At 43.8% G+C, this 72089-nt stretch overlaps 2 protein-coding genes across 2 annotated transcripts; both read left to right on the plus strand.

The window, feature by feature from the left end:
- The first annotated feature begins 7623 nt into the window (after positions 1-7623).
- LOC118096264 (putative lysosomal acid lipase/cholesteryl ester hydrolase) lies at positions 7624-34417 on the plus strand. Its single transcript, XM_035137840.2, has 9 exons — positions 7624-7842; positions 8382-8499; positions 15992-16190; positions 16769-16878; positions 20637-20776; positions 22539-22685; positions 23203-23274; positions 25614-25685; positions 31860-34417. The coding sequence occupies exons 1-9, from the start codon at positions 7714-7716 to the stop codon at positions 32091-32093; spliced, it is 1221 nt and encodes a 406-aa protein (XP_034993731.2). The 5' UTR covers positions 7624-7713; the 3' UTR covers positions 32094-34417.
- A 5223-nt stretch (positions 34418-39640) lies between these two features.
- CH25H (cholesterol 25-hydroxylase) lies at positions 39641-41303 on the plus strand. The gene has a single exon (XM_035138116.2). The coding sequence runs from the start codon at positions 39674-39676 to the stop codon at positions 40529-40531; it is 858 nt and encodes a 285-aa protein (XP_034994007.1). The 5' UTR covers positions 39641-39673; the 3' UTR covers positions 40532-41303.
- Positions 41304-72089: the final 30786 nt, after the last annotated feature.

The following is a 72089-nucleotide window of genomic DNA, read 5'->3' on the forward strand; positions in this document are numbered from 1 at the left end:
ACGATCGGAAGGGACGAGGGGGAGCCAGGATCAGCCCGAAATCGGGCTGCTCCGATCCCCTCCTCCCCCTCTGCAATCGCTGGGGCAGGTGGAGGGAAAGCCCCAGACCCGCGCAAAGCGGTTGCCTGGCTTTCCCTCCGCCCGCCCCACAGCCAGCCGGCTAGAAGGGACGTCTCCCTTCTCCCTTGCTGGCTGTGGGGTGGAGGGAGGGAAAGCCAGCCAAACGCTTTGCGCGGCTCTGGTGCTTTCCCGCCGCCCGCCCCACAGCCAGCCAGGGAGAAGGGAGACGGCACCGGGCGGGCAGTGGGGCAGGCTGGCCAGTGGCCCTGCTTCTAGGGGGGGCAATTGCCCCCTCCTGCCCCCCCTGCCTACGCCCATGGTTGTTTTTAAAAGTCTGGAATGGATTAATTCATTCTGCATTACTTTCTATGGGAAAGTGCACCTTGGTTTCTGTGAAGTTGTTGAACGTCATTTCAAAATCACAGGATGCAAACTGTTGCACTGATGGATCCACTACCAACCACATAATCTGTTCTGGATGGCTGGAGGGCCTTCCAGAAGGGAGAAAGAGAGCAAGAGAGCGAGAGAGAGCGAGAGCGAGAGCGAGAGAGAGAGAGAGAGAGAGAGGGAGAGAGGGAGAGGGAGAGGGAGAGGGAGAGGGAGAGGGAGAGGGAGAGAACAAATGCTTGGGGAGAATCTGCCTTTAACTACAGTGTTAGGTTTTACATAATCATTTAAATTATATCACTATAATAGCTAATTGATTTGAATATGTTGTCTGATCATCTGTGGCCAAATAACATGGCGTGTGATTCCAGATATGTTGATATTTCTGTTTGTTCTGAGCCAAAGTGGTACCTCAGGTTAAGAACGGTTTCAGGTTAAGAACGGACCTCCGAAACGAAATAAGTTCATAATCAGAGGTACCCCTGTATTAACGTATAAATACCAAGAGTTGTAGCCAACACTGCACAAATGGAGTTCCACTCGTGCAAAAGGTCTTGCCTTGTCTTACCTATTCCCACCAAATCAGTTCCAGATGGTCCTGCAACACTCTGGAGCAGCTTCTGAGGGAGCACAGGAGGATGCAGGAAGAAGAAGAGGACATGGTATTGCATTTTGCAAGTAGAGGTCTGTTGCATGAGTGGAACAGCAATGTTGGATGCAAACTAAAGTCTTCCTAATGTTTATTTGGGATGTTTCTAATTGGTGAATATGGTAGCACCCTGTGAGTTACATAAGTGGCTGTTGAAAGGTGGTTTTTATTGCTTTAATGACAGCCAAATCCCAAATTTTCAAAGGGCTGTGGGCGAAAAAGTGTTGCCTAAACAATTTGTGCTTCAATAACCTTTCGTGCCTGTCTTTTGGATGGTGTTCTTGGAGCATAATTACAGTTGCAGGAAAACATTTATATGACTTGCCACGAGGGGTGTGCAATTCTAATGTGCATGTTTTAAAAAACATTTATAGAGAACTAAGGAAAAATCTCGATACAAATCCAAAGCAGACCTTTTAACATCACAGTAATCCAAGTTTATGCACCAACTACTGGTGCTGAAGAAAGTGAAATTGACCAGTTCTATGAAGACTTACAACACCTTCTAGAAATGACACCAAAGAAGGATGTTCTTCTCATTATAGGGGATTGGAATGCTAAAGTAGGGAATCAAGAGATAAAAGGAATAACTGGCAAGTTTGGCCTCGGAGTTCAAAATGAAGCAGGGCAAAGGCTAATAGAGTTCTGTCAAGAGAACAAGCTGGTTATCACAAACACTCTTTTCCAACAACACAAGAGACGACTCTACACATGGATATCACCAAATGGGCAGCATCAAAATCAGATTGATTATATTATCTGCAGCCAAAGATGGAGAAGCACTATACAGTCAGCAAAAACAAGACTTGGAGCAGATTGTGGCTCAGACCATCAGCTTCTTATAGCAAAATTCCAGCTTAAACTGAAGAAAGTAGGAAAAACCACTGGGCCAGTAAGACACAATCTAAATCAAATCCCTTATGAATACACAGTGGAAATGAGGAACAGGTTTAAGGATTTAGATTTGGTGAACAAACTATGGATGGAGGCTTGTAACATTATACAGGAGGCAGCAACGAAAACCATCCCAATGAAAAGGAAATGTAAGAAAGCAAAGTCCAATGAGGTCTTACAAATAGCGGGGGAGAGAAGGCAAGCAAAATGCAAGGGAGATAGTGAAAGATACAGGAAATTGAATGCAGACTTCCAAAAAATAGCAAGGAGATACAAGAGGGCCTTCTTAAACGAGCAATGCAAAGAAATAGAGGAAAACAATAGAATGGGGAAAACCAGAGATCTGTTCAAGAAAATTGGAGATATGAAGGGAACATTTTGTACAAAGATTACCATAATAAAGGACAAAAGTGGAAAGGACCTAACAGAAGCAAAAGACATCAAGAAGAGGTGGCAAGAAAACAGAGAGGAATTATACCAGAAAGATATGGAGGTATTGTACACCCCAGGTAGTGTGGGTGCTGACCTTGAGCCAGACATCCTGGAGAATAAAGTCAAATGGGCCTTAGAAAGCACTGCTAATAACAAGGCCAGTGGAAGTGATGGTATTCTAGCTCAGCGTTTCTCAACCGCTGTTCCGCGGCACACTACTGTGCTGCGAGACGCTGGCTGGTGTGCCGCGAGCCTCTGGGATTGTTGTTGCTGCTGCTGGCTGCCGGAGGCTCGGGGTGCTCTGCGCGCGCTGCTGGGTGACGACCCGGCAAGCCTCCTCCTCCTGCCGGCTCCCAGAGGCTCGGGGCACTCCACCATGCCTCAGCCCCCACCGCACTGAGCGTGCACTCCTCTCGCTGCTGCTGCTGTCCGGGAGAGTGACGAAGCTGAGCGAGATCCCCCCCCCCCGGTCCCGGTCCCATGGGGAGGCCTGACATCACTGGGGCCGGAATCTGCCCCTCGCTGCCTCCGGCTTCAGCCCCTGGGAGCCTCGGCGCGGCGCTTTGCAGGCGGTCCCCGGGGGAAGCCTGCAGCTACGGTGGTGAAGGCGCCTTGTGTGGAGACCCGACCTAGTGGAGGCAGGCCTCCCGGGCCATTTGCACACGCCGCAGATGGGAGTGCATCAATTCCCACAGGTTGCGCGTGCTCGCCCTGCCTGCTCTCTCCGCAGCCCAGAACCGGCGGCAGCTGCAGCACAGAACACTCGGAGAGCCCAGCAGCGCCGCGGAGCAGAGAGCCTGCAAGGAGGGAGGAGGAGGACTCCTCTGTGCTGCTTGGCGGTGGCACATTAGCAGCATGGTCATGGACACCCTGGGATAGGGGCCCTTCCTGACAGGGTGGCTGCAGCCCCTCAGCGCAAGCTGAGACCCAGTGTCGACGGGGTGCCCCCTCCCCAGCCCAGCCTGCTCCTTCTGAACGTGGGGAGGGAGGGAAGGCATGGGCGTATGTGTGTGTGTGTGCGCGCACACACACGGTCCAGCCCGCCACAAGTTGTAATACTGTATTATACAAGTACTGTAATAAAAACAGTAATAAATTTTTAAAAAATAAGACATCCCCTGACAGTGTCTTAAAAAGGGGGAAACACGGTAGTCAATATAGGGCGGCACAGAGTTAATTTTTTAAACTTTTTTAATGGTGGTGTGCCTCGTGATTTTTTTCATGGAAGAAGTGTGCCTTGGCCCAAAAAAGGTTGAGAAACACTGTTCTAGCTGAACTATTTAAAATTTCAAAAGATGATGCTGTTAAGGTGCTACGCTCAATATGCCAGCAAGTTTGGAACACTCAGCAGTGGCCAGAGGATTGGAGAAGATCAGTCTACATCCCAATCCCAAAGAAGGACAGTGCCAAAGAATGCTCCAACTACCGCACAATTGCGCTCATTTCACACGCTAGCAAGGTTATGCTTAAAATTCTACAAGGCAGGCTTAAGCAGTATGTGGACCGAGAACTCCCAGAAGTGCAAGCTGGATTTCGAAGGGGCAGAGGAACCAGAGACCAAATAGCAAACATGCGCTGGATTATGGAGAAAGCTAGAGAGTTCCAGAAAAACATCTACTTCTGCTTCATTGACTAAGCAAAAGCATTTCACTGTGTCGACCACAGCAAACTATGGCAAGTTCTTAAAGAAACGGGAGTGCCTGATCACCTCATCTGTCTCCTGAGAAATCTCTATGTGGGACAAGAAGCCATCGTTAGAACTGGATATGGAACAACTGGGAAAGGAGTACGACAAGGCTGTATAGTGTCTCCCTGCTTAGGTAACTTAACTTATATGCAGAATTCATCATGTGAAAGGCTGGACTGAATGAATCCCAAGCCGGAATTAAGATTGCCGGAAGAAATATCAACAACATCAGATATGCTGATTAAACAACGTTGATGGCAGAAAGTGAGGAGGAATTAAAGAACCTTTTAATGAGGGTGAAAGAGGAGAGCGCAAAATATGGTCTGTAGCTCAACATCAAGAAAACTAAGATCATGGCCACTGGTCCCATCACCTCCTGGCAAATAGAAGGGGAAGAAATGGAGGCAGTGAGAGATTTTACTTTCTTGGGATCCATGATGACTGCAGATGGTGACAGCAGTCACAAAATTAAAAGATGCCTGCTTATTGGGAGAAAAGCAATGACAAACCTAGACAGCATCTTAAAAAGCAGAGACATCACCTTGCTGACAAAGGTCCGTATAGTTAAAGCTATGGTTTTCCCAGTAGTGATGTATGGAAGTGAGAGCTGGACCATAAAGAAGGCTGATCGCCGAAGAATTGATGCTTTTGAATTTTGGTGCTGGAGGAGACTCCTGAGAGTCCCATGACCTGCAAGAAGATCAAACCTATCCATACTGAAGGAAATCAGCCCTGAGTGCTCACTGGAAGGACAACAACAACAACAACAACAACAACAACAACAACAACAACAACAACAACTACAACAACATAATCATAACAGGAGTCTATGTCATGACAGAGGTTGAATTAGAAGTTGGAAGGAAATCCACTTAAAAGTCTGTTTTCCATTAGTTCCCTACTCACCACCCAGTCCCCATACATTAAAAAAGCAAAGCTTGTCACAGCCAACAGTATATAATTGCTGACTCTTCCCATAACCTCATAAATAAATGTTCAGATATTCAAATCGGCTCTCTGAACCAATCTCAAATTTAAAAAAACCAACATTTTGAAGAACCTTTTCTCTCCCTTAGAACAGCAGAACATAAGCAATGGAAACAAATCTATAGAACTACAAAGAGAAAAATGAAACAGGAATGGGATCACCTCAATTGACCATGGGAATTTAAACCGGAAGTTCAAACTCTGCACAATTTCCAATGGATCCTCCACAGGGTCCAAAGTTGGCATCATTTACTCAGATGCAGAGATAGGACTGTGCTGGGACTCTGAGAGAAAGAAAGCAACTCCCTCTCCAGAAGGCAATTTGACTTATGACATCTGTGCAGTACAAATACAATCAGGTTCTCACTGCATTATGAGAAAATAATTCATTTTTATTTCTGCTTCCAAGTATCTTTATTATTTTAACCATTTAAACCATACTTTGATAATAAATACTCAGAATATAAAAAGGAAGAAAAGGAGGACAAAGAAATAAATAATAACAAACTACATCAAAGAGAAAAAATTACATAGATAATTATTTTAACCACTCATATCTGTTTAACAATATGGTTAAATTATACCTATTCTTATTCCCCAAATACGTTTCATTCCAAGCCATAATAAATAAGGACCATGTCTCCATACAGCTACAAATAGGCACAGCCTCCTCTCTTTTACAAAATGTTACGTTACGTTACAAAATAAAAATGTTACGATTTTTCGTATTTCATACAATGCTGTAGTTTTCTTCTAAGAGTTTGTAATTGCTGATTTTGCTGCTATTGTCAGAGTTATGACCATTTCCAGATCAGAATCAGGTACCAGGAGACCTTTCTTTCTTAAAAAAAGAAATATATCAGAACAGACATATATGCACTGCCTGTTGAGAATCAGGTACCAGGAGACCTTTCTTTCTTAAAAAAAGAAATATATCAGAACAGACATATATGCACTGCCTGTTGACCACCATCACCACAGCAAATGCTGCTGAATGTGTGTTGAGTGGCAGTTTTTTCTGTAACAAGTAGGAGTGTTGGGATTCACTATTCCATTTTCACTCCTCTTCTTCAGTTTTCCACCCTTCTCTGTACAGCAAACACTCCACTGTATTCCTTCCTCATTTGCCTGTTTTTTGTTTTTGAAAGGGGGGTATTTCCCCTACTTGTGTTCCCCTATTCTAAAGCTTTTGTGTTCTTTTGGAAGCCATGTTTTCCCCACCCACATGCTTCTTTCTTCTCAGTTGCCCCATGCGGACTACAAATCCTGCTGGTACTCACAAAAAGTTAATATAAGTCAGAAGATATGGGGCAATAGGGGAGCATAGCTTCTGATTCTTGCATTAAATGAAGCCATTGCATGTGGTTTCTGGGTGTGCACATAATTGATTGTTAAGTGCTGGATCCTGGCATCTTTTGCATGCTAAACAGGAAAGGGCACATATATGGGTAAGTTTGGCTTGTGCATATCCTGATTTATTAATGGTACGCAACTTTTTAATAAACGCCTCTCTTGGGTAGTTTTGAGTTATACATTATACAATATACATGAGATTACCAGTAGCTGCTGTATTGATCACAGTCATGTGGAGAACCAGTGACCTCCATAACTCTCTGGAAAATTCTAGAAGCAGATTCAACCCACAGAGTGATTGGGAGGTGGCTGCCTCTCTGTGTGGTTGAAGTTGTGATCAGCTTTCTCGGAAGGTCTGTTGTGCATGTCAACCACACAAAGTGTTCTTTTTCATCAATCCAACATTAACTCCATATGTTTGGGATGCGGGTGGCGCTGTGCTCTAAACCAGTGAGCCTCTTGGGCTTGCTGATCGGAAGGTCAGCGGTTCGAATTCATGCAATGGGGTGAGCTCCTGTGCTCTGTCCCAGCTTCTGCCAGCCTAGCAGTTTGAAACATACCAGCACAAGTAGATAAATAGGTACCACTGAGATGGGAAGGTAAACGGTGTTTCTTGTGCTCCGGCACTTGTTCTCTGTGTGCCAATATTGGAATGGTTATGCTGGTCATGTGACCTAGAAAGCTTTCTGTGGACAAAAGACGGCTTCCTTGGCCTGAAAAGCGAGTTGAGTGCCACACCCCATATTCACCTTTGACTTGACTTAACTGTCCATGGGTCCTTTAGATTGACATTTATCTATATATTCCATATGATTACGGTGTGAAAAATAATGTGCCTCAGGCCACCCAGATGAGCTTTGAATCAGCTACCTGGAGATTGATCATTGTACTCTTAACGGCTGCACTAAATGATCTGTTACACCTTGACTAATCTTTTGTTGAACTGAGACTGCAGTCCTATGCCCACTTGCCTTGAAAGATGCCACACAGAACTCAGTGGAAATACCTTCTGAGAAGTTTGCGTAAGATTATATTGGGAGTTGGGCAAGACTGAACCAATGATATCAATTAGAGAGGATGTTTCTTTTCCTTCCAGGAAGGAAGGTGAAGAGCGGCACCTTCCTCCCAGGGAGGAAGATGAAGGTGAAGAGAGGCAAGCTATTTAAGCCACGCTACCTGCCATTTCATTCTCCAGTACATGAGTTTAAGCACATATTCTTTAATCAAGCTCTGTGGAGCCCAGTCTTGTACTCCACGCTGAAAGATGGATTTGCTTCCATGCACATCAAGGATGTGGCTCTTCATAATGGGGGCAGGCTTGGTCCAAGCCCTTGTTACTTCAGGAATATTCATGAAAAGAAGAACTGTACAACCAGAAGCTACTATGGATGTTGTAAGCCATCTATCTTTTATTCTTTTATTTGCCTAACTCAAGGCATTTTTGGTTATTAGTGCTGCTTAATTGTGCTATATTCCACATACCTAAAGTTTGTTTTTCATGGAATGCTGGGATTGCAGGGAGCAAGAAAATGATGGTGGTGAAGATAATGATGATGGTTTTGAAATATGTACCCTGCCCTCTGAAAATACATCATTGCTCAGGGCAGCTTGCAGCATTATTATTATTTAATCATTCCCAAAGTAGCTCCCAACATCTGCTTCATGTAACCCCAGTGCTCTGTGAGCTTCATTTAGGTATCAGCAGTAGCAACTTTAGCATCTTGCCCTATGCATTATTATTGTTCAACAGCATGAAGAAAAATCATTAAGTGGTCCACAAAGACCTTCAGCAATTTTCTAGTGATCCAAAGGTATTGGGTGGAGTTTGGGAACCAATGCTATTAAAGATATAGTCTTCTTTGGAAAAGAAGTGTCCAGGAGTTTTACAGTCGCAACCAAGCTCAACCCTTTCTTTTTTTCCCTTCCGCCAAGGGTGAAATGATTTCCTTCAAAGGATATCCCAGTGAGACATATGAAGTGGTGACAGATGATGGATATATCCTGAGTATTAACAGAATTCCTCATGGGAAAAGAAATAACCAGAAATCGGGTGAGTGTTTTTTTTTGAGGTAACTATTATGTATACATGCAAATACTGTTAGGCCTTTAAAAATTATTGTTAGAAAAATGATAATTTCATGCTTTCCAATTTTTTTTACTTATTGCAAGAAAACCTCATGCCAAATGAATCTAATTTCTTTTTTTTGATGGAGTTTTTGATGGAGTTACAAGCTTGGTGGAACAAAGGAATACTATGGACATTGTGTAAATTCTTGACAAAGTCCCCCATGATATTCTTGCAGAGAAGCTGGTAAAATGAGTACAGTTGTACCTTGGTTTTCAAACAACCTGGTTCTGGAAAGTTTTGGTTCCTGAGCGCCATAAACCCAGAAGTGAGTGTTCCAGTTTGCGAACTATTTTTGGAAGCCAAACACCCGACAGGGCTTCCATGGCTTTTGATTGGCTGCAGGAGCTTCCTGCAGCCAATCAGAAGCTGCCCTTTGGTATCCGAACATTTTGGAAGTTGAATGGACTTCCAGAACAGATTCTGCTCGACTTCCAAGGTACTACTGTACTTGATAAGGTAAGGTGATTTCGTAGCTAGTTGACTGACCAAACCCAAAGGGTGCTCACTAACAATTCCTTATTATCCTGGGAAAAAGTGGTAAGTGGGGTGCTGTACAGTGCTGTACATGGTCCATTGTTATTCAACATCTTTTGAATAACATTCAAAATGACTTGGATGAAGGTACTGAGAGGATGCTCATCAAATTTGAAGACAACACCAAACTGGGAGGGGTATCCAATGCCACAAAGGACAGAATTGGGATTTGAGTTGTTTGTTGTTGTTGTTGTTTAGTCGTTTAGTCGTGTCCAACTCTTCGTGACCCCATGGACCATAGCACGCCAGGCACTCCTGTCTTGCACTGCCTCCCGCAGTTTGGTCAAACTCATGTTCGTAGCTTCGAGAACACTGTCCAACCATCTTGTCCTCTGACGTCCCCTTCTCCTAGTGCCCTCAATCTTTCCCAACATCAGGGTCTTTTCCAAGGATTCGCCTCTGCCCCGCTTGGGTGGTGAGCCGATTTGGGCTCGTCCGCGAAGGCTGATGGATCCTGATAGATTCCGTCAGGCTTTACGGGACCCTGCTCCCCCTGGTGGCTCGTTAAATGAGCTGGTCGAGAACTGGAATAACCGGCTCTTGGCGGCCATTGATGAGATCGCACCTAAGCGCCCTCTGCAACCCCGCCGAAACCGGGCCCCTTGGTTCACCGAGGAACTTCGGAAAATGAAGCGGGACCTCAGACGGCTTGAGCGAGTATGGCGGCATACTCGCGACGGAGCCTCAAGAACATCTTATAGGTCGCTTATGAAAACCTACGAGATGGCGGTGAAAGCCACAAAGAAGTCTTACTTCTCAGCTTCCATCGCATCCGCTAGCTCTCGCCCGGCACAACTTTTTCGAACAATCAGGTCTCTAACAACCCTTGAGGATCAGTCAAATTTAGGCACTAATTCGACCCATAGCTGTGAGGCATTTGCGAGCTTTTTTGCGGAGAAAGTCTTGACACTTCGCCGTGACCTTTCTGCCAATTTTGATACAATAGCGGAACTAGAGGCCCCTCGACTGTCTTCGAGTTTAGTATTGGACCATTTCGACCACATACTCCCCGCTGATGTAGACAGATTCCTCCAGGCTGGGAGGCCCACCACTTGCTCCCTAGACCCCTGCCCGTCCTGGCTGATTAGAGAGTGTCCAGACGAGGTACGGGGCCCCCTGGTTGAGATTATCAACTTGTCTCTCAGTTCAGGGACTTTCCCAGAGGAGTTGAAGGAAGCAGTGGTGCGTCCGCTCTTAAAGAAAGCATCGTCAGATCCGCTAGATCTATCCAATTATCGCCCTGTTTCAAATCTTCCATACTTGGGTAAGATAATTGAAAGAGCGGTTGCCGAACAGCTCGGTAGGTTTCTGGATGAAACATTGGCTTTAGATCCATTCCAGTCCGGCTTTCGTCCCGGCCACGGGACCGAGACAGCACTGGTCGCCCTAACAGATGACCTCCGTAAACAGCTGGATCAAGGCGGGTCGGGGCTGCTGATTCTTCTAGATCTGTCAGCCGCCTTCGACATGGTCGATTATGAGCTTTTAGACCACCGCCTTGCCGATGTGGGGATTCAGGGTACAGTCCAACAATGGCTGCGTTCCTTTATCTCAGGTCGGGGACAGAGGGTGGCGCTAGGGAGGGGGTTGTCACTGCGGCACTCCTTGGTGTGTGGAGTCCCGCAAGGTGCAATCCTTTCCCCAATGCTTTTTAATATCTTCATGCGCCCCCTTGCCCAGATTGTCCGGAGTTTTGGGCTGGGTTGTCATCAATATGCTGATGACACCCAGATTTATCTGTTGATGGATGACCGTCCTGCCTCGGCCCCGGACATATTGACCAAGTGCCTGGAAGCTGTTGCTGGATGGCTACGTGGGAGTCGGCTGAAGCTAAATCCTTCGAAGACAGAGGTCCTCTGGCTGGGTCGGGATGACATGGGGCGGGGGGGCCAACTTCCATCTTTCGCTGGGGCCCAATTAGTGTCAGCCCCTTCTGTCAAGAGCTTGGGGGTAACCTTGGATGCCTCCCTTTCCATGGAGGCACAGGTTGCAACCACAGCCAAGGTGGCATTTTTCCATCTCCGCCGCATTAAGCAGTTGGTCCCCTATCTCTCTCAACCTGATCTAGCCACAGTGATCCATGCGATGGTCACCTCTAGGCTTGATTATTGTAATTCGCTCTACGCGGGGCTGCCCTTGAAACTGACCCAGAAACTCCAGCGGGTGCAGAATGCCGCGGCGAGGCTCCTTACGGGGTCCCGGCTGCGGGATCATATTCATCCAGTGCTTTACCAACTGCACTGGCTCCCGGTGGAGTACAGGATCAGGTTCAAGGTGCTGGTTTTGACCTTTAAAGCCTTATGCGGCTTAGGACCCTCGTACCTACGGGACCGCCTCTCCCGGTATGACCCACAGAGGACATTACGGTCCACAAATAATAACATATTGGAGATCCCGAGTCACAAGGTGGCTAGGCTGGCCTCGACCAGGACCAGGGCCTTCTCAGTACTGGCCCCGACCTGGTGGAACGCTCTGTCCCAGGAGACTAGGGCCCTGCGGGATTTGTCATCTTTTCGTAGGGCCTGCAAGACAGAGCTGTTTCGTTTGGCCTTCGGACTGACGCAGTCTGACCCCACGGTTACCCTCCCCTAAGGTTTTATTTATAATGGTTTTATCTTATTCGTAGATTTTTAATTTTAAAATTGAATTTTAACATTGTATTATTCTGTTGTTTTAACTGAAATGTTTCTTTTATATTTGTGTTGATATTATTTGTTGTTAGCCGCCCTGAGCCCGGTCTTGACTGGGAAGGGCGGGGTATAAATAAAAATTATTATTATTATTATTATTATTCTCTTCTCATGAGGTGGCCAAAGTATTGGAGCCTCAGCTTCACGATCTGTCCTTCCAGGGAGCACTCAGGGCTGATTTCCTTCAGAATGGATAGGTTTGATCTTCTTGCAGTCCATGGGACTCTCAAGAGTCTCCTCCAGCACCACAATTCAAAAGCATCAATTCTTCGGCGATCAGCCCTCTTTATGGTCCAGCCCTCACTTCCATACATCACTACTGGGAAAACCATAGCTTTAACTATACAGACCTTTGTCGGCAAGGTGATGTCTCTGCTTTTTAAGATGCTGTCTAGGTTTGTCATTGCTTTTCTCCCAAGAAGCAGGCGTCTTTTAATTTCGTGACTGCTGTCACCATCTACAGTGATCAAGGAGCCCAAGAAGGTGAAATCTCTCACTGCCTCCATTTCTTCCCCTTCTATTTGCCAGGAGGTGATGGGACCAGTGGCCATGATCTTGGTTTTTTTTATGTTGAGCTTCAGACCATATTTTGCGCTCTCCTCTTTCACCCTCATTAAAAGGTTCTTTAATTCCTCCTCGCTTTCTGTCATCAAGGTTGTGTCATCTGCATATCTGAGGTTGTTGATATTTCTTCCGGCAATCTTAATTCCGGCTTGGGATTCATCTAGTCCAGCCTTTCGCATGATGAATTCTGCATATAAGTTAAATAAGCAGGGAGACAATATACAACCTTGTCGTACTCCTTTCCCAATTTTGAACCACTCAGTTGTTCCATATCCAGTTCTAACTGTAGCTTCTTGTCCCACATAAAGATTTCTCAGGAGACAGATGAGGTGATCAGGCACTCCCATTTCTTTAAGAACTTGCCATAGTTTGCTGTGGTCGACACAGTCAAAGGCTTTTGCATAGTCAATGAAGCAGAAGTAGACGTTTTTCTGGAACTCTCTAGCTTTCTCCATAATCCAGCGCATGTTTGCTATTTGGTCTCTGGTTCCTCTGCCCCTTCAAAATCCAGCTTGCACTTCTGGGAGTTCTCGGTCCACATACTGCTTAAGCCTGCCTTGTAGAATTTTAAGCATAACCTTGCTAGCGTGTGAAATGAGCACAATTGTGCGGTAGTTGGAGCATTCTTTGGCACTGCCCTTCTTTGGAATTGGGATGTATTCTGATCTTCTCCAATCCTCTGGCCATTGCTGAGTTTTCCAAACTTGCTGGCATATTGGGTGTAGCACCTTAACAGCATCATCTTTTAAAATTTTAAATAGTTCAGCTGGAATATCATCACTTCCACTGGCCTTGTTATTAGCAGTGCTTTCTAAGGCCCATTTGACTTCACTCTCCAAGATGTCTGGCTCAAGGTCAACAACCACACTACCTGGGGTGTACGAGACCTCCATATCTTTCTGGTATAATTCCTCTGTGTATTCTTGCCACCTCTTCTTGATGTCTTCTGCTTCTGTTAGGTCCTTACCACTTTTGTCCTTGATTATGGTAATCTTTGTATGAAATGTTCCTTTCATGTCTCCAATTTGAGGGATTTGAGTTACTATTAATAGATTGGAGAACTGGCCAAAACTAACAAAATGAATTATAGTAGGGACAAATGTCATGTCCTGCACAAATATAAAATTGGGAACACCTGGCTTACCAGCAGTATGCATGAAAAGGATTTAGGAGGCATAGTATACCACAAGCTGAACATGAGTCAACAGTGTGATGCAGTAGCAAAAAAGCTAATGCTATTCTAGGCTGCATCAACAGAAGTCCAGGTCAAGGGATGTAATAGTCTAGCTCTATTATGCCTTGGTCAGAGCACACCTGAAATACTGTGTCCAGTTCTGGGCACCACAACTTAAAAAGATATTGACAACTGCTTTGGAGGGTAGAACCTGAACCAATGGCTTCAAGTTACAAGAAAGGAGATTCCAGCTAAACATCAGGAAGAACTTTCTGATGGTAAGAGCTGTTTGACAGTGGAATGGACTCCTTTGGAAGGTGGTGGACCTTCCTTGGAGGTTTTTAAGTAAGAATTGGATGACCATCTATCGTGGATGCCTTACTTGAGATTCTTGCATTGCAGAGGGTTGGACTACATGAGGGTTGGACTCTATTATTCTGTGTGTGTGTGTGTGCAGAGGAAGATGACAAAGATGATAAAGGGTCTGGAAAACAAGTCTTATGAGGAACAGTTGAGGGAATTGGGTCAGTTTAGCTTGGTAATGAGGAAACGGAGAGGAGATATGATTGATAGATATGATATCTAAAGGGCTGTCCCATGGATGATGGAGCAAGCCAATGGATTCAAATTATAAGAAAGGAGATTCCGACTAAACATCAGGAAGAACATTCTGACCATAAGAGCTGTTCAACATTGGAACAGAGTCCCACAAGATGTGGTGGACTACCCTTCCTTCAAGATTGTTAAGCAGGGGTCTGATGGGCATCTGTCATGGATGCATGCGTTGCAGGGGGTTGGACTAGTTGGGGTTCCTTCAATTCTACAAATCTTTGATTCTATATGCACTTCAGCCATCCAGAGTGAGACTTTTTAAGGAGGGAACTAACAGGGTAGATGCAGACCATGGGTCTGGGGGCCAGATCCGGCCCAATCGCCTTCTAAATCCAGCCTGCGGATGGTCCCGGAATCAGTGTGTTTTTACATGAGTAGAATGTGTGCTTTTATTTAAAATGCATCTCTGAGTTATTTGTGGGACATAGGAATTCATTCATCCCCCCCCAAATATAGTCCAGCCCCCCACAAGGTCTGAGGGACAGTGGACCAGCCCCCTGCTGAAAAAGTTTGCTTGGTATAGACCAGGGATAGGCAACCTAAGGCCTGTGGGCCAGATGCAGCCCATGGATGGTACGGGAATCAGCGTGTTTTTACATGAGGAGAATGTGTCCTTTTATTTAAAATGTATCTCTGGGTTATTTGTGGGGCCTGCCTAGTGTTTTTACATGAGTAGAATGTGTGCTTTTATTTAGAATGCATCTCTGGGTTATTTGTGGGGCATAGGAATATGTTCATTCCCCCCCCCCCAAAATACAATCCTGCCCACCACATGGTCTGAGGGACAGTGGACTGGCCCACGGCTGAAAAAGGTTGCTGACCCCTGATATAGACACTGCCAGATTAATTCCCCAATGTAATTATGTGTGTTGTCTGCAGCTTTTCCTTGGGTGAGGAGTTCAGTCCGATGAAATGTGGTAGGAGAGCCTGAAGGCGTTGCATTTGTCAAGTTTGATTAAAGGATGATCTGAAAACTGAGCAGCAAAGGTGATGCAATGAAGAAAGGGCAGGACTGCTTCCAGTGCTAAGCTCCATTATAAAGTTTAAAGAGAGAGCAATAAATTATTTCACCTTAATCAACACTTTAATTGATACTTTAACAAGCACTGCTATCTACGACTGACCTACACAGTTGAGCTACTCACATGATACCAGATAGATCAGGGGTCAGCAAACTTTTTCAGCAGGGGGCCGGTCCACTGTCCTTCAGACCTTGTGGGGGGCTGGACTATATTTTGGAGAAAAAATATGAATGGATTCCTATGCCCCACAAATAACCCAGAGATGCATTTTAAATAAAAGAACACATTCTACTCATGTAAAAACATTCTGATTCCAGAACCATCCGCAGGCCGGATTTAGAAGGCAATTGGGCCGTATCCGGCCCCCGGGTCTTAGTTTGGGGACCCCTGAGATAGATGAAAGCAATCATTCACAATATTGAGGCTGGTGTTCTGATTCCCCATACTTGTAAATCAAATGCGACAAATACCAAAGTGATGATTTATGTTGATTCTTAAAAATACCTCTGTCTTGCTTTCCATATTGCATTCCATATTGCTGGCCTGCTCTGCATCCCAAGTTTATAGGTAGTAGGTGATACACACTAGGGGCCAGTGAGGCTGCACATGTGGGGAAATTGTTGTTCTCCTGGCTTCTTAACAGCACCATCACTGGTGATTTTTGGGAAGGAGAGCAGAGGTGCAATGTGAGGAGAGTTTGGCCAGGTGAGGCTGTTCTGGGTCAAGCTGTCTGTGCCTCGCCCTTCCCTCCTGCATCTTATTGAATGGAGACACTGAAATGACTTATTGTAACTATGCTTAAAACTATTCACTTTTAGGTCCCAGGCCCGCAGTGTTCATGCAGCATGGCTTGTTCGGTTCTAGCAGTAACTGGGTGCTTAATATGGACTACAACAGCCTGGGCTTTATATTGGCTGATGCTGGTTATGATGTTTGGCTTGGAAACACCAGAGGTAACACCTGGTCCAACAAACACATCAACTATACTGAGAAGCATCAAGAATTCTGGCTATTCAGGTAGAGTGAGCTTTCTAAACTTAATTTCTTGTTTCTGGTTCCTAGTTTTCCCTTTGGGGGAAACTTTAATCAGCCATGCTTTTCCTATTGGAGCCATGTTTTTCCTCCTCCTCTTATAATATATGATATGGAGGTATAGAAATACATTTACAAGTAAGTAAAATTTGTAGTTGTTCCTTTAATCAAACAAACAAACAAACAACTTGTTTGTTCCTGGGGGGAATAGGGCCTTGGTGGAATATGGCCTTGGTGAACTCCACAGAGTAGATGATAGCAGATCAGCTTAACTTCAGGTGCAATTAGACTTGATCTGGAAAGATTCAATATTGGCCCTTCTGAATCTCTGTAAAGTTACTGGGCTGGAATTTGAAGCTCCTCAGACAGACATGGGTTGGAGGGAAAGCAGAGCCCTCTCCTGCCGACAGCATAAATACTGTTCCTCCTGAAACTGATATTTTAAAAATATTTTTGTTCTTATATTGCATTGGGCAGAGAACAGGGCATTTTAGGCTTGCACAATATAGATCCCACTGCATATACATGTCTGTTAAACATAGGCTGTTCCTTTTTCTTTGCAGTTTAGATGAAATGGCTAAATACGACCTTCCAGCTTCAATAAACTTTGTCCTGAACAAAACTGGCCAGGAGAAAATATTTTATGTTGGTCATTCCCAAGGCACCACAATGGGTAGGTTAGGAAGATTCTTAAACACATGTTGGCAATTCTAATAGCTACATATTTATTTGTGCAGTTGCTGTTGTATATTAAATTCAAGAGACATCTTGCTCATAGTATAGTGATGTTCCATGGAACCTATGGACACTTATGGAGAAGCATCTTGAATAACAATCCCTGCATTTGTGTTTCCTGCATTTTCCTTCTTAGTGATACTTCCCATCTAGGTGATGATTCAATTTGGTTAAGGGGCTTATAAAAAGTGGTTTGTCTGGACTGAGAAACTGTTAAAATTCTGGATTGCAAACCAGGATCAAGCCTAGTTTGCAATCAGAGTTTAGGTAACAGTTTCCCTCTCTGAATGTAGCAGGAAGCTATAGTTTAACAAACCTGGGATGTAATGTCTTAAGGCCCCTGAGACAAGAGAAGAAGAGAACTTGTTGGCTGAACATTCCTTCTTGTTATGATAAATCATATTTCTATAAAACTCATTAACCCGCATAGGGATTTAGTGAGAGTTGCGAACAGGCCTATCAGAAATGACGGTGTGGTTGTGGGGTGGGTTTAAGCTAATTGGGAGAACCTGATTGGAGGGGCTGGCTGTCTCTGGGGAGAATGGCATGTATCCAATTTTGATTGACAAGGGGATCTGTTAAGTAGTCAGCGTCCCAGGGGTTCAGCTCCATTCCTGCTAGTGAATTTGATCTCCCTCCCACCCTCCTCCTTTTTTCTTGCAGGTTTAGGTTGACCTTGCTATGGTACTGCCTGTATTCAGGGGTCAGTAGGAATTTTTTCCATCTGGCTGATTGGCTGTTGCCATTTGGTTTTTCGCCTACTGCTTAGCAATAGTCACAGCTTGTTAGGGTTGGCAGGTTAGGCTTTGGTTGATGAGTTTGGGAGGGGCATCGCATGGAGGTGCATGCCCCTCAGTGGTTGCTCTTATAGAAGTATTCCGTTAAAGGAATCCTGGGGCTCCGGGGCTCTAGTCTTTACACCCCCGCACGGTGCGGGGCTGGGGCCTATACAGAGCACGAGCCTTGGGGAACATTTCTGGAGGGGGAGATTGCCTGTTGCACAGTTATCTCCTCCTCCATGCAGTGTTTACTTGACTTTCCTATTGCAGGAAGTCAGAGCTGGTCCTGTCCCACCGTGGGGCAGAAGATTAACCAAAGCCTAAGGCCAACACTCAAAAAATTAATTGTAATTTTAAATAAAGTTGTGGCCAAAATTATGCCAAAACAAAACCTAAAATAATGTGTCCGTCTGAGTTATTGGTTGGGAATTTCTGGGGGGTCTTGGCTCGCAACCAAAACAGTTTGAAATTCACCTCACCTCTGAGTGTCACTTCATGTTTTATTGGTTCTTAGTACAGCCTAGAGTGGCTGGAGAAACCCAACCAGATGCGTGGGGTATTAATAATAATAAAATAATAATAATAATAATTGTTATTAGCCACAGAGTGTGTTACTCAGGTGAATTTACGACTACAGTATTACACTACTGAGGAAACATATGCAGCACTAAAAAGTTTTAAGTAGGTCAGAAACAAGGCAGGGCCTTTTCTGTTGGGATGTGCACATTATAATTCACCATCCCTAGTAGGGTTGCTAGCAGTGGTGGAGGAAGCCACTTGGGCGCCTGGCGCAGGGTTCCCAGGGACACGGCGAGCCACCCATAGAGGCAGGGCGCTCTGCCCATAGGGGAAGTATGCACTGTGGGGCCTCTGGAGTCTTCCTGCCTCCTCCCACCATTAATTATGGTCTCTGAGAGCATGTCATTTAAATAAAAAGCAAACAGTCTAACAAATGAGAAAGTATGCCACTGGTTGGAAATGAAGACAGAAACCTTAACTGAAGGGGGTGTTCCCAGCTACTGCTGCTCTATGAAGTACTAAGGATGCTTGCTATGAAGAGATTGAATAAGAGTGGTACTGGAGAAGCCAGTATAAGTTGCATTTTCAGCTCTGCAGCTGGACCCACAATTCAATTGCTTTTTGTTTTAATTTGTTCATTGCAAATAGCTGAAAGTCTCTAAAATTTGACAATAACCCAATTTGCAATGGGGGGGGGGGGGGTAATTTCAATTTCAACTGTAGTTCTGCCTTCAATCCAGATTTTAGTTTGGTAAAATTCTCCATTGCCTGGCGTGCTATGGTCCATGGGGTCACGAAGAGTCGGACACGACTAAACGACTAAACAACAACAACAACCTTAAACACACTGCTCTGTTTTCCACCATGTCATTGATTTCTATTTTGAAAAGGATTTCTTGGTGATTTCTCTGCTTCAAACTAAACTAAACTAAATAATAAACACCTCCTTTAGTCTCGACTCTGCAGTCTCCACTTCTGTCAATTTTCTGTGACTTCTCTGACTTATTTGAGAGCCATCCAAGAATTGCTCTGGTGTGGGTTTTTTTGCAGGCGGGTGGGTGGGCAGGAAGTTTCAGCTGTGGCTGCTACTCTTCATGTGCTCTGCAGATACACCTTGTCACACATGCACACTCTTAAGGCTCTCCTCCTCTTGAGCCTAGTCCAGTTCCTTTTCTTCCTCTGCACTCCTTCCCTCCATCAAGCCCTGGAGATGGAGGTTAATGAGGAGAGGGTAGGAATGAAAGAGGGAGGAGAGTCATTGTTACAATATACAGCCAGCTCTTGCTGAACTGAAGCTTGCAATCCCCCTGGAGGGGACTGGGCAAACCTGGAGACTAGGTCAGCCCTAGAGCCCTGGCAACCCTCATACCTAAATTGTTCTGGTTTGCTGCTTCTCCTTTAAGCTTCAAGCCTTTCTATTCTGTCAGTTTTTCACTGTGATTACATGCTCCTATTTCACTTCATTCACACTACACAAAACCATATGTGAGCTGAAACACAACCATCCTTCCAAATTCACCCTTCTCCAGATTTTGAAATGAAATTCTGAACCCAAGAAATGTGTACAAAAATGCATATACTAGGGTAAAAATGCATAAGTGGAAATACATACAAAAAGCATTATATTTGGAAAAAGTGCTTTGCAAAACTGTGGGTACTAGGTAAGATTGCAGACAAATTATGCATGCTACAATAAAATTGCTCTAAAACGTTGATGATTTTCATAAGCACTTAATGGGGCAGCAGGAAGCCCCATTAGCTAAAGTGGTGCTTCAGGTTAAGAACAGTTTCAGGTTAAGAACGGACCTCCGGAACGAATTAGGTTCTGATCCCTAGGTACCACTGTATCAGAAACATGGAGAATTAAACTTCACATTTGATCATCTTCAATTTTAGCTATGATTATTGCTGTTGTTGCTTTATTTCACTAATCTTGTAAGTCACTTTAAATTTAAAAGAAAGCTTCAGATTTAATTATAAATAAATAAATTTTTTGACTTGAAATAAAATAAAAAAAATTCCTTCAGTAGCACCTTAAAGACCAACTAAGTTTTTATTTTGGTATGAGCTTTCGTGTGCATGCACACTTCTTCAGATCTGAAGAAGTGTGCATGCACACGAAAGCTCATACCAAAATAAAAACTTAGTTGGTCTTTAAGGTGCTACTGAAGGAATTTTTTTATTTTACTTCGATCCAGACCAACACGGCTACCTACCTGTAACCTTGACTTGAAATGTTTGAGTATAAATGGTCCCCCACAGGGCATACAATTCCATGTACTTGATGGCTTTTGCATTATGCGAAAACTGGGTTTAAGATTTTGTTACTGGGTTTTTTCAAGACTGCATTGCTAACTCTATTCATTTCTCTCCTCTCCTCTCCCCTCCCACCCCACAGCATTCATTTCATTTTCAACCATGCCACACCTTGCCAAGAAGATCAAAATGTTCTTTGCATTGGCACCAGTAGCCACTATAACGTATTTGACCAATACGGCTTTGACCAAACTTGGAATGGTTCCTGAACCTCAGCTCAAAGTATGTATTTTGGACAAAATATTTGTTCAAACAACAGAATGCAAATATTGCTGGATGTAGCTAAGTACTGTATTTTTCCATCTATAGGATGCCCCCATGTATAAGATGCCCCCTATTTTGGGGGGCTCCAAATTTAGAAAATAAGGGGGCTTTGGGGGAGGATTATTTGGCAGGAATGCCAAAGATTGCTCACCCGCCAGAACGCAGCACACAACCGCTTGTGTCGCAGCTGCCCGATCGCCACTATTAGCCCTTCCGATTCCACTGTAGCAGCCAATAGATAGCTGCCCTTGTCACAGCAAGCGGGAGCGTGATTGGCGGCCGCTGGTGGTGATTGGGCTGCTGATAGGTGGTATCTGCTCACATCGCAGAAATCGCCGCTTACAGTCTTGGGCTCGTGCCAAAAAACCATTCACCCGTCCCCCCTCAGCACTACCTGTTTATAAGACAACTCTAAATTTTGAACCTCGTTTTTGGGTCAAAAAAGCTTGTCTTATACACGAAAAAATACAGTACTTGGGGATGCCCTTTCAATTTGACCTGAGGCCATTTATAGTGCTCTTAGACATCTAAAGAGGTCATGCTAGCCAATGCTGCAACTTGATAGTACAGTGTTGCTTTGGCTGTTCTGTGCCAGGACTTTTGTGGGGTAAAAAAATAATATTGAGGGGCTGGCTTTTCTCCCTTGCTGTACATGTCATGGGTTCCAGTTTCTGCTGTGGGCAGAAAAGGAAAGGTGTTGGTGCTCTATAGTCGTGGATACTGTTTGCATACGGTGCCCATATTAAAGTATTTGGCACAATTATCTATGGTTCCTAATAAAATTGCCATGGGAAACTTGTCATTATGGTGGCAGATCACACCTGTGGGTAACTCAGTTGCCGTTAAAGCAATAATTCGGAGCAGTTACATGGGAATGTATTTATTACAGAGTCTAGGGCTTGCTGATTGGAAGGTCGGCGGTTCGAATCCCTGCAATGGGGTGAGCTCCTGTTGCTCGCTCCCAGCTCCTGCCCCCCTAGCAGTTCGAAAGCACATCAAAGTGCAAGTAGATAAATAGGGACCGCTCCGGTGGGAAGGTAAACAGCGTTTCCGTGCGCTGCTCTGGTTCACCAGAAGCAGCTTTCTCATGCTGGCCACAGGACCCAGAAGCTGTCTGCCGACAAACGCTGGCTCCCTCGGCCTATAGAGCGAGATGAGTGCCACAACCCCAGAGTCGGACACAACTGGACCTGATGGTCAGGGACTCCTTTACCTTTACCTTTAAGCCTGTGCGCCAGGGATCTTGCTTAACGGCAAATCTTCCCCTGCAACCCTGCCCCCTTTCCACCTTTATTTCTTTATTTCTTTAAAGTTGTGGACTTATTTCCCTATTAACAATGAATAGCTGTAGGGGAAGAGAGTCAAGCTGATCATATTTACAGACACATGCGCCCATTTTGGGGGCTCAGAGACACTCACTGATCATGTTGGAGGCTGTTTGCTTGGGTCTCCTGTGTTGTCTATCTCTTCCACCCTGCTGCTTTTAGCTCTGTAATCCATAAAACAACATTGGAGCATGGTCAGTTTTATCCCCATGTTATAGTCACACTTGGCTGCTATCCTACACCCCTGTCCTTCTCAGATTGGAGGAATAGCTACTTCTCCTATTCGTAGCCTAGGTTCAAGTCAGTATTTTGTTGCTACTAGATACAAGTATCCCTAGGAAAACAGAGAATTGACTAACAAAATGGCCTATGTACTAATGTTTTTGTTTTGGCAGAAAATGTTTGGAACGAAGCAGTTTTTGGCTCAAGGCAGAACCTTGAAATGGTGTGCTACTTACTTGTGCAACCGTTTCCCAATGGATTATCTTTGTAGCAGTGCTGCCTTCATCATGACTGGCTTTAATGTGCTAAACTTCAATGTGGTAAGATTTCTGATTACTTAATAGTGTGTTGTAAAGAAATAATAATGTAGGTGTATTGATGCTTCTCTGAAGTAATTGCTACTTGTGCCTTCCATTACTTAATTACACTTAGACAAAACATACTGTAGAAGGTACCTGCACATTTTGCCCCATAATTTTGTGCCTATGATGGATAGAGACTTATTTTTAAAAGGAAAGCTCAGAGTCTGGGGCACTAGTGAAAATCTGTGTGGGTACCGTGGTGACTCCTGCACTAGAAGCAGTGGCATAGCAGGGGTTGCCAGTGCCTGAGGCAGGGCAAGTATTGTGCCTCCTAGCCCCTGGACTGTGTGCTGTGCTTGCCCCATGGAAAGTGTTAAGTGGAGTGGAGTGTAGTTACTATGTAAACATGGATTCCTGCGTGATATCCAGATGTTGAGCTCTGGTGCACTGCTTTAGTTCAAACAAATCAAATGGAAGGAAAGTGGCTGTTGCAATTTGTGATAAATTCATCTAATCACTTTGCTCTTTCTTACAGAGTCGAATCGATGTATATGTCTCACACTTTCCAGCTGGGACATCTATCCAGAACATGCTTCACTGGGCTCAGGTAGCCAAAATCCTCTATTCTGTTTAAAAACAGTTTTCTGTATTGATTGAACAATGGGCAATCAGGACAGGCTTTTACAAAGACTTTTAAGAATGAAATGAATAAATACAATGGAAAGAAAAAATCTTAATAACTCAGCCTCCATTTTTACATACTCCAGAAATATGTTTTGTTTTTATGATAAAGGATTTAAAGCTGAGAGTGTTTTATTGTGTTTAAAATGTTTCCAAACTGGAGTATTTCAAGTGCTACAGATACAATAATTTCCACAACGGATTTGTTTTTATTGGCAATATAGTCCCTATGCATGGAGATGGACAAATACTACATTTCTGTGGTATTTTACTGATTTGTGTCTCAGTGCAGAACCCAGTGCTACTGGAAGCTTTCCCCGCCTTTTGGACTACAACTCCCATCAGCCAGGCCACACTGCCTTTTGCTGATGGGAGCTGTAGTCCAAAGCATCAGGATGGCTCTAGGCTAGCAAAGGCTGTGTCTTCATATCATTGGGCAGGCAAGGCAGTGCTATCATTTGGGAGCACATGGTCTTGAATGCAGTAGCTTCTGCATAGCTCTGTGAGAACAGAACAACCTAACAAAGAGGTACAAGTCGCAGACTTGTAGCGCAAAATAACATGGGTTTGTTTTTCTTCTATATGTGGTAGAAGAGGCATTGTAGAAAGGCATTGGAAACTGACTTGTTCATGAGAGTCATTTCTGTTGGATATTAATGCTTGTTTGTAAATGGTTTAAAAGGGAAAAAAGGAGATGCCTTGATCCAGGTTTGGGGCAAATGCTCTTTGGTGAGAGAGCCCCAGCAGAAATTTAAAATCACAAAACATGGAAATATAGACTGTTAAACCTTTTAAATATCTCCTTTTAAGTTTCTTCCAAAGCTCCCCTTCCCTTAGCATAGAAAAAGAGCATACATTTGGTAAGTTATAAATGGTTTACTTACAAACTCTTCAGAGGTCAGAGTCATGTGCTTTCCCATAAGAGTAGCAAGAAAAAATAGACACTTTAACTTAGTTTCATCTGAATTATTTGTATAGAAACCAAAGATGCCTTGCTAAAGCCACATGGTAGAAGCGAGGAGCATCTAGCTAAGATGTCCTTTCTGATGGGATTCACATGGTGGAGAAGAGAATTAATAATGGCTTTGGTAGTCCTTCCTTCCCAAGTGAGGGGGAATAACCTAGTTAAGCCTGGCTGGACTGTCTTAAACCCTTCATGCATTAACTTGAGCTAAACATGCTGGTTATTTGAGGCTCATATATCCCACAATTGAGGTGTTTCTTCCTGGCCACTGCTTCCCTTGAACCTGCTCTCTATTTTGGATCAATTGTGTGGAATGATCTTTAGGGAGGGAGTTGGTGTTTTCTAACTCTGATTCTGTGACTTAGCCTGCAGTTCTAGACACACTTCCCTGGGAATAAGTCCAATTGAATGGTTCCGAATAGACGTGAATAGACAGATGCATTTACATTTTAAAGTGGCCTATATACATTTTGGCTGTGTCACAAATGGGCAACCTTTTTTTTGCTCCACAGGCCCGGTTCTTATCATGATCAGTTGCACATGCAAAGTTTAACAACAGGGTGGGGCACCCAACCTGTTAATAACCTATTAAACAATCCAAGATGTCAAAGTGACTTGAAGGTGCTCCTTCTGGATTCCAATGCAAACCTCTTCCTGATTCACTTTAGTAACACTTCCAACACTTCCTTAATAAGGCAGTGGTTTGCATGGAATCCTGCCAAGCAGAGCAAAATTTAAATGAGTGACACCAGCTGATGGGCAAGTGGGTGTCTTTGTGGGAAAGTTTTTGGGGAGACTGGATACCCTGGCAGACTAAGTAGGACTGTGGAGTGGAAATTCCTGATCCCTGCTCAATATTCTGATTTCTGAGCAATGGGTTACTTGGCTACTTATCCAACCAAACAGCATAATCCAGCTGCCCAGAGGCAGAGAGGGAATTCATATTAGATAGGAAGAGAAATTTGCAGCCCAAACCTAAATGTGTTTACTTAAGCCCCCCTAAGTTAAATGGGAGTTACTTCCAAGTAGGTGTAAAACAGACAGATCATATCTAGCAGTACTAAAAAACAGGTCTACTGCTTTCAGATGGCTTTGTGTAGTTTTCTTTGTATGTTTACATTAACTTTTGTTCTCACTAAAGATGAAGTTAGACATTAGTGCATAGCCTTAATCATAGCATGGTTTGGGGCACATTCAACATCCCTGTTTATGCCGGTGCCACAGTTTTTTCCTCTAGAAAACTTCTATATCACCTGCTTTCCCCATTTGGTTTTTCAAAGTATGGCACACCTCTTTTTCAGATTGTGAAGGCTGGGAAGTTCAAAGGCTTTGACTGGGGAAGTGAGGAAGCAAACGTGGCTCACCACAACCAGGTAAGAATTTCTCACAAATTGAGCATTTCTCTCTGTAGGTGTTTATATGAGGGTAGATACTGGTAACGCTTGGCCACAGCTACTTGTGGCAAAGGCTGCTGTTCATTTAACACATGGTGGATAATATGAAGTTCCAAGGTAAAATTAAAAAGTCAAGGGTAACAAACTTAAACGAAGTTTATAATCAGGCTCTACACACACAAAATCAAGCTGTTGTTGTGCCCATAAATATGTTAGCCTAATTGTTTACATAAATCCATAGACTGAGCATGTATCAAAAGAATCCATCTACAAGGTGTGAAGAACCATGCAACAATCAGATTAAAAAGAAACTCTTTAGATAACACATGAGATATTCTTGTACTTCTTTAATCCTATTCTTTAAATAGCTGAATGCCTGCAGATGTTAATAGTTACAGGTAGGTAGCCGTGTTGCTCTGACGTGGTCAAAACAAAATAAAAAAATCCTTCCAGTAGCACCTTAGAGACCAACTAAGTCAGGGGTGTCAAACTCAAATTCATCGGGGGCCGCATCAGCAGTTTGGTCACCCTCAAAGGGCCGGTTGTGTCTGTAGGACTATGTGTCCACTCTTTATTATCATAAATTATTGTCACTGCATTCAATTATTACTGTTTTTTGTAATAATGTAAGCTCATTCCCGCCCCCACGCGGATCACATTCCTGCGTCGTGGCACGTGTGTGGGAGGGGATGTAAACGAGGGAAATTTGAACAAAAGGTGGGGGTCGATGGCTTCCGGGGGGGGGGGCGCTCAACTAAACCTTCGGCAGGAGGGAAAAAGCCACTGCTGGGATTAAAAACCTGCAGATGGAAAGAGGGCTTCCCTCTCCCGCCCTGTGCACACCCAAACCCCGCTAGGCAGGATGCCACACGCTGCAACCCACCCCATGCTTTGGAGAGGGGCAGGAACATGCGGTGCAGCGCCAACTCCCTGCTTTGCTTTTGCATCCTCCCTCCTCAGCGCCAGAGTCCCTTCCCCTCGCGCTGAGGGAGGGCAGCGGATTTCCCGAGGAGGAAGGCGGCGGCAGCCCCAGCGGACGTGCATCTTCGCCTCAGAGCTGCTCTTCCCCCCACCCGCGCTGTTGTCGTCTTCGCCACCGCCTCTCCCTACCGGGACTGCAGGCAGAGGAGGCTTGAAAACCTCCCCCCCCCAAAATTCCCCTCCCACCTACTCAAACCGCGAGGCAACTCCATCTGGAGCCCTACATCACGAGGGGCTGAGAGGAGGCGGCGGCAGAGTGGGAAGAGCAGGAACCCGTGCCTCCGCCTCCCTCCCGGCCGCCCCCTGGGGAGCAGCTCCGCCGGAACTGAGAAGCCAAAGGGCGGCTCGGGGGTGGGGGGCAGAGCAAAAGCCAGGCACCCTCCCGAGTGTCTATGAGGAGAAAACGGGGGAAGAGGGAAGAGAAACCCGGCTCCATCAAGAGAGCGGCTGTTGCGCTTCGCCTACTTCCCCCTCAGGCTCACTCCGCGTCCCTTTCGCCCGCTCGCTCGCCCACTTCCCGGATGCAGCTGAGGAGAGGAAGGGAAGCGGCGGGCGGCGGCTCCCCAGTGCCGCCTCACTCGCTCTCGGAGACAACAGCAAAGCCCGCCAAAAAAAAATCCAGCGCTGCTTCGTCCCGGCAACAACTTTGCCGGCGGCGCCTGTAGGGCTTTCCTACCTCCTCGGCGGGCTTCCTCCTCCTCCTCCTGCATCTCACTTCCCCGTCTGGCCGCTGTGCCACCGCCTCCCTCAGCCTCATTCAAAATTGAAATTCCCTGGCCAAGGCCGTCAGCGCGGCTCCAGCTCCCCGGCCTCCGCCTGCAGCCCCGCCCCCGGTTTTGACCCTTGGCCAATCGCAGGCTCCAGAACTACTGTCAGCGGCTATTGTTGGCGGCGGCTACGCGGGCCACATGACGAGGTCTGGCGGGCCGGATTAGGCCCCCGGGCCTTGTGTTTGACACCCGTGAACTAAGTTTTTCATAGGTATGAGCTTTCATGTGCATGCACACTTCTTCAGATGTTAATGTTCTTCAATTAGGCTTTCACAATAACAGAAATGCCAAATGTGTTTTTAAGTTTTCTGAGCTTTATCAGTCAACTATTTTGTTATATAGCATCCTTTATGCAGAGAACCTTTCATTTAAAAAGTACCGTTATAGATTTAGGGGAGGGATTCCTCTAAACCCTAGAAATGAATAAATGCTAGGATTTTGATTAATTGGGATATAGATTAAAGTACAAGTTGCAGAGCTGTTCCAGACAGAAAATGCCTGAGCAGGTTTATGCAAACCAGACTGGCAGGATTAGTGAACAGCAAACCTGTTAACATGACAAAAAGGTGTTGATGGGCCATTGGGGAGAGAAATCCTTTAGCCTGGGGAATGAGGTGTTGCCAGGTTGTTAGGGTGTGTATTTGAGGGGACAGGAAAAGGGTGTTTTTTGAGCAAGGGTTGCTGGGAGGAAGAAGCAGGTAGAAGAACTGAGATCCATCTTGACCAGGCAGGCTGGAGGCTGGCCGCGCTGCTTCCTCTTGAAATTACAATGCCATAAGATTTGGCCTCCCTCCAGGCAGACTGAAGGTGTAAGTAGGTGAATAAACCATATTTCTTAAAGTCATGACAGTGTCTGCCATGTCTTCCATTCTCCAAAGGAACACAAAACCTGGTGCCTGGGACCCCATGGGCTCTTGCCACCACTTGGCAGTGGGGAGGCAGGCACCTGACTTGTCACTGTATGCTCACCAAATCAGATCCAAATATCACCTTTGCTTACGTGGAGTCAAAAGCCAATATCTTCAGTTGGTACAGCTTTGCAAAAAAATAATAATAATAAAATGGCAACCATCTGTTAAAGCAATGCATACAACATAGAACCATATCTCAAAAATAGGAACATATGCGAACAAACAAACAAACAAAAGGAAAAACTTGCCAAAATAAAATTTGACAATGCAGTGGTCATGGGTGCAATGAACTTATGCAAGAGGATCTGCTATTACTTTACCAACAATAGCCATTGCATTGATAATCAGGTTTCTAGCTCCATTTCATAGAAATTCCATGCATTATGTCAATACTGTGACAATAATAATAACTGGAATGGAAAGAAATGTGGCATAATTTCCATTAAAAGTACATCTTAAACTTGTTGCATAACAGGCACCCATTTTATGTTCTCCTTAAGTCCACCAGGTGCTACTGTCCTTAATCTATAGATCTCTCTATAGGTATGGTGACTTCTGTTTCAGTGTATCTGAAGAAGTGTGCATGCACACGAAAGCTCATACCAATGACAAACTTAGTTGGTCTCTAAGGTGCTGCTGGAAGGAATTTTTTTTATCTTTTGTTTTGACTACATCAGACCAACATGGCTACCTACCTGTAACTATATAGATCTCTCTGATTTCCTTCCTTTTCAATTGTGTCTAAAATTGTTTCTCTGAACCATGTATGTCCTCAAAGCACCAATATTTTAGGTTTAGCATCACGTTGCTGCTCCATACAGTGTTTAAGCAATAATACATTGAGGGGTTTGTTTGGTCCTTGTGCAACTTTTGCATTCCCCTGTCCAGATCTTAATCTATCTTGTGGTCATGCCAATGTATAAGGGCATTATCTTCATTAATCACTCCCCTGATTATTGTGGGTATATGCTTCATTAAGATGCTAAATTTGATTAAAATCAGGATTGCAGAAGGAATTCAATTTATCACCTTACAACTCCCACATGGGAATTATTTGGCCCAGCTTGATAATATCTATGGTGCCAAAGAGGTTTTGGATTTACTTTCGAATATGCCAAAATATCTCTTAAATTAGATGCACATTTACTATAAGGAGTGGTCTCCAGATTCCCTTGAGAATATCTAATTTCTATATCCAAAAAATGTATCTCAAATTTAATATGGGGATGTAAATTTGTTGACAAAACTGTCATATGCCAGGTGTCTATCTTCACTCCCCTGTCATATAATGAAGATCGTTTTTTATAAAGCAATACACCACACCCATGAGGATTGCTTCCATTCATTCAGGGTGTGTGTTCTTTCAAATTTATCCCTCTATAGATCAGCTAACTAAGATATAAGTCTGGTTCTTACAGCCACACTTGAAATTTGCCAGAACAGTCTGTCTTGAAACTGCAATCATGTTTCTTCAGTGCTAACAAAACTGGTGCAGTAGGAAGAATCACGGTGATGACAGTTGGGAGTAAGAGTCAAAGACACTGAGCTGGTTTGTAGGTAACGCTAAGCCAAACTAAAGCTCGCCATGAATGCTGGTGTGGAAGAGCTTCCTGAGAGGAGAGCATGGCCACTTCACACTTCCCTTGACTCTCCTGCTGCTGCTCTTCTGCAAGCTAATCTGTAGTTTGGTTTAGCATGTTGCTCAATCCTAGGCATGTGGCTTGTCTTTCTCTAGAGACACTGCATGAGTTGTAAATATGAGAAGAAACTTGGGTTCCATCTTGTGGTTTGTTTGGAGTGAGACAAACCATGATCCTGGGTTTGTACTTAATGCTAAAGAAGCCCAATGAGACCAGAGGAGGGTCAAAGAGTCTGTGCTCTCCTCTTTGGCAGAGTGAACATTCATGCTTAGTCATAATTTGGCTTAATGCTACATGAAAACCATCTCATTCTTTCGGAACAAATCCAGATAATCAGTGCTAGATTTACAACCAGGCTGAGCAGTCTTGCCCCCTTTCCATTAAAAACAAACAAACAAACAAACAAACAAACAAACAGGCAGAGGTTACTGTCTAGGCCCAGTTGCTTAGTAACAGTAAGGACAAAGTTTAGGTTCTCAAAAAATCATAGAATCATCAAATTACAGTGATACCTCTACTTACGAATAACTCTACTTACAAATGTTTCTACATACAAACAGAGCTTCGTCTGCCATCTTGGTTGCGGTTTATGAATTCTACTTACGAATTCTACTTACGAATTCTACTTACAAATTTTTAGATAGGGTTGCTTCGACTTACGAATTTTTTCTCCCAATGCATTCCTATGGGATTCGACTTACAAATTTTTTCGACTTACGAATGTGTGTTCGGAACGCATTAAATTCGTAAGTGGAGGTACCAATGTATAGAGCCAAACCCCCTACAATGCAGGACTTTTTTGCCCTGCACGAGGCTTGAACCCACAACCTTATAATAATAATAATAAATTTTTATTTATACCCCGCTCTCCCCAGTCAAAAACCGGGCTCAGGGCGGCTGACACCAACAGAATTACAATAAAACATAAAAACAATTAATTAAAATACAGATTAAAATACAGTATTAAAATTTAAAGTGCAGCCTCATTTCAAGTAGTCCATAAATCTAAGCCATGAGGGAGGAAAACACAGGGATCAAGCTGAGTCTAACCCAAAGGCCAGGCGGAAAGATGACAAATCCCGCAGGGCCCTGGTCTCATGGGAAAGAGCGTTCCACCAAGTTGGGGCCAGTACTGAAAAGCCATCTTATGGCTCGGGATCTCCAGAATATTGTTGTTTGTGAACCTTAAGGTCTTCCGCGGGGCATACCAGGAGAGGCGGTCCCGTAGGTACGAGGGTCCCAAGCCGCATAGGGCTTTAAAGGTCAAAACCAGCACCTTAAACCTGATCCTGTACTCCACCGGGAGCCAGTGCAGCTGGTAAAGCACTGGATGAATGTGATCCCGCAGCCGGGACCCTGTGAGGAGCCTCACCGCGGCATTCTGTACCTGCTGGAGTTTCTGGGTCAGCTTTAAGGGCAGCCCCGCGTAGAGCAAGTTACAATAGTCAAGCCTGGAGGTGATCGTCGCATGGATCACTGTGGCCAGATCAGGGCAAGAGAGGTAAGGGACCAACTGCTTGATACGGCGGAGATGGAAAAATGCCACCTTTGCTGTGGATGCAACCTGCGCCTCCATGGAAAGGGAGGCGTCAAAGGTTACACCCAAACCTTGAGATGCAGTTTGACCAGGCAATGTGCACAATTTTCTCTTCATGGATGGATTATGTGCACTTTCTTGCACAACTTCTGATGAATGTGCACAATGCCCAGTTGTTACGCACATTAATGGTTCAACCTGCATTCCCCTCAACTTAGATATATGTTTGTGTTGTGTGTGTGTGTGTGTGTGTGTGTTGATCAGGAAGTCTTTGCAGACTGTTTTCAAACTTTTATTTCTCGCCTCTCTTTTAGCCAACACCACCTTTCTACAACGTACAACGGATGACTCTTCCAACAGCTGTCTGGAGTGGTGGTAACGACTGGATTGCAGACTCAAAGGACGTTGCCCTCTTGCTGCCTCAGATCCCAAACTTAGTTTACCACAAGGATATTCCTGAATGGGAACATCTGGATTTTGTCATAGGCTATGATGCCCCCCAGCGCATGTACATAGAGATAATGGATTTAATGCAGAATTATAAGTGAATGTGAAATATTCCTTCAGGACCCTTCACTGTCAATCTATGTTGATGAAAAGAACTACAATATTTCTTAAAATTCCATTTCTCATACAGGTTTATCGCAGTCTCGGTTATAAGCATAGCTGTCAAGTTCTCCCCCTTTTTAAAGGAAAATTCCCTTATGCTGAATAGGCTTCCTCGCGAGAAAAGGGAAAACTTGACAGCTATGGTTATAAGGAAGGTTTGCTTAGTAACCTTGCATTTTCTAATTCTGTTCCTCCATTGATGTAGGACTAAGATTCTTTGTTGCTCTTGTTTTGACATGCTGTGTGGCAGAGTCTTGTTCTAGTACAGCATGCCTATTGAGGGTAGAAAAAGTACTTGTGGTGATGTCCAAGTCTTTTCCTTTGAGGAACTGGTCCAATTTCAGTTGTTTCCCAGCCTTGGAATTTATCTGGTTTGGGGTAGAGTGCTACTGTTTCTTAGCTGCCTCAGCAGTTTCTGGTCTAATCTCTCTCTCCTCCTCTCCACCGCTGAGTTGTAAACTTTAATTTGATTAGTTTCTCTCTAGATTGGAATCCTTCCTTGGTTAGCAGTTGTATTCCTGGTAGTTTCTAGTTAGTTTTTCTTTTCTCTATTTAATCACTTTGGATAGAGAAAAGGGGAGAGTAGCACTAATTACAGAGGAGCCTCTGTTGGGAGACGTTACTCCCATATTTCTTAAGAAAATTCACCCTGGAAAGCATTGCCTACCTACCCATTCTCTCCCTCACCTCTCTCTCCCCCTCAAACTCACAAGGTCTCCAATAGCAGTGTCTCACACCAAATGTAACTGACCTGTAGAAAATACTCTATAAACTGAAAACAAATGCTATACGTATGTTATCCATAAAAATCTTTCCATAAATTTTTTTTTTAAGTACAGTGCTACCTTGGTTTAAGAACAGCTTAGTTTATGAACAACTTGGATTAAGACAGGGGTCAGCAAACTTTTTCAGTAGGGGGCCAGTCCAATGTCCCTCAGACCTTGGGGTGGAGGGGCGGACTATATTTTGAAAAAATATATGAACGAATTCCTATGCCCCACAAATAACCCAGAGATGCATTTTAAATAAAAGGACACATTCTATTCATGTAAAAACACCAGGCAGGTCCCACAAATAACCCAGAGATGCATTTAAAATAAAAGGACACATTCTACTCATGTAAAAACATGCTGATTCCTGGACTGTCCATGGGCCGGATTGAGAAGATGATTGGGCCGCATCTGGCCCCCGGGCCTTAGTTTGGGGGACCTGTGGATTAAGAACACTGCAAACCCGGAAGTAGGTGGTTTGATTTGTGAACTTTGCCTTGGAATAAGAACATGTTTCGCTTCCTGTTGAGTGTCTTCCATTTGTAAAACGGAAACGGGTGTGAGTGCCTGTGGAATTTTAAGGGAACAGCTGATATTGGGGTATTATCTTTTTTCCCCTCCATTGAATTTTAAAGGTGTGGCTTATATTTGGCTGTGGCTCAACCCAGGTGGCGCTGTGGTTAAACCACTGAGCCTAGGGCTTGCTGATCAGAAGGTCGGCGGTTCGAATCCCTGTGACGGGGTGAGCTTCCGTTGCTTGGTCCCAGCTCCTGCCAACCTAGCAGTTCGAAAGCACGTCAAAATGCAAGTAGATAAATAGGAACCGCTACAGCGGGAAGGGAAACGGTGTTTCCATGTGCTGCTCTGGTTTGCCAGAAGCGGCTTTGTCATGCTGGCCACATGACCTGGAAGCTATACGCCGGCTCCCTCGGCCAATAATGCGAGATGAGCGCGCAACCCCAGAGTCGGTCACGACTGGACCTAATGGTCAGGGGTCCCTTTACCTTTTACCTTTACCATATTTGGGCCAACACGGTATATACACCCACACACCCACAAACACCCACACCCACCAGGAAGCATACTTGCAGTTATGAAATAATGAAGAAACCTGTGCACTATGCACCATAGGTTTCTAAGTTTTGGGGGTTTGGGTGTGTGTGTGCTGGGGTGGATCCAGAATTGGCCTCCACAGTCACTTACGAACACACTGTTAAAACCGTGTTTATGGAAGACAATCTTACTCTGCTACGAGTGATCACCGAAGGAGGAGGAGGAAGAAGAAGAAGAAGAAGAAGAAGAAGAAGAAGAAGAAGTTGTTTTCCTGCAGATATGATACTCTGGAAGGATTTCTCCAATAAAGAGATGGTCAGACAATCACTTTCAGCCATGAAAACCACACGTAGGTTAAGGGGTGGTATGATAGCCATGTTCAAATATATAAAAGGATGTCATATAGAGGAGGGAGAAAGATTGTTTTCTGCTGCTCCAGAGAAGCAGACATGGAGCAATGGATTCAAACTACAAGAAAGAAGATTCCACCTAAACATTAGGAAGAACTTACTGACAGTAAGAGCTGTTCGGCAGTGGAATTTGCTACCAAGGAGTGTGGTGGAGTCTCGTGGGTGGGTTCGAAATGCTGACCTTCTGATCGGCAGGCCCAATAGGCTCAGTGGTTTAGACCACAATGGCCCATTTCCTTGTGCAACCACTCTACACTTGCTAACCTCCCCATCCTTTTAAATAACTGCCTGTTCATTTTCTCCATCAGGTTTCCTTGACCTAAGTTTTGGTAAAAAACAGGTTATTTGGCACCTAGAAAATGCCAGTAATTCTGATGCTAAGGTTGCACTGTTAACTCTTTTCTGCATTCTTAAATCAGAGGTGGGGGTGGAAGACCCTACTGCATTTCTGAGTTGGGGGTGGTGTTAACTCAGTACTCTTGCTGTCAACCTCTGCCATAGAAAATTGCCGGGCTTAGGATGGAATGTATATTAATGTAATGTATCTGTACTGCATGAAATGTGTTGAGAAACGGCCACAGCCCAGTATTCCTGAAGGAGCGTCTCCACCCTCATCGTTCAGCCCGGACACTGAGGTCCAGCTCTGAGGGCCTTCTGGCGGTTCCCTCACTGCGAGAAGCAAAGTTACAGGGGACCAGGCAGAGGGCCTTCTCAGTGGTGGCACCCGCCCTGTGGAATGCCCTCCCACAAGATGTCAATGAAATAAACAACTATCTGACTTTTAGAAGAAATCTGAAGGCAGCCCTGTTTAGGGAAGTTTTTAATGTTTAATCTTTTATCGTGTTTTTGATCTTCTGCTGGGAGTTTACACCCAGCCAGATGGGCGGGGTGTAAACAACAACAACAACAACCTCCAGACTATAGTCCCATTTCATCAAGACCTCCCTAAGCCTTCTCCTAGCCTTTGTAACCTCTAGCTGTCCCAGCAGTGATCCAATGGAAGAGTGGTACAAAAGGGGGGAAGTGTTCTGCAAGTCGCCGCCGCCCCCCCCCGGTCTCTCATTGTTTAATTTCTACAAAGAGAGGGGGGGAACAGGAAAGAGAAAGGCAAAAGAAAAAAGAAAAGGGGGAAGTATAGAAAGGGAAAAGGGGAAAAAGGAGGACACATAGAAGAGAGAGAAAAGAATGAAAGAAAAGCTCACAAATATTCTAAAATCCCTTTATTACATTTCACAATATGGACACTTCAGAGCAACATACTTAATCCTTAAACTCTGGTTTCTCTTCAGATCATATATACTTTTCGCCTTTTACTAAGTAGCTTTCATTAAAAGGGTGAAATCATTAGTTAAAGATCCTAGACAGAGGAGTTTTTGTTGCTTTTTGAATCTGATAGTGCTGCCACGTTTTGCTTTAATTTGGATACCTTCCTGGAACAAGCTACTGTTTAAAGTGAGTTGATGCTACTGGTATATGCCAAAGGATGCAGCTGTGGCACTTACAAATGGTGCTTTGTAACTGCTCTGTAACATCTTTAGATGGAGGATGCTGCTTTTGCAACATGTATCAAAGAGAGAGAGAGAGACAGAGAGACAGAGAGACAGAGAGAGACAGAGACAGAGAAACCTTTTGCTAATGCCTGAAAGTAAGATTCCCAATATCTAGTCAACCCCCTAACGTAGCTTCTTTTGCAGAAAACAAAGGTGATTGCTTAAGCAGAATGACAATAATTTGTGGGTTCCTGTGTGGAGATGGAAAAGCGCGCAAGCATCAGCTCTAGCCACTGCAGCCACCAGTGCAATCATGTTACACAGAAGACCTTTTAGAAAGCAATATTTAAGCCTGGGGCCTCGTTCACAAATGCCTGTATAGTGTGCATCATGCCAGGTACACCCGGTAGGTGGCAGCTGAGTGTGTAAACAGGGTCTATAGGAAAGCACTGAGATCTGGGATATATATCCTCCCACCTGCCAAACATGATGGCTCATTCACAAGTTACGCTTGGTGCGGCAGTTGCTTCACCCATCAGAAGGGCCACATTTTCAGCATTTGTTCCCATTCTGACACAATCAGGCACGTTAAGTCAATCACCCATCTCCCACTACCCTTTTGAGAAAAATCCCACCCCACCCTCCCACTATATATAAGGGTCTGGTGACTTCTGTTTCAGTGTATCTGGAGAAGTGTGCGTGCACACCAAAGCTTACACCCAGAACAAACTTAGTTGTTTTCTAGGGTGCTACTGAACAGTGGTTTTTTTTTGGGGGGGGGGTTGACATAGCTCATATGTCATTTTATTCAATGGGTATATATACAATCAGTGTATAACTTTAAGTTCATTTCCCTAGATTCTTAGTGAAACAGCTTTAAAGGGAGTTTTTACCCAGATTCTCTTCCACAAAGTATTGTCTAATGGCTCACCCAAATGGTTTCCCCATCACGTCTTTAGAGTTGGAAAGCAGGGTGGAACCAGTGGTCTTCCATGAATTTTTGGACTCCAACTCCCATCAGTCAACATGGACAATGATCAGGGATGATGGGACTAGGAGTCCAACAGCATTTAGGGGGCCCACAGGTTCCCCATATCTGATCCAGGATTTAGGGACACACCATCTGAACACGAATGTAGTTAATAGAACTAGCAATTTAATTAAGTTGCTGAATCTTTGTAAAACATCTTGGATCCATTCCAGCCTGGCTTCTGACCAGGTCATGGCACCAAAACTGCCTTGGGCACCCTTATTGATGACATCTACCAGACACGAGTTGCTGATAGTGTGACCCTGCTTGTCCTCCTTCAAATCTCCATAGCTTTCAATACTGTGGACAGTGTCCTTCTCAAGTATCTCAGAGAGGTAGGAGCTGGAGCCCCCCCCTTTGGTTTTGCTCTTACCTCTTGGGCTGCTTCCAGAATGTAGTCATGGGAGGTTCCAGTTCAGCACTATGGGAGTTGTCCTGTGGTACCACAGTGCACCATATTATCCCTCATGCTATTTAACAACTTTAGGAAGCCTCTGTGCTTTGGCATGAAGTGTCATCAATATGCATATGACACCCAGCTCTCTGTCTCATCTGAATAAGAAGAGGCAAATTGAGGTGCTAGACCAGTTCTTGGAGGCAGTGATGAGTTGGATGTGGGCCAGTAAGATGAATCCTCAAAAGACAGAGGTGTTATGTGTCTTGGAGGATTGTTAAGATTAGAAGTGCTTAATCCTTGACACGTCCTCAATTTCCTATAGCCGCAAGGAAAGTGAGAAGCAGCACTTGCCACAGACAGGCAGAGTTCCTTCCCTTTGGGGGAATCATTTTCATTCATTATTAGTTTCTAATCCCTCAGGATCAGCACTGCGTGCAGTAGCAAGGAGTGCGCTGCATATTTAATTGTGTCCAATAGATGGCAGTGGTGCTTAATTTCCACAGTCCCTTCAAAATGTAAAGTTTTGAACCATTTGTGGTGCCTCGTTCCGGTAATTTCTTCCAACAGTCATGTCATGGATGACGCGATATGCCCCTAGATGCAGTTGTGCCAATAACCTCAAGTGTAGAGGACAGAGAGATATCAGGCTCTTCACAATTTCCCCTCATTTATGGTCCTTAATCATAAGAAGTGGGGACAGTTCTGGAAGACTGAATTGTCAAAGGACATTGGTTCTCAAAGGGGTGGCATGAACGTGACTGTAAACCAGTACAGTAGAGCATTACTGCTGCTGCTGCTACTTCTACAGTGGTACTTCAGGTTACAAACGCTTCAGGTTACAAACTCCGCTAACCCAGAAATAGTACCTCGGGTTAAGAACTTTGCTTCAGGACAAGAACAGAAATCGTGCTCCGGTGGCACGGCGGCAGCAGGAGGCCCCATTAGCTAAAGTGGTGCTTCAGGTTAAGAACAGTTTCAGGTTAAGAACGGACCTCCGGAACAAATCAAGTTCTTAACCAGAGGTACCACTGTACTATGATTTATTTTATTTTGTCGCTCTTTACATTTTTAGCCCACCTTTCTTCCAAGGGGCTCAAGGTCATGTTGAACTGAAACACAGTCATCCTTCAGAATTCACACTTCTCTGAATTTTGCAATGCAGTTCTCTAGCCGCCTAATGTGTACCCCAAAAATGCAAAACTGGGGTAAAATGTCGATACAAATGCATACATGAATGAAAACATGTAAAAATACACTGTAGCAGGGGAAATGGCTTTGCAGAAACGCATATACAGTGATAGCTCTAATTGCGGACATGATCCATCCGAAAAGTCCGCAGCTAGAGCGGCATTTCTGCGCAAGCGCGGAGTGTGATAGAGTGCTTCTGTGCATGTGCAAAGTGCACAGAACGCTTCTGCACACACGCACACGACAAAACCCAGAAGTGTATACCACGTTCACAAGCCAAAAAGACGCACCATGAACCTAATGCAACATGAGGTATGACTGTATTAGGCAAGTTGCATACAATTAGGAGAAATTCACACTAAAATGCCGGTGAGTTTTCATGAGGACTATTTTCTTTAAAAATCACAAACAGATGTGGAAATGAAGTGTGCTGAACTTAACACTGGAAAAATGGGGGAAAGAAACAAAAATGGACATGATTGCCTAGCAGCCCTAGTTATGTGCTGATCCCTATTCCAGATGGGTGGGGTATTAACAACAACAACAACAACAACAACAACAACAACAATTAGCTGATTGGAATTGAAGTTCAGCAATAGCTGGAGGGCACCTCGTTGGCTACCCCTGCTCTAGTACATGCCAACAGTTGAGCAGCCAGAAGTTAAATTTTCAGGTTTTGTTTTTAGACTCTCGTGCTTTCAATACGTCTCACAAATCTGAGAATGTGATTCACTTCTTTCCCAGTTTCCCTAGTCAGACTCTTCCGATTTCATGTGCCTGGAGGTTGTGCACGTGTTCCTCTTTTATTTCCCTATGCCTTTGCATCCTGCAGAATGTCATTTCTTTCACAAACTAGCTTGGATAAGCAACAGGCTATACAGGCTTGCGTCCAACGGAAAAATCCAATGGAGTGTGCAGAAGAGAGGGGGCGTGGCCAAGGGCAGCTCAACCAATGGGAAACCTGTGAAATAAGCACAATGGGGAAATTCCTTTGACACGTTTTGCTTTCTTTAACTTTGAGAAAGAAAGGAAACTGCACGGGTTAATTAAAGGAATTTCCTCCCCCTTCTTTTGTGATGTCATTTGACGGAGTGGATGCAAGAAGGCTGGTTAAAAGGAGTCCGGTTGCAGCAGCAAAAGCAGACAGACAAGGCAGCAGCTCAGGAACAGCACAAGGCAGCATGAATTCCAGTGTTCAGAACAGAGAGCTGCTCAGTTGTGATGGGCTGGAGGGCAGGGGAGGCATGCTGGCTTTGCAGCCGGTCTGGGACTTCATCGCAACACAGGAGGCTTTGCTCAAGTCGCCCTTCTTCCCAGTGCTGTTCAACTTTACACTTTACACGGCTTTTTGCCTGCCGTTCATCGCTCTGGACTTCTTAAGCACTCGAGTCCCAGCCTTGAGAAAGTACAAAATCCAGCCCCAGAGTTCTCCCACTCTGAGTATGATGGCGCTTTGCATGGCTCAAAACGTCTACCACCACCTGGTCTGCATTTTCCCAGTGACTGTCGCACATTGGTACTGGAGACCAGTGAGGTTGCCAGCGAAAGCTCCCGCCTTGCCGAGGCTCTTGCTGGACATAACGCTCTGCCTGCTGCTCTTTGACTTCCTGTACTTCCTTTGGCATCTGCTGCATCACCGGGTGCCATGGCTCTACAAGACCTTCCACAAGGTCCACCACAAGCACACCTCTACGTTTGCTCTCACCACCCAGTATGCCAGCATGTGGGAACTGCTCTGGCTGGGTTTTTTTGCGGGGATCAGCCCGATGCTGCTGAAGTGTCATCCTTTGACGGAGATGACATTCTTCGTTGCCAACATCTGGTTTGCGGTGGAGGATCATTCTGGCTATGACTTGCCGTGGTCGACCCACAGACTGGTCCCATTTGGTCTGTATGGAGGAGCACCACACCACGATCTCCATCACTTGAAGTTCAGATTCAACTATGCCCCATACTTTACCCATTGGGACCGTCTCTTTGGAACGCTTAGCCATGCTGTCGGGGAAAATGACATGTTGGAGAAGCTGGCCAGAAGCTGAGTTCAGTCACCCTCCCCAGATTATCCATTTGGAAACAAACCCACACCATTGCACTGCACTTATTTATATGAATGTATTTATGGAACAGTTTTTGTGAAGTATACATAACCCTATGGTTGTTTGGAATAAGCAATTTTAATGAAGCCATCGAAGAGAGGCTATCACTGTGAGTCCTTTTTCTTTTGGCTATCCAAGCTTTTATAAGGCTAATGTGTATGCTCAGTGTGTATGTAAGAGAGTTTTTGCTTGCTGAAATGAGAAGATGTGTTGTGAGAGTCAAAATAATGCTTATTATGATTCCTATGGAATATATCTTGGCTTCATATTGGAAATAAAATATGGACACACAAAGAGAAAAAAGAATAATAATAATCTAACCTGATAACATTTCTGATGACTGGCAATAGATCTAACAGATATGTGATTTGTTATCATTTGTTCAGTCAGGATTATTTATGCTTTGTTATTTTATACTGGAAAAATAAATAAATATTTATATTGTTCCATTTTTTCCTCTTTCGTGTTTATTTTCCACACTATTTTTCAAAAGCAATGGAACAGATTTTTCCGGGTGACCAATTTGAGAGCCCAATCTTATGCATGCCAACCCAAAAGTAGCCTTTATTTATTTCCATTTTACTTATTCCCAAATACATGTGTCTAGGATTTCAGTCGTAGATGCACACCATACATTTAAAGCATATTCAACACACATTTAAAGCACATGACTTCCTCCAAAGAATCATGGGAACTGTAGTTTCTGCCTCACAGAATTACCATATCTAGCACTCTTAACAAACTACAGCTCCCAGAATTCTTTGAAATGAGTCATATTAAATGTATAGTCTGCATACACAGCAGAAAGAGGTGGTTCAATTCTCAAGTGGCAAGGTGGACCACACCACTATAGACTGCATGGGTTCCACATGTGAAAAAGCTTCCTAAAACAAAAACAAAAACACAACCTATTATATATAACCAGTCCACTTCTTGCCGTGTTGATCTTCTACCTGCAGGTTCAGGAGGGCATTAAATCGCGTGATATCCACCCTCCCCCGGTAATCTGAATTTGAAGAGCCCAACTACCCCTTTAAAACCTTATTGTGTCATTCTGCAACATGTGAAGATCAGGCCTCACAACGTAATCCTATCCATGTGTACTCAGAAGTAAGCCCTCGTGAATTTTCAATGGGGCACACTCTTGGAGAGGCAGTGTGGTGGAGTGCTTAAGAGCAGTAGACTCGTAATCTGGGGAACCGGGTTCGCGTCTCTGCTCCTCCACATGCAGCTTCTGGGTGACCTTGGACTAGTCACACTTCTTTGAAGTCTCTCAGCCCAACTCACCTCACAGAGTGTTTGTTGTGGGGGAGGAAGGGAAAGGAGAATGCTAGCCGCTTTGAGACTCCTTTGGGTAGTGATAAAGCAGGATATCAAATCCAAACTCTTCTTCTTCTTCTTGGATCAGTGCATGAAGAAAAACATCCTCAGTTTCCTAAACTGCCATCACCTTCAGCTAATCACACTGCATTTAATTTAAAGTTCATTCATAGGGATATGGACTACATCAGTGGCAGAATCCAGAAAATATTCTTTTTAGGAAGGAAGAAAGAGTAAAGGCTACATCCTAAGTCCTCCTTCCTAAACATTTGTGCTGGCCTATTTGCATATGATGCTGATGTACCGCTGTTGCAGTGATGCTTATATAGCTGCTTATAACCTGTCCTAAGCATTGTGGTGCAGCCAAATTAGCATTTATCTATAGCAGGCATAGGCAAACTTGGCCCTCCAGATGTTTTGAGACTACAATTCCCATCATCCCTGACCAATTGTCCTGTTAGCTAGGGATGATGGGAGTTGTAGTCCCAAAACAGCTGGAGGGCCGAGTTTGCCTATGCCTGATCTATAGAGACAGTTCCTTTTTAACTTCCAGGATTATCTATCTATCTATCTATCTATCTATCTATCTATCTATCTATCTATCTATCTATCTAATCTATCAGCAGCATCTATCTGAAATAATTCAAACAGTAAAAGAAAAGGCAAAAAAGAAAGAACCCGCAATAGCAGAACATAACAGAGCATAGAAGAAAAATCAACGGAAACTTCCAGTGCAGCAGAATTTCTCAGACATTGGGCTGAGACCCACACATGGGGCTTGAGCCACTTTCAGTTGAGTCTCAATGCCACAGCCTACAAATTGCTTCCTCACTTACCTGTACCATCCCTGTTAGCCATGTCTTTTGGCTGAACCAGCCATTCCTTGCATGCTGGTAAATATGGCTGAGAATCAGAGAAGTTTAGTAGTGGTGTGGAAATGGAAAGATTTAAGAATTTCCAAAGACAAATTAGATATCAGCAGAAAATGTCAGTAACTGCCAGCTGTAGTATGGCAATCTCTGCCTCCAGAATTCAGTGACTGTTGGGCTCTCAGTCGTTTTCAACCTTTCCAAGTGGGCCCTGGGGGTGGAAAGTCTGAGAGCCCCTGCAGTAGAAGGTTTTAGGAAACCTCTGTGATCAGGCATCCTATAGAAATGATTAACAAATATTGCAATTAACTCGGCCCTTCCATTTCTATTTCTAATGAGATACAGTTGTACCTTGGCTCCCAAATGCCTTGGGAATCGAACGTTCCGACTCCCGAATGATCGGAAACTGGAGTGTTCTGGTTTTTGAACTTTTTTTTGGAAGCTGAACTTCTGCTATTGCTTTCCTTCTTTGCGCAATCAGAAGCCACACCTTGATTTCTGAACATTTCAAAAGTCGAACCCACTTTCGGAACGGATTCTGTTCAACTTTCGAGGTATGACTGTATTTTTTGGGGGGGGCAGTCTATCTGCATATTTATGGGTGGATAGGTTTGTATGCCCCTCTTGCATTTTGTTGTTGTTGTTAAAATTGGTATACCACCCTTCATTCAGCAATTTTTATTATTAAACATTAGCCAGGGAGACATGAGGTTGCTGTTTTCATATGAGTTCAGGGGATTTGAGCTCTATGGGGATTTGACCACTGGAAGCAATGATCAGAGTTCAGCACTGAAACCACTTACTACATACTCACCAACACTTTTACCTTCGAATCTGGGACATGGCTCTGTTCCTGTGTGTGTCATGTGACCCATGCAAGATCACAGAGCCTCAAAATACACATTTGTTTTGCAAAATGCACGGCATCACAGCCTCAGACCATATCACGGATTCACGGAGCCCAGCATGCATTTTTGGGTTCTGTGATCTCACACGAGGTCATGATCTGGCACATTCTGCCCCTGGACATGCATTTTGGGGCTCCAGGAACTTAGGTTTTTAGGTAACCAAAGTGCCCCAAGCCCAGATGCCCCGATTTTATCAGGGCAGTTGATGGGTATGTTACTACACTGGCTCATGCATGGAAAAGTGTCTAATGCATCTGTTCCTCTTCAAGGGAACAAGCCTTGGTGTTTTGAAATTCCCAAATCCAGGAACATAGGAAGTTGCCTTATACTGAGTCAGACTGCAGGCCCATCTTGCTCAATGCTGTATCTAAATTGTGCATCTGTTGTTCTCCTGGGTATCAGACAAGGGTCTTTTTCTGTCTTACCTTGAGATGCCTGTGACTGAAAATATCCTTACTGGACTCGGTGCATCTAGACCGTAGATTACTGGGATTGGATCTGGGACCTTTGATCTCATAGCATATGCCCTGCCACCGAGCCATAAATCAGATGATGAGACCTTTAGACACTCTTCTCATGTTTTAGTACAGCAAGTTTCAGGACTGGCACCATATTGCAGCTATTGTGTGGTTTTTAACTGTTTTAGTGTTGTGACTCACCCCCTGACATGGAGGGCACAATTTTCTCCATGTTACTCCAAATGCCTTCCTTAAGCCTGGGTTGGTGTGACCTTCGTGAGTAGCCAAACCACACCATGTGTGGTTATATCTTCTGCATGGACAGCTTGAAAAGGTGCTGCAAAGTTTAAGTGGTGGCTGTAAAGTATAACTGGCCTGTAAAATTGCCTGGGTTTTAAGGCGCCCTTTAAATAAAATAGATGGGACCTGAGCCATGAGCAACATGGGTGCAGCACCCATGTGAAAGGTCTCACCAGAGCCCTGTTTTCCAATCCTGCAAGCAGAGACCACATTCAGAGTTCTATGAGGCACAGGAGACCTGCACATACACAGCTTTCATATTCCCATCTGGCCTTCTCTGCCTAGGCCTTGCAAGTTCCTTTTACCTGAGGCACGAAGATTGATGACTGGGTACAAAACACTGAAGGGCTAGTTGCACTTTTTTGTATTTGAGAAAAGGTGGAAGGCTAAGAGGGGCAAATAAAAACAGTTTTCATAGTTGCAGATGAACTTTGTGGTAGAAATAAAGTGTGGCTTGGGGGAACAGAGCAACGTGCATCACTGTTTTGATCTATTGGCTTCTTACACAGACTGTGTTGTCTCACAAACCTGCCCCTCCCTTGCACTCATCAGCAGAGGCCCTTCAACCATCATCAGAGGTTGGATTGGTTGGAGTGAAGGACAGGGCCTAGGCCAGAAACGCAGTTGGTCCCTCTTCTGGTGTGCTGCCAACATCTTTTTGTTCTGCCACAACTTTGACTTGGTTTACATTCCTCTTCCTGCAATTTTCAATGTATGGGTTCTCTTTTTTGTTTAATCTCTTTTTGTTTTGGTCTTTTTTGTTTTATGGATTGCATATTGTTTTAATTGATGGTGTACAACTGAAAGGTAGGAAATAGCTACCACCCAACACTTATGAGTGCAACTGGACTGTGGAAGTAATTGAGATAGCTATCTACTGATCTTCACAGCTGCTCTGTTGGTGACTTCCTGGATGTATGGAAGACTTCCTGGATCTATGTAAAGGCAAGTTGGATCTTCTTCCACTGCATCATAGTTTTGTGCATCACACACATGCATACCACAGCCATGTGAGGAACAGCTTGCCACGTAGGAGGTTGAAGTCTCCCTCAAAGCAGTGTCCTCTGGTTCAGCATGGAGCAGAGCTGGGGAATCTGTGGCACTCCTGATGCTGCTGGACTACAACTTCCACCATCCCTGACCAATGGCCATGCTGAATGAGGTTGGTGGGAGTTAGAGTCCTAAAACATCTGGAGGGTTCCTCCGCCCTGGCACAGAGTAAGTGAAGGAGGCACAGCTTTGATGGAAAGCTGACCAGTAGGTCTTCCCTTATGCCCAAGCTTCAGATCAAGGGGGAAATGGTTTACATTATGAAAATAGGTCAAACCACATGGTACTTCCTGTTTGACATGCTTAAACCAGAAGTTGTCAGAGATTTAGCAATAGTTTATTCCATTTCTCTTTGTACAGTAACTAGTCATTCATCAAATGTGAACACTTTCCGCAAAGCTGGTGGTGTGCCAATGGTTTCGAGTTTTGATTACTCATGCTGTTGTTGCCAATATATCCCTACTTTTCACAAATCCAGTTAAATACCGGAAATAAATACTCCTAGAGAGTTCCCACCATCTATATAATGTTGAAGGCAACGTGTTCGATCTTGCTCTGCTTCCTTCTTTTTCACAGTTTCGAGACCTGCAGCCTTGAAAATGCTTTGCCTGGTAATGGAAAATGGTTAGAATATTTCATGCAGCTAGTACTTTTCATAGGGCTTTGAGCAGGATCATATTTAGGGACTGAGACCAGGTCCAGATGACCAGGGTTTACTTTTAGAACTGACGTGGTTCTAAGTTCATATTTACTTTTAGAAACTGACGTGGTTATCAGGATTTCAATGCCATTTAAAAAACGGTTGTTTTTCACAGGGAAAAATACAATACTGCTGTGCATTCAAACACTGTACTTGTGATCATTCTAATGTTATCATAGTATTACAAAAGTTGAGTTCCATTCCCCCCCCCACTTTCTGCCAAGTGGTGACAAGAGCCCCCAGACACTCATGCAGGTTTTGTGCTTCTTTGGAGAATTGAAGACACAGTGGAGACTGCAATCTCCAGCTAGCACAGATGGTAGTCATGGAACATGGAAACTGTAGTCCAGTAACATCTGGAGGGCTACAAGATAGGCTGTGTGTAGGTGGTTATGATGCTAATTCAGCAAAAATTACTAAATTAGTAATGCAGTAATTAGTAATTAGTAATACTAAATTAGCACTAAATTAGTAATGCAGAAAGCTAACCACATGGGCACATACAAAACCTGCACATGAAACCTAATGCAAGAAGTAATTTTCTACGTACTTTTAGAACAAATGGGTGTCTTTTGCCTAAGTCAGAATCTGATTATATGGATCACTTCTGGAGCTTGTGGTGTGTTTGTCTAAGCAATCAGGATGTGCTGCTGAACAACATCTGAGCCACATCAGAGAAAGAGAGAGAGAGAGAGAGACAGACAGAGAGAATAGCAGTTCAAATCCTGTTGGGGGGGGAATATAAGAGGGTAGGGGCACAGTGAGCTGTGACATCAGGCACAGATGGTGGGTGACAACACTTCCTCCAGGTAACAATGGTGATTACATTCGACTTGAGGAAACTCAGCAGGGAAGGGGGAAATATTTCAGCTGCTGCTTTTCTCTGCAGGATTCTTTTAATAGTATGGATGACCATAAAGGAGGAAATGGAACAAGACAAAGAAGATGAGATGCTAGCTTTTGGGTGTGCATCAGTCACAAGTGTCTGATCTTGTAGGTCCATTATAGGAGCATGCCTGAGTGTACAGGTGGGTCTCAGTTTAGAACAGTGGAGGATAGTCCATTTGGGCAAGTGGGGGCACTTCCCCACCAACCGCAGTCAGCCCTGCCTGCCTGCATACAGACAGCCCTGGACTTGACAACACCTGTCAACTTCCCCTTCATCCTGAGTCTCAGTGTTGCCCATGTAGATTTCAGCAGGGAGGAGGATGATGACAAAACTAGAATTAGTTGTCCCTGCTTGCTATTGGCTCTGGTTCTACCTCCTGTTTTCTGCCCTACCAGTCACAATGGGCATCAGCCACTAGTTCAGAGTATCTAAATGTATCTGTCTAAGGCAAGCTTCCTCAACCTCGGCCCTTCAGATGTTTTTGGCCTGCAACTCCCATGATCCCTAGCTAGCAGGATCAGTGGTCAGGGATGATGGGAATTGTAGTCTCAAAGACATCTGGAGGGCCAAGGTTGATGAATCCTGGTCTAAGGGCACAAGTGGAACTGTGAATGAGCCCTAACTCCCATCCCTGGCTGTGGCTACCTCTAAGGGCTCATCCAGATTTCCTTTCGTGCTGCATGTGTCTGAGCGGTTTTTTCCCTGGCACTCGCAGAAAACCCAATTGCCATTTGCTCCAATTCAGCATCAAAGCATGGGTTTTCTCGGGGAACGCTCTGGGACACACAACAACAACCATCAGGGCCCAGATATGGAGTTTTAAAGCCCAGACCTGTGCCTAGAAACATGGCAAAAAAAGAAGTCTGGATGAGCCCTAAATCTTATTGGAAGGTCGAATAAAGTACAAAAGCAAATGCTCTTGTGATCTACAGCTCTCAAAATTCCCTGAAGCCTTTAATTATGAACTCCAGTTATCGCTTGATCTTTGCACCCTAAAGGTTTCTTCTAATAGTGCCTGCTGCTTGCGTTCACTTCCTCATGCCATATAAGGGCTGCAGGAATATTGTAATGTGATCCTGAGGCGGAAAGGTGCAGCTGGAGGGAAGACAATCTCTCTAAGCAAAAATGTGGGAGTTTCCACAGAACCAGCCAGCAACAAAAGAAAACTTCCTGTGCCGGCGTTCGTCTTTGAGAAAACTGGCACCCTTTAATATGACCTTTCAAAGACTCAGGAAGGAAGAAGAAGGGATGCTTCACACCCATTGCAGAGTTGTATCAAACTAGGACTTGGGAGTTCAATTTCCCACTCTACCATGAAGCTCACTGGGTGACCTTGAGCCACTCTGTATCTCACAGCCGAACCAATCACTGGAGGTTGTTGTGAGGATAAAATGGAGACCAGGGAGACCCAAGTGTGGCACCTTGAGGTCCTTGGAGGAAAGGGAATGAGCCTCCATCAATGTAATCCATTTTAAAACATCATCATACTACTTGAAACAGCCATGCCTTCCCCCAAAGAACCCTGGGAACAGAGGTTTGTTGACATTGATTGTCAAACCACTCTGCTAACTGTAGATGTGTGATGGGAATAGAGCTCTCCTAGCAACTCTTAGCACTCTTAACAAACTACACTTCCCATGATTCTTTGGGGGAAGTCATGACTGTTCAAAGTGCTCAGAAACTGTGTTAAATGTATAGTGCAGGTGTGGCCTGAATTCACAGAAAGGAGTCTTGAAGACATATCTTAAATGAGAGAGTGGCCAATGATGATTTCTTAGTTGAACATTGAACCAGGAAGAGGAGGAGGAGGGGGGAGGGAAGAAGAAGAAGAAGAAGAAGAAGAAGAAGAAGAAGAAGAAGAAGAAGAAGAAGAAGAAGAAGAAGAAGAAGAAGAAGAAGAAGAATTTTTACCCCACCCATCTGGCTGGTCTGGGTGGCTCCCAACAGAATATTAAAAACATTATAAAACATCAAACATTAAAAACTTCCCTAAATAGCGTTGCCTTCAGATGTCTTCTAAAAGTCTAATGGTTGTTTATTTCCTTGACATCTGATGGGAGGGTGTTCCATAGGGCGGGCACCACTACCAAGAAGGCCCTCTGCCTAGTTCCCTGTAACCTTGCAGTGAGGGAACCGCCAGAAGGCCCTTGGTGCTGGCCCTCAGTGTCTGGGCTGAACGTTGGGGGTGGAGACGCTCCTTCAGGTATACTGGGCCAAGGCCATTTAGGGCTTTAAAGGTCAGCACCAACACTTTGAATTGTGCTCGGAAACATATTGAGAACCAACGTAGCTCTTTCAGGACCAGTGTCATATGGTATTGGCGGCCACTCCCAGTTCACGAGTCTGGATTAATTGTCGTTTCTGGGACACCTTCAAATAGAGCCCCACGTAGAGTGCATTGCAGCAGTCCAAGTGGGAGATAACTAGAGTATGCACCACTCTGGAAATACATAAATATATAAAATCCTGAAAAGTAAATGGTCTATTGAGGAGGTATTCTCACACAGTTCATTCTGTTCCTGGATGACTGCTGAAACACACTAATAATAATAATAATAATAATAATAATAATAATTTATTATTTATTATTTATACCCCGCCCATCTGGATGGGTTTCCCCAGCCACTCTGGGCGGCTTCCAACAGAAAAATAAAACACAATAATCTATTAAACATTAAAAGCCTCCCTGAACAGGGCTGCCTCATCCAGACCTCTTTTTGTGCCACCTTTCTAGGCACAGGGCTGGGATTAAAAGCTTCATGTCTGAGCCTTGATTGATTGATTGATTGATTGATTGTTGTTCTGGTACTTTCTCCAGGAGAACCCACATTTAACTGCTATATCAGAGCAAACGGCAACAGGGTTTTCTGCTGATTGCCATTGGCCATTTGGTCCAATTCAGTGGTAAAACATGGGTTTTCTCAGGGAAAGCGCTCTGCCCAACACACACACACACACACACACACACAAACACACACACACACACACACTGCTCAGATACAGAGCTTTAAACCTCAGTCCTGTGCCTGGAGGACACAGTGCAAAAGGAAGTCTGGATGAGCCCTTAGGCAATTTGTGATCATTTCTCAAAACAAGTGTCTTTGTATCTTAACTAATCTTCAATTTATCCTGATCTAACAATGTCACTCATCATTTGTACAAGAGCAGAGAGTGGAGTTATGAAGTGCAGCGGATCCGGGTGCCATAAAATGTGCTCAAAGGAATGTGTTCAGCAAACCCGAGGGCTTAAACTTGAAGCGAAGATGTTGACAGAGATGGGCGTTGCTTTCATTTAGGACATTTGGATGCGGCAGGAAATATGAGTAGCTGTGAAGTAATTGACTGTACCTTCCAAACAAGGAGTGATGTAACTCTGGGTGGCTTAGCCTCACTCCCACCTCTGAAGCTATGTGGACCCTTGGGCATGAGAGCATTCAGGTCATCGCCCTAGGCTGTTCATATCATAGTGGGACATGGATCACTCTTGGCAATTGCAAAGCAACAGGATGTGCAAGCATCATGGGGACATAGAGCTGAAACAGCTACAACCGAAGAGGGAAAGGGTTTGATGAGGAGTAGAGCTTTGCATTTGCAATACCAAAGTGCAAGACCAGAGCTGAACATAATGCCATAATGAGAAAAATGGCTTTCCTCTTGGGTTGAAACAGTAGAGGCATTTTAGCTGGGGAATTCACGTTTATAAGATCTGTTCTTCAGAGCAGGCTGTTATTGGAAGATGATAATGGTTTTAATGATGATGGCTGTGTTTATTGCATTTCTTAGGAATGAGTCTTGGTTAGGTGGTGAACCACTGTGACTGAATTTGCACGCTTATTTTTTTATCTGCTGCACTCTCCTCAGTTTGCCTATGGTCTATTTACTTATTCATCATGTTTGTGGCTGACATCCCAAACCTGTGCCAAATAGGCTGTTTATTTTGTATACTGACTAACGCAACGAATGAACCACATGTGTGGCTGATGGCAAAAACCAAGCTACAAGGAGCTGGGGGTTTCCCACCCAAAATTTCCTGGCATCTTCTTCCTCTGCAAGGCTTCTGGACTCAATAAAAAGCTCTGAGGGGGCTTTAACATAGGGCTCTGTCTGGCCATGGGCAGCTGTTTTATTCTCTTCAAAGTTCAGAGAAATTCTATAGGAGTACAGTATTGCCACACTGAGCACGAAACTTATTATGTAACTAATTCCCCTGTCCTTGATCATCATAATTTGTAGCTGCTGGTGAGCATTGGGAAACTTCGTGAGCAACATTTTTGTGGTTTACAGTATTCTGCTTAACAATAAAGCAAAGAGAAGAAGTTCAACACTGACACCAGCTTAATGTTTGGGAACTACAGATAACTAGCTGCTAAGTTAGCCAGCAAACAGGCATATTTCCTGCTCATTTTACCTACTTGTAATGAGGGAGATATGTGCATATCTCTAGATAGTTTGGCTTTATACTTTAATACGGTGTGTGTGTGTGTGTGTGTGTGTGTGTGTGTGTGTGTGTGGATTTGACTGAAGCACAGGTGTGGGAGAGGTGCTTAATCCTTTCTCTGCAGATCATTTTTCTGATTAACATTTGCTCGCTGTCCTTGTTTTCCTACTTATAAGGAGAAAAATACTGGGGTCAGTCTACATTTTCTCCAGTGAGGACAAAAAGAGCTGGGCGGGAGCAGTTCTAATCAGAAAACTATATTGGGAAAGGCTTAAAAACCCTTCCCCTTGGATCCGTTCAGATCAAATTCAAAGCCTTGCTGCAGCTGCATTAAAACAAAAGTTTAAATTTTAGGAGAAAGTGCACACATCTTCATGCTTAACTTTGCCTTTAGCATCAAGCATTTTGCTCAATACTTTCAATCAGGGTGAGTTCAGGAAACTTTTTCCACATTTAACCACACACACTGACCTACTAGGCTTCAATCCACCATTTGACTCACCAGATTCCTCCATACCACAACTCTCCCTTGTCAAAAGTTACCTGGTTCGGCCCCGCCCTTTGGTTTGCCCATGTTGTTACAGTTGCTATTAAGGGCAGAGGGAAATGTTCAAGTGCCTAGTGCTGCAGAAAGTCTGGCCCTATTGCAACCACTTGCCTATGTTCTACCTCTATAGCTGGAGGCACTAAGCTTCTGAAATCTAGTTACTGGAAAACCGTATGAAGACAGAGCACTGTTGCTCTAAGGTCCTGCTTGCAGGCTTCACATAGACATCTAGTTGGCCACTATGACAGCACAGTGCTAGACTAGATGGGCCACTGGCTTGAAATAGCAGGGTTACTCTTATGTTCTTTTTCCATAATCCATTGCTTCCATAGCAAACAATTCAGAAAGAGGAGGGGGCCTTTGTTAGTATAGCTGAATGCACCAAGGCAACCCCAAAATCCAGAGGCCTGAACAATCAGTATTCCAGATTCTGGAGAAACTTTTGAGTGTACAGAGCTATGTGGGTAAAGAGTTTGTGTGTGGAGGGTGTAATGTCAGGGAGAGCACCGCTCTGCTCCTTCCAACTCACCAGCTGACAATACCTGAGCAGGGCTTCTGTGGCTCCTTACCACCTTAAAACCAGCCCACTGCTGACATTATTCGAAAGTTATTTCTGAGACCCAAACTACATTGATAGTCAACAAAGGAATTCTGCTGTTTTGTTTAGGAATGGGTGAAACTGTCAATTTTTGTTCTTTCTGTTTCTCATTTTTCCAATCTTAAATTCAGGTCTCCACTTCAATTTACATTGTTTTTTTTAAAGTCATTCTGAAGGTTTATCAACACTTTAGTGCAAATTTCTAATATACACTTCTTAAATGCTGTTTTACCCAATATACACATTTGTGCAAAATAATTTTAATAAATAATAATAAAATAGTAATAATAATTTCCCCTAATATAACGCATGTTTATATGCTGTTTTTCACTGATATGTGCACTTTCATGCACTCATAACCCTAGTATATACATCTTCGTCCACGTCACTTGGTTGCATTGCAAAATTCCCATATGTGCAGATTTTGAAGGATGGCTGTACTTTGGTTTGTGTAATGTTTTGGGAAGTTCAAATTTGGTAGGTTCTCCTTTAAATAAGAGAAGAATTTAATTTCTCCCCTATCCCTTCCTTGTTATGTGCAATATTATTTTAAAACCCAGGAATTTCCCCTGAAATTATAAGCACATTATTTTGGGGCACTCTATAAAACCAAATAAAGATTCAATGCGGCCGAACAGAGAGTCATGTAATCTTCTGACCCTGGTTTACTTTAGCAATGTTTCCTTGTAATATACTTCATTTGATTTTGGGGTGTTTTATGGCCTTGGGAGCTTTCAAAGTATACTTAAATATTTGTGCCTCAGAATGTCTCTACTTAAAAGTGAATCATGTTTTCATTGCAATATATATGATAAGTGAATCATGTTTTCATTGGAATATGTATAAAAGTTTTTCCAACATGAATTCTGGAAGAAAAAATGGATGTAACTAATTCATTTTTCCTTGCTTTTGACTAACACGTTGCTTGTTCAGTCCTGTTACCCCTGGCAATTGAATACTTCCAGAGAAATGTGGGTTTCAGTATGTAGGTAGGCTGATTGTGAAAGGTCACAGTTCTTCCCATAGAAATAATAGCAATGAAGTTACTGGAGTAAATGCCACTTGTATATACTGGTAAACCAGCATTCATTCTTCCCTGATAAAAAAACTTCATCATACTCCAGCATCCCTAAGTTGGACAACTTACTTGCAGAAGGTTAGTCTGGAAGGCAGATGCTAGAAGTAGCTCACAGCTTGCTAAAGTATAGAAAAAATGAGACATTTGAGCTGAGCAGAAATGGCTTCTGCAAATTCACCATCCTATTGAGGGAGGTGTCAAAATCCTAAAACAGGGATGGAGACTGAGGTTACTGAACTCCAGCCCCCAGCAGCTTCAGCCAGTATGAACAATTGCCAAGGATGATGGCTGAGCAACAGCTGGGAAGCCACAGACTACCCATCCTTGTCCTAAAATATGGTCCTAGAAACCAGACAATATCTGAACAGGAAGTCACATGCTTCTGAACACCAGTTGCTGGAAATGGCAGGAGAGGATTGTGCTGTTGTGCTTAGGTCCTGCTTGCGGGATTGCCATACATATCTGGTTGGTCACTGTGTGAATAGCATGCTGGACTATATGAGCCATTGGCATGATCCAGTAGGACTGTTCCTATATTATTATGTACTTATATCTTTGTAGAATACATTAATCCTAGGAAAACTAGAGAGGGTGACATAAATGTTCCATTGCTTGTGAAAGAAAACTGCATTGCTGTCTAACTTCTCCCTTTCGTTTTTCTTAATTTTCTCCATCACTAACAGACCCTCAAGACAGCTTACAATTTTTTTTAAAAAAATATACTGTTAAATTTCATTGAACCACAACTAAAACAACTCAAAGCACCCCCAGAGAGTTGTGATCATCGCCCTTCCTTCTATATATCCTGTTTGCTAACCTTACAATAGTTCCCTCTACTGTATAGCTTAATGTATAGCAACATGTCTAGATCTGAAATGTCTGCATCCATTTATCATCTTTGTGGTTGGCTGTCATCACTGCTTATTTACCCACAGCATTGCAAAACTTTGATTGCTAGCCATGATCCTTACAAGAAAATGGTCTTTAATGGGTTGGCAGCATTATGACGCATGTTGCACAATTTGATGTGGTTTTATGAATGGAGCCAACTGGAAAGCCTTCGCTTCTTGGCCCCGTGTCACTTGTTCAAACAATTTTTGGCATTTTTTTTTTCTATGTTCATGTTGTGCTTTCAAAAAATCTTGATTATTGGGTCTAATATTCCAGGCAAACCTTCTTAAGTTGAATTACTATGAGAGAGTGTCCCATGGTGAGTCTAGGGTTCACACGCTCCTTTTCCTTTTCCAGCTTGGAGAAAAACTGCAGTTTCTGTTTACAACTTTGGTTTGTTGGCTACCAAAACCAGGATATGAAACCATGGTTTGAGACTACTCATTCTGAACTTCCTCTCCCCATGCACAAAGGAGGAAGGGAATAGAGTTATAGTGGGAGGAAGGGAATAGAGTTATAGCACATTTGTGCTAAATTGCTCCCAGCCAGTTGTGTTCTAGAAGGGCTAATTCCCTGAACTTGAAGAAGTACTTTGCAGGTGTGTATTGATGTTCATGTCCCAAGCCAGTGTGGTTTAACAGAGTGAGAAGCTTGGTTGTGCTTTGGGGAAGGGCCATAGCTCAGTGGTAGATCACCTGATTTGCATGCAGGTGGTTTCAAGTTCAATCCCTAGTATCTCCTGGTAGGGCTGAGGAAGATTCTCTCTACCCTGGAGACCCTTTGCAAGTCAGTGTAGACAATACTGAACTAGATGGACCAAGGATCTGATTCAGTGTAAAATAGCTTCCTATGTTTCCTTTATGACTGAACTTAGTCAATGTGTATTTCACTTTTAAATTCATTTGTTTTTATTTTAGTGATTTGTATACTTCTTAATCACAGTCATCTCTAAGTGTTGCACATGAGACTCGACAAAATGAAACTCGAAATGAGTTAAGGCAATAAAATCAGAATTCAGTTGAAAGCCTGTTGGAGTAATAATAATAATAATAATAATAATAATAATAATAATAATAGATTTGAAACAAGTGCCGGATGTTCAGCAGGGAAGGTGCTTTGAAGTGAATCAATTGGCAGAACCAAAATGCCTGGCAATTCATGACTCAGGAGTAGAAATATATTTTGTTCGTTTCTCAGCCTGAGTCGGCTCATGATATTTGTCACACTGAGCCTTGATCCAGCGTTCTCTTTGATAGGAATGGGGAAACTGGGGCATCCCAGAAATTATTTTGAACTCCCACTGGTCCCAGACAGTATGGTCAGTGGTCAGGAATGATGGATGTTGAAGTCCAACAACATCTGGAGAACCACAGGTTCTCTGTCCCTGCTCACTGAGATCACAAGGGATCTGGTTCCAGTATCCTCTCTGACATTGCTGAGGATCCCTAGAGTGCCCACCTCATCACTGGTTCCTATAAAAGCCTTCCCAAAGCAACTGGTTGGGTGGCTTATGCAGTTTGGTCAATTTTGCTCTCAGGTGGATATTTGCCCTGTCTTTTGGTTTCCTGAGTACCTGTTACTTCTAATAATGATAAAAAGTAATTATTTAGGCTGAAGGTATTGCATAAACAATACCTCGAAGTCAGAACTTATTTCTTTGTGGCATTTTCTTGGTATAGCAAGCAACATTTTAGCTGATCTCAAATTACGAATCTATTTGGCTCTCTCTCTCAGTTCAGCTCATTACCAATGTTTTCCATTATATTCATAAAATAAGCTCTTCCTTCTGAGCTCTTAAGCCAAATCAAGTCAATCATTTCCTGTGGTTTACTCTTGTCTCTCAACATCCCACACCTCCGGCCCTGACAATGGCACGGCACTGAATTTTGTTTCCTACTCTCATCATTTGAGCCTTCTTTTATGAATCATTCTCTTGTGATACCTGTGGAATAAAACACCTTCGTCAGCAAGAGCTGGTGTCTACTGGATTTGAGCGCATGGGATCATACAATGAAAAGACCTGCTCAAACAGATATTTTAAATGTATGGGTCCAAAATGTCTTAGATGCATAGACATAGCAGGTGACAGAATTTCCTGTTCCAGAAACCAATTTGGAACAGTGGGAATTGGAACAGTATCTGAAGCAGTCTTCAACAATCTTGTGCCCTTCAGCCCCAGGGAATTGTGGGTGTTGTAGCCCAAAACATCTGCAGGACACTTGATCTGAATATGAGTGCTGGGATTTATAGCTTCATCAGGGGTAAACTTCGGTCACCAGGATTCTTTGCTTTATGCAAATCCCCAGTTGCCTTCACTAATTTACCTTAAATCAGGGTGTCAAGGCTCTGCCAAGGCTTCAGGAAAGCTATTCCTCCCTGGTTGCAGCAAGAGCAGAGAAAACAAGGAGAGTCCTTTTTAATGAGTTTCATTCAATCCTAATAGCGAGAGACAAAAGAACGCAACAAGCCTTAACATGGCTTTGCTCCAAACTGGGCTCCTCCTCCCTCCTCCCTAGCAACAGCATCTTGCCTTATGGTGGCCACTCATGATCAAATGTCTTTGAGTCCTTTGTCCCTGGACTCTTAACGAACGCCACATTCTGAGAGAAGGGGATCAGAAATACTTTCCAGTGACAACATGTCAACTGCCGCAGTCCCCCCCTTCTTCTAACACTTCTCAACTTTTCTGTTCGTCTCTCTCTGAGCTGTGACTTTCCTCAAACCCCTCAAAGCCTTGCTGTAAACCAGGGGTCCCCAAACTAAGGCCCGGGGGCTGGATGCAGCCCAATTGCCTTCTAAATCCGGCCCACAGATGGTCCAGGAATCAGCATGTTTTTACATGAGTAGAATGTGTTCTTTTATTTAAAATGCATCTCTGGGTTATTTGTGGGGCCTGCCTGGTGTTTTTACATGAGTAGAATGTGTGCTTTTATTTAAAATGCATCTCTGGGTTATTTGTGGGGCATAGGAATCCATTCATTTTCCCCCCAAAATATAGTCCGGCCCCCCCACAAGGTCTGAGGGACAGTGGACTGGCCCCCTGCTGAAAAAGTTTGCTGACCCCTGCTGTAAACCAAGGCTGTCTCCCTCTTCTCCTGCAGCGTCAGGAGAAGTGGGTGTGTGACCTCCACCCCTCTAGAGTCCGATCCCTGACATAGGGTTGTAGCAAGGACATTTTGAGGTAATAACATATTGTTACACAAGCTAGTCCTTTGGGATCAGAAGAGTAAATAATAATAATAAATCCACCTTCCTGACATACACACTTTCTTCCATGGGCATCCTCCCCACTTCATAGCCTCATTCTGAAAGCTGTCTGGAAACGAAATCAACTCCAGAAAATGATGACTAATGCTGAGCTTGAACGCTGATTTAATGGTTGCATGGGTGAACGTTAGTTGTTTGTCTTCAACTGAAGATGAAAAGTCCCAGCTGAGTAAAGATGGGCTGAGAGGAGCTGCTGCCCTGACACAACCTCTTCAGGGTTGTGACCAGGTCATTCAATGTACTGACAGCAATTGGAATCCTGGTATGTTTTCATCTCAGCATGGAATTGCTAAGCATTTTTAAACACATATATGTACAAAACACCAGTTATCAAGTCACTCAGGGCTCATCGGCATCTTTCACCCAGCCCTTTCTAGGCACAGGTCACGCTTTCAACCTCTATTGTCTGAAAGCTTCTGGTTTCTTAACAAAAGTTATTTTAAGCAATTTTTTCCAGTAGCTTCTTACTAGGAATTACAGGTACCAATATTCCAAAGGAGCACAAAAGACTCTTTATGTATGGAACAACAGCTGCTCGGATGCTATTAGCCCAGAGCTGGAAAGAAGACAAAATTCCCACCATAGAAGAACAGCAAATCAAGCTGATGGACTATGCTGAGATTGCAAAGCTGACTGGAAAACTCAGAAACCAAGAGGAGGAAAAATATTATAAAAGAATGGGAAAATTTTAAAAGTTACCCAGGAGAGCACTGTAAGCAGATGGAAACTAGAGCAGGATTTTGACTCACTTGCAGTGGGAAAAAATACTATGGACAATATGGTTTAATATAAAAAGTGGAGTACGGATGAATATGCAATTGTAGATGCTTAAATTAAGACTCTAAGGAAGGGATGGGGGGGTCCTCAAGATTCAGGGAATCTCTTTTTATAGATAAGTTTTTTACTAGTTTGTGTTTATTTGTATTTTGTATTTGTAAAACCAATAAAAATTATTTTAAAAATAAAATAAAACAAACCTCTATTGTCTGAGCACTTTTTATTTTTATTTTTGCCTTGTTGCTTTCACCAGGAAAACCTATACTTTAACAATGAATCAGAACAAGCAGCGATATGGGTTTTACACAGGTGGCAGCTTTCAGCGATAAACAGCAAGTTTTCGTGTTGGGGCAGAAAACTCACACACACATTTTTAAAAATGCTGACCTGTACCTAGAAATGTGGCACAAAAGGAAGTGTGGAAGAGCCCTCAGCGAGGCCAATACAGCTTCTCATTGCAGTTATGCTTCATACCCATAGCTATGGGGGTCAATGGGACACCAGCCCCTCTCAGAATATCCATCTCTCCTTCCATTTTTTTTTTAAATGTTGAGATTAGCCCCTTCACTAAGGTAAATTGTTCAAGTATTCCATCCATTTGTCCTACAGAAGACGTGGAAGGGAATCGGGAAGATGGCTCTGTTTCTTGAATCAGTTAACCCCTATAGACTGAACACATGCTTGTATGTGCTGTGCAGTCAGCTGTTCTTGCACGCTGCTGTCCTCGACAGTGGAGCCACTTCCAAACAAACAAACAAACAGTGGCCTGGTGGAAGCCAGGAATAACTTCCATATGAACCTTCTCCAAAACAAAGGTTTATGACCAAAGCTGGGTTTCCTGTTCCAATCTGCGTGGAAGAAGCTGGGTCTTTTAGTCATGGTGGCAGAGGTTTTGTTGTTTATCCTCTTCCCCTGTGACGTTCTGGAGGAAAGATAAAACCTGCTGCATTTTGGGGAGCTAATCCCTTTGGGTTCATTTGTTTATTATGGTTATAGACCAGCTCGAAAGGCACATCTAGGACAGCTTTCACAAGAATAAAATATGCATTTAAAACAATTTACAGCAAACAGCTTAAGAATTAAAATTAAGTTAAACCCATAGACATGTGAGAACCTAAAATTTAAAGTTTGAGATATGATACAGATTGGCCCTATCACCCTGGAGGCTGACTTCAAATTTTTCCCCAGCAGACTAATTTGTTCCAGGAGGATGGTCTGCGGTGTGCCTACAAATATGCGTGCAGAATCTGGCGACCATCCAGGTCAATCCCTTTGGGTTGTTTCTCATTTGCTTTGATCATTAGGATTATTTTGTCACAAACAGACTTGGTACACTCTGACCTGTGAATCTTTGCTGACGAAGAGTTGTCGAAACAGGTCCTTGTCCTGATTTTTACTGGAATTTATTTTTATTTGCCTACTATACTGGGATTGATTCCTATTTGAACTCTTCGTCACACAAATAAAACCTTGTGAAGATATATTTGAAATCCATTTTTCTTCTGGCCTGAGTTCTTGCAATTTACTGTGTATTTCTAGACTTTACCAAGAGCCCCTAAATCTTGGCAAATAAACTCTCTAAAGGACCTTGAACATTAATGTGAAAGAATAGCGATAAGATGGAAAGTGGTGTGTTGAACCATCTGGTTGGGGTCAGTGTCTGCCAACTTTTGAGTGCCCTTGGAGCCATTGACCTCTGCTTACTCAGCCTGTGGAGGAGTAGACAGCAGATGGGAAGGATTGCAATTGCCACCAAGAGTGTTTCCTCTTTCACACAAAAAGTGACCTTCAGGGGTCTACTTCATCTGAAATTGATGCTCTTCTCGGGAAGCAAGCTATTGCCGTCTTCCTTGGAAATTTACACACATTCTTTGTATATGAGGTGTAGTAGACCTAAAATAAGTCATTACATGATATCATTATGTGGTTGAGGACTGTCACACAGACAACCTTTGGGCTGTAAACTCTGGTTTTAAGAACGCATCCAAGGAACTGCTTTAGACCATCTGACTTGATGAAACTTGACAGTTTCTCTCCAGGTTTTTCTGATAGGGCCTCTCCATGACCTACCTGGAGATTCCTGGCATTCAGCCTGTGACCTTCTGCATGCAAAGCAGGTGTCCTGTCACTATAGCCCCTCATTAAAATCCCACTTCCCCAAACTGGAAATTTGGAGATTCCCCCCCCCCAATTGTAGAGTTTTTAGTGTGAAACCATACACTACTGTATCCTCCAGTGTTTCATAAAAATAGGGACACACTTGTATTGCCCCCATTCCTAACTCAAGCCTCCATTCCTTTCTGCACAATGCTATTTTTTTGTGATGGGACAAAGTACTGACACCTCCTATTTTTTTGCTGAAACACACAACATTTTTATCAAGAGTACTGGCACCTCTTTTTTTTTTTTACCAAAAAGATAAAGCACTGCTTATTAGGGTGATGACTTTTTCATTTTTTTCTCAAAAATTATTTCCTGTGCACAAATGGATGAACTTTTGCCTATTAATGACTAAAATGAGGTATATTCCAGTGAAATATTTAAAAAGGTTACACACAAACCGTTTTTTTGTATGCCATTATACCATTTCATAAAATTGTATTAACAATTCTATATATATTTCGTATCAAATTTGGACACAACACCACATTCCACAATGGGGAGTTTTCTTAGCAACATAGGGTATACAAATGTCACACCTGCGCAAGGTAAAAGCCCCTTTTAGGGACCTCAAAACTCAGCCAGCAGACCCTGCCGGACATGCTGGGGAAAGAACCTACAGGAGAGGTAGCAAAACATCGTCCTCTAGCGGCGTCTATACTGTTACTGCAGCTAAAAAAAAGCTTCCTTGTGTGTTTGATGACCCTATATAATGTTGTATATTGTTGTTGTTGTTGTTTAGTCGTTTAGTCGTGTCCGACTCTTCGTGACCCCATGGACCATAGCACGCCAGGCACTCCTGTCTTCCACTGCCTCCCGTAGTTTGGTCAAACTCATGTTCGTAGCTTCGAGAACACTGTCCAACCATCTTGTCCTCTGTCGTCCCCTTCTCCTAGTGCCCTCAATCTTTCCCAACATCAGGGTCTTTTCCAAGGATTCTTCTCTTCTCATGAGGTGGCCAAAGTATTGGAGCCTCAGCTTCACGATCTGTCCTTCCAGGGAGCACTCAGGGCTGATTTCCTTAAGAATGGATAGGTTTGATCTTCTAGCAGTCCATGGGACTCTCAAGAGTCTCCTCCAGCACCATAATTCAAAAGCATCAATTCTTCGGCGATCAGCCTTCTTTATGGTCCAGCTCTCACTTCCATACATCACTACTGGGAAAACCATAGCTTTAACTATACGGACCTTTGTCGGCAAGGTGATGTCTCTGCTTTTTAAGATGCTGTCTAGGTTTGTCATTGCTTTTCTCCCAAGAAGCAGGCGTCTTTTAATTTCGTGACTGCTGTCACCATCTGCAGTGATCAAGGAGCCCAAGAAAGTAAAATCTCTCACTGCCTCCATTTCTTCCCCTTCTATTTGCCAGGAGGTGATGGGACCAGTGGCCATGATCTTGGTTTTTTTGATGTTGAGCTTCAGACCATATTTTGCGCTCTCCTCTTTCACCCTCATTAAAAGGTGTATATATGTGACTCTAAAGCTTGGGTTCCATTTTATATTTGCTTACAGTGACTTCAAAAATGGTCAAAAAACTGATAAATAAAATTGTTTAAATCATTTTGTGCGTGAGATTTTCTTAAAATCAAATCTCTTTGAAAGTAAGATTTTATCTAATCTTTAATGAAAGCTCATCAAACTATGATACAGGGAAATGAGGTTGTAAAAAAGTCATCACCCTACTGCTTATACAATATTTAACTGCTATGTGTGGTATTCTTTTGCTCCCCAAGATCCCACCTGTGCCAGAAGCTAAGAGTAGGGCTGGTCCAAGATATTTTGCCAGGACAAAATGGCACCCCACCCTCATTCCACATACAAAGGTTGTCTGGACTGATATTTGAGCTTGGCTCCAACACGGGTGGTTGAACAGAGCTTGACTCCAACACTGAACAGAGCTTGACTCCAACAGCTTGACTCCAACACTGGTGGTTGAACAGATCAGGTTGAACAGAGGACAGCAGCATAGCTTACAGGGCTCAGAGCAGTCTGCAAGGCACACACAGTGTTGTACTCTGTCTGAAGAAAAGAGCTTTGGGGAGCGGCTACAGGAGGAATGACTGGCTGCTGCCACAGCTGCAGGATTTTGAAAGGACATTTGCACAAAGTCCTACCTAAATTGGCACTAAAGTCTACTCGGAAGATAAGTTTGCCAATGTGAGAAGTAAAACAGTGTCAATGCTTCTCCAAGCCAATGCTTTTCTTATGTGTATTTTATTTCTATTGTCCCATAAACAATTCCCAGAGCCAAAACACAAATACATTTTTATGGTCATTTTTCTGTCAGCCATACTGTCAGCAAATCCAGTATTTTAGTGCCTCAAGGACATTCTGAACAATATATTTTTAAAAGGTTTGCCACAGTTTGCTGATTGCAACCTGGGTGATGTCCAGGTTCCCACTCATGGCCGTGGCCAGATCAGACAAGAACAGGATTTATGTGCAAACAGCCCAATGACATGATGACTTTTATTGCAGATAAACTGTTTATTGAGGAAGTTTAGGACAAACCCTACTGATGTTGCATAGATGAAATAATGGCAGAAAGGGGAAGAATTTATGATCTGGAATAATTCAAAGCAGCCGAATAAAAAAGGGAGGACTATAAAGAGGTGACCATTCATGTGGATCATGTGACCATCATGATCCAAGCAACCTTTTCTTTTATAACATGGGTGGGGAACCTTTATCAGATTGAGGGCCACGTTTCCTTCTGGGCAAGCTTCCAGGGGACACATGGGTATAAATGGGAAGAATAACAAATGTCAACTTGACCTTTCTACAGGAGGGTATTTTTACCACCCTCTATCCTTAATTCAGGCAAGGGTCATGGTCAGAGTTCAAGGACAAAAACACTCATTGAGGGAACAAAGGAGGGCTGGTGCAGGATGTGGCTTAGGAAGGGGAAGGGTGACTGAAGAGGAGGTGTAACCTGGGGCAAGTTCCATTGGCTAGACAGGGGCACAGAGGGCCGTGTTTGGCCTCCAGACCTGAGGTTCCCAACCCCTGTGCTATAAGTGGCCTTAAGTCACTAGAAAGACTTTCGTATCCTTGGTGTTCTGAACTAATTTATGGGTTGAATGAAGAGAGAAGGATATTTTGGCTGGAAGATGCTATGGCGAACCCTATGTTGGCGAGCTCTGTGGAGCTTGTCAGCTTTAGAAAGGTTGTCTGACAGTCTGCTGGTACTAGATTGTTGGATCTAGCAAGCTGAAGCAGAGATAATAAGAGAGGTGCTCCTTCAATGGTATTTGGGCGCTGAGATGTTTAGGACTTTATACATTAAAGTGAGCACCTAACACCGGACCTGGTATTGCCAATATCAGCTTTTAAGGGTTGCTTGCTGACATACAATCCCAACTTGCAGCATCCATCAGTAACCTGGCAGTCACATTCTGCTCCAGCTGTAGCTTCCAGGCAGTTTCCAAGGTCAGCCCCAGATAGAGTGCATTGCGGTAGTCTAGATGTGACTACCACAGCATGTACTACTGTAGCTAGTGCCAACCTGGCAAGCTCCTTGCCAGTGGGGTTACCTGAATCTCGGGTAACAACGATGGCCCTAGAAGTAACCCTCAAAGCTATGAACATTTTCCTTCAGGAGGAATGCAACTCCATCCAGAACAGGCAATCTACTGACCTCCTGGACCTGGAAATCACTCACTATCAGTGACTCTGTCTAATTAAAATTCGGATTATTGGCTCTCACTCATTGCTGCTTCCAGGCGGCAGAGCAGCCTCTCCTGATTTTGGTGGAAAGGAGATACAGAGTTGGGTGTCAAAATGAAAAAAAACAAAACAGAAACAGAAAAATTGGGAGGAAACAAGCCAGCACTCATTTTTCTGTTCCCTGCCCAGGCCCTTATATCTTTAAATCAGTATAAATGCTAGGCAGAGGAACATAAGTCTCCAGTGCAACTGTCTGGTATCTGTCCTGTAAATAGGAATTGAACCACTGTGATATAGTGCGTCTAGTTCCATAACTTCTGAGCTGATCAAAAAGAGCCAACAGGTCACATCCCCCCCCCAATATCTTCCCAGAAAAAGAAGAGAGCAACAGCATTGTCAGGAGGGCACTATCCCCCCCACTGCTGAGTGGGACATTATTGAACTGATTTTGATGGCCTTGTCCCAAAGTTTGGTGGTAGCAAGCTGATGACTTCTCCATTTCTTCACCTAGCAAGTGTGAACATGTACAGAAGTATGTGATATTGCAAAACTCGGAAAAAAAAAGCTCTTTCCTCACATAGAAACTTCCCCTGCATCCTCAGCCTACCTCACACATTGGGAACAACAGGCTTTAATTAATTGCTTGTTATTGCTGGTTAAAAGCTTTCAAGCACCTCTCAGAATTTAAAAAGTCAATTATTGCAGCTTAGACAGTTATGATGATTTATTGTGGTTTACTTTTGTCCCTTTGTTTGTCCTGGAGTTTTTCTGCTTCTGAAATGACTCACAGTTCTCATCAGCCCTCAACACGGTCACTGCCTATATTGTCTGTCTTTGATTAGATACAAACTTCAAACCTATTTGTGGTTGCGCCAGCTTGTTTAAACCATTTTTCTCCATTCTTGTGAAGCAGCCTGAATAATACTCTTTGGAGGCAGCAAGATATTAGCCAAAAGTAAATTTAAGGGCAAAAGAGAGGGAATGTACAAGCAGAATTCCAGAGGGAAATGAGTGGTAGGCTCAACAGAGACTTACTGGAAGAAACAGATTGGCAGTCCCTGTGGGAAAACAATTGAAAACTGGCTGATTCCCAGTGAACTTTGTTTTCTCCATAAATGGACAGATACCAAGAAACAAAAAACTCTCACTTATCTTATTCTTTTTTCCATGCTCAGCCCTTATTGGACTCGCCCCCCCCCCCCAGTTGCATCATATCCCCATTATGTTGGTGTGGGTGGTTGCTGTACAGGGGAGCCTTCAGATGTCTTCTAAAGGTTGTAAAGTTACTTATCTCCTTGGTTTGGGGGCCGCATAACCCTCCAACATTTGAAATAGGGACATTCCAATGAAAAGTAGGACAGTCTGGATCAAATAAGAAACCAGATGACCTCTATAAATCCAGGACTGTCCATGGAAAATAAGGACACTTGGACACTCTGTGCGTGTTTTGTTGTTGTTGTTGTTGTTGTTGTTGTTGTTGTTGTTGTTGTTGCTGTTGTTTGGTACTCCCAGCCACCTTCTTTTTTAAATTAAAATTTATATATAAATATAAATATACACATATTAGGTAAAGGCCCAGTTGTGACCGACTCTGGGGTTGCGGCGTTCATCTCGCATTACTAGTCGAGGGAGCCAGTGTGCAGCTTCCAGGTTATGTGGCCAGCATGACAAAGCCGCTTCTGGCGAACCAGAGCAGCACACGGAAACACCGTTTACCTTCCCGTCGGAGCGGTACCTATTTGTCTACTTGCACATTGACGGGCTTTCGAACTGCTAGGTTGGCAGGAGCTGGGACTGAGCAACGGGAGCTCACCCTGTCGTGGGGATTCGAACTGCCAACCTTCTGATCAGCAAGCCCTAGGCTCTGTGGTTTAACCCACAGCGCCACCCGTGTCCCTTCATACACATATTACCAAAATGCAGTAATAAGGGGTTAAGAGTAGTAAGGAAAAGAGGGGATGGAACAAAAAGGAATAGTAACATTGTGATAGAAAATTAAATTAATGTGGCAGAGGTATTTCACCTGTCATTCCACAACTGAATACACAGGGTCCATCACTCAACAATTTGGTAATTAGGATACATGACATTCCCATTATATATTAGCTTTATCAGCAGGGCGACCTGTCATATTTTCTTCAGCCATTCTGCAGCAAAGGTTCTCTCCAACACAACTTTTGGAAGGTACAGGAGTTCCATCCTCTCCTGTATCAGGTCGCCCCAAGTCAAAGAGGGGGAACTTGTGGCCCTTAACTATAAATTGTCAAGCATAAGGTGAGTGACAGGTGCCCTTCCCAAGGCCTAGGTGCAGCAATTTTACTCAAAAAACCTTGGACTGCTTGCAGTTAGAAAAGTGACAGGAAAATGCACTGTATGAGATGAACAAATAATTGATGGGAAGATGTTTAAAGCCCTCCCTGGCCTGCCCCTTGCCCAGGAACAAGAGAAAAGTGCGCCAAACAAGTGGACGAGCAGCTAGCCGCCAAGCAAGGCTTTTACCAGGCGGCGGCTGGCTGCTCGCTCGTGGTGGGGCAAGTGGCACCCTCCCGAGAGTGAAATCCAGGGCACCCCGCCCCTATCGCCCCCCCCCCTTCTACGCCCCTGAGGATGAATGAAGGACATATGCTTATTGTTGTATAGTCATCCCTGGAAGCAAAGCAGAATGAAGGCTCAGGAAAGACCAGATACCATCTAATCTTTGCATAATATTTGTGTTACAAATCAGGATGAATGCTCAATAAACAGGATGCTGAGAGGAGTGTACCTTCTGAGATCAGAGTGTAAGATTTGGCTTGAAAATCTTATTTTTAACCTTCTAGAGAAGGCAATATCCTAAAGTGGTATAACTGATTGCAAAGATATTAACTACCAAGTTGTCATATAGAAGTCTCCCAAAAACCTATTTTGAGCCAAAGCTCTTCGTCAGGGACAATGTAGTGATAAAAAGAACATTCTTCTTATTATTTTTATTGAAAAATATTTAAATTTGGAAGTAAGAAAAATTACCTGTTTGTTTATTTAGTTATTAAGAAGCAGTAAAATGCTGGCATCATTAGTATATCTCAGTGGGAATGATCCAGCCCAGTCTGAGCACTTTTGTTTTCATGGATCTGAATGTCAGTTACACATGTGAGTTATGTAAGTGACCTCCTGAAATCACCTCTATGTGTGTAGCATGACTGCAGTGCTGAGAGAGAACATGGAGAGAACACTGACCATTTGTGCAAATAAGTTTCACTTGTATAACTATATCTCTGCAACCAAGAAATGGATGCATCTAACAGCTCTCTTCCTGATGGTGCAGGCAAAAACTGCATGCATATACTAGTCCAAAGTTATGATTTAAAGGCGGCCCGCGGTAGAGTAGAATGAACTAGATGCAGAGCACCTCCTCCTCATTTGTAAAAGGGGATCATTGGAACCTCTTCCCCACAAGCCCTTGGCCAGCAAATGTGCACTCTGTCAGCCAGCCAGGCATTAGTGGCTGTGAAGGAACCTTATGGGCTTTCCAACGGCCATCCAAACAGCATTAGGGCCACTTCTGCTGGTCACTTCTGCTTGGAATAGGACAACCACTTCTGCATTAGGTAGAAAGAGGAAATGTATCACACACCGGGGGGGGGGGCGCACTGGTTTGCATTACATTTCCACATACTAATTTATTTGTAAGGTTGCAAATTTAGAAATGATTACTATAATTTCACTGCTGAGGCAGCCCTCTCTAAAGCAGGACACACGACCCAACTGCATGCACAGAAGGGGCAATCAGGTTCATATATTCAGTCCTCTTGGATGAACAGCTGCATCCCTGTGCCTTTCAGTTCATATAAACAGAATGTCCCGGATAAAAAAAACAAACAGGAAATTACTTGTGCATGTTATAACACACATGACATTGGATTGTTCCTCTTCTCCAGCCCATCTGCCTCATGTTGTTAGAAGCAAATTATGTAGCCCACTTCCATTTCCTTTTAAAAGAGGAAAGAACATCGAGGGTTTTTCATAAAGCCAAGGCTAAATGGTGCTATTTAGTCAATGCTTGTTTTTATTCAGGCAGCCCGTCTCTTTTATTCTGGATTCTCGTGGTTGCTGCTTTTGTTACTCTTGAATGGAGCTAGAGACAGCCACTGACGTACTGTAGCTCTAAATCGTCAGTCCAGTTCACTGGGCACAACAACCCAGGATTTCCACCCACTCACCACCTTCAAACCACAGTGTAATGTTCATGGATTGTTGTGGGTTCTTATTGCTTGAAGATGTCTTTGTTTACTACGCATTCACATCAGGAGAGAGATTCACTCAGTGAACTTTGAGAAAGGTAGAATTAGGCTGTGTCCATGCTAGGGCATTCATTCATATTTGGGTCATTGTCAGGGCCACCAGAAGACATGTTGGCACCCATAAGTGAACCACAAAATGGCACCCTCCTCCCCACCAGGGAAGAAGGGGTGAGTGAAGAAGTACATCAGGAACAAGGGGGGGGGGATCTGCTTCCTTTGTGGATCCTGTTGCCTGAGGTAATCTCACTTTAATCCTTGTAAGAGAACTACTTGAAGATGATTCACAGATGGCATTTAACTCCGAGTAGGTTTGCTAAGATGTATTAAACTGAATCAGATAAGTGCTGGAGATGCAAAGAGCTGAGGGAACATTTTTTCATATGTGGTGGACTTACCGGTATAAAAGGGTAAAAGAGTATTGGGAAATGATCCATAATGAATGGAAAAAATGCTTTAAAGTACTCCCCCCCCCCAAAAAAAACACCACCCAGAGTCCTTTCTGTTGGGGAGAATTAAGACTGAAATTTCCAGGTGTCAAAAAATTTCCAGGTGTTATTTATGTATGCTACTACTGTGGCCTGTGTTTTGTTAGCCCCAAGATGGAAAATGAGCGAGGTCCCAACCGAAGAAGAATGGCAACTGAAGTTGACAGAATATGTGCAGCTTGCAGATTAAACAGATAGAATAAGAGAAGAAGAACATACGTTAAGAGAAGATTGGAAAACGTTTATTGAATGTATGGGAAACAACTGTGTACAGCTGAAAATGCTGGCAGCATTAAGGTAAATTCAACAGTGTAAATAAGTTTTGGTGGATGTAATAATGGAATACTGAATGGTATTGTTTTTATAAAATATGCAGGAATTTATGATATGTAAAATGAACCATGGAAAGAGAAGGGGGGAAGTCATTGATATTTCAAGGATGTAAAAATGAGTACTTTAAATTGTAAAACAGAAAACTTAATATGAGAGAGAGAGAGAGAGAGAGAGAGAGAGAGAGAGAAGAGCCTACTGGATCAGGCCAATGGCCCATCTAGTCCAGCATCCTGCTCTCATAGTAACCAATTAGATTCCTGTGAGAAACTTGCAAGAAGGACCTGGGCACAAGAAGACTGTCCTCTTCTGTGGCTTCCAGCAACTGGTATTCAGAAGCTTTGCTGCCTCCAGCTACTAATGCAATTTCAATTTTTTGTCTCTGAAATCTACAATCTACACGAGTGGGTGGTGCTTGATGGAATTTAATTGTGCTAGATGGTGTTGTCCTGTTCCTTTGAGTTAACAACTACCCACCCACTGTAAGTTCCAGGAACCTAAGTGCCATTGTGTACTTTCATATTTATTTGTGTGCAAGTATCTTTAAATTTGGGGCGCGGGTGGCTCATGGGATGCGGGTGGCGCTGTGGGTTAAACCACAGAGTCTAGGGCTTGCCGATCAGAAGGTCGGCGGTTTGAATCCCCGTGACAGGGTGAGCTCCCATTGCTCGGTCCCTGCTCCTGCCAACCTAGCAGTTCAAAAGCATGTCAAAGTGCAAGTAGATAAATAGGTACCACTGTGGTAGGAAGGTAAACGGCATTTCCGTGCACTGCTCTGGTTCACCAGAAGCGGCTTAGTCATGCTGGCCACATGACCCGGAAGCTGAACGCCGGCTCCCTCGGCCAGTAAAGCGAGATGAGTGCCACAACCCCAGAGTCGTCCACAACTGGACCTAATGGTCAGGGGTCCCTTTACCTATCTTTAAATTTGCTCATACCTCCCCCCCCTTCAAATACATTACAGGTGGGTTTAGTTTATCAGACCCAAATTAGCCACATTCATTTTTATCCTGTAAGGTAAAAAAATGCATTTTGAAAGAAAACAGACATGTATTTAGCTGAGCTGAAATATCGCCCAGTTCCTTAGGGTACTGTCAGAGGGTCATCGTGGCTACTCTAGAATAACTCCGCCTGAGTCCAGTTTGTCTTCAAAGACATTTATTGTGTTATTTATTTACAGTGTAGAGACAGCTTAAAACATCACCTCTCATCCTGAATCAGAATCCGGCAATGGCGTACGTCTGTTCCTATGCCAGCAAAGTAGTCTGGGCACCCCAAAACGCCGCCCCCTTGAGCTACATTGCGGCGCTCTCCTTAATTCTGGCGCCAGAAGGAGTGATGCCCTTTCAGCTTCCTCCCTCAGCAGTCGGTGCCCTCGCTCTGCAGTATCCCCAAGTGTCTGCCTGCATCCCTCCGCCTCCGAGCTTTCCCATTGTTCCTCCCTCTGATTTCTCTCCTCCTCCGAGTCTCTCCCTCCTCCTCTGGCTGCTTCAGAACCACTGGTGCTCTCTGTACTTGACAAGGTGGACGTCAGGATGATGGGGGCTGGCTCCCTGTAGGGAGTCACCCTTACAGGTACGATAAACAATATCTGGTTATACTGTCAAATATGACTGCCTGTTCTTGAAAGACTATATACATTTAGTACTCCATCACACAGCCAACTTAAAACAATGAGCTTCTTTTTAAAGCATTTTAGTTTCAGTGAATACATTAATATTTCCCAAAGAGCCCTGCAAGTCCTATTTTAAAAGCCAATTCATTTTTTATATGTGTCATGTGCACGTGTGAGGGAATTTAGAATACTATTATGTTTATAAATGCGGTGGAGTCAGACCCTGTACGAAACCTTTTGCCCCTTCAACCAAAACTAAATATGTACCGTGCCTATAGCAAGTTCCACTCCTTGTATAAAACCACAAACTTGCAGTACTGCTGCAGTGGCTGGGCTATTATAGTTGAAAATGAGGCGGTTTGCTCAGAAATAACTTTTTCGGCTGCTGAGGTTTTAATATCTCAAAATAGGCACTGCAACAACGACTTAAGATGTAATGGTTTAAACTACGTGCGAAGAAAAACCCAGGGTTTGTTGTGAGACTCACTCTTTCCTCTGGTTAAACGAAGCTGATTTAATCTGTGCCCCATTTTACAGTATTTGTTATGCAGACAGCCTCTCTGCTAAAAACCTGGACTCAGGAATCCTGTTTACAAAAATGTGATAACTAGAGGGACTAGCAGCTCTTCCGGAGAGAGGGGTGAATTTTGCTCTATTCCCTCCTGACAACTGCTTCTGTTCATGTATATTGTTATGAGTTTGGGGAGTGGGGTGGGCTATATGCTGTTGTTGTTGTTGTTGTTTAGTCGTGTCCGACTCTTCGTGACCCCATGGACCAGAGCACGCGAGGCACTCCTGTCTTCCACTGCCTCCCGCAGTTTGGTCAGACTCATGTTGGTGGCTTCGAGAACACTGTCCAACCATCTCGTCCTCTGTCG

The sequence above is a fragment of the Zootoca vivipara genome, chromosome 5, assembly GCF_963506605.1.
Source record: "Zootoca vivipara chromosome 5, rZooViv1.1, whole genome shotgun sequence".
NCBI classification, from domain to species: domain Eukaryota; kingdom Metazoa; phylum Chordata; class Lepidosauria; order Squamata; family Lacertidae; genus Zootoca; species Zootoca vivipara.

Bases quoted from the DNA above. Each gene is read 5' to 3' on its own strand.
- CH25H (XM_035138116.2), top strand. From the start codon at position 39,674: ATGAATTCCAGTGTTCAGAACAGAGAGCTGCTCAGTTGTGATGGGCTG.
- LOC118096264 (XM_035137840.2), top strand. From the start codon at position 7,714: ATGGATTTGCTTCCATGCACATCAAGGATGTGGCTCTTCATAATGGGG. The intron at 16,879-20,636 runs GTAGGTTAGGAA...CCCACCCCACAG, and splicing joins TTCCCAAGGCACCACAATGG to CATTCATTTCATTTTCAACC. The intron at 22,686-23,202 runs GTAAGATTTCTG...TCTTTCTTACAG, and splicing joins ATGTGCTAAACTTCAATGTG to AGTCGAATCGATGTATATGT.